Genomic DNA, 72,089 nt, shown 5'->3' on the forward strand with positions numbered 1-72,089 from the left:
ATTCTGCAGAAGCTAGTCAATAGAAGCCAGATTCAGTAAATGGTGCTCATATTTAGTCCCATGGAAAAATCCACACCATTATTCAATAAAGGGGGTTCTGGTCTAGCGCTTAGCGCAGAGTCCTGTGCCCATCTTTGGGCATGAGGATTTACGCCCGCTGAAATCTAGTGTAAATTCTGGTGTGCAAGGTGGGCATGTAACCTGGGTATTCTATAATGCTGAGTCTACATTTTGGGAATGCCCCTAAACTGCCCAAGCCCCTCCCATGGCACACCCTTTTTTAGGTTGAATGCGAGACAATTTAGGCATGCAGTGTGATAGAATAACGCACAGGCAGAAATCCAAATTAATGCCAATTAATGTCAATAGTAGATTATTGACACCTCATCAACTCATTAATTTGTGTGTGAATCTGCTCTACATGCCCATATTTGGGCACCCAACTTTGGGCAACCTATATAGAATCCGGGAGTAGACGCAAAACCTCTATAGAGCAGACACACCTGAAGCCTCTGTTAACTCGTTTACTTCCTGCCCGCAGGTTCATGTGTTTCTCTGTCATCCAGAAAGCCATGATTGCTCCGATGGTCTGGATTATTGTCACCCTCCTCGATGGTAAATGCTTTGTCTGCGCATTCAGTGGCTTGGTTGACCCAGGGAAGTTTTCTGGTTTTACAAACAACACGCTGCAAGAGATCCAGCTCCTGCTCTCCAAGGTACCCTGCAAAGAAGATGATCTTATGAGAAACAACACTTCTAGAAAAGCAGTATCCCGATACCTGAGGTGCTGGTCCCAGGTAATCAATGACTTTGAGCACACCAAAGAATTAAAACCTAGAGACTTGCAAAGGGTCAGACCTGTGTAATCCAGACTTTTCAAACATTTTTTTATTTATTTGTTGCATTTGTATCCCACATTATCCCACCTTTTTTGCAGGCTCAATGTGGCTTACAATACATCACGAATAGTGAGAATACATGAGAAAGTATACATTTAGTATAACAGAAGGATTTGGGGTAACATGAATGGTAGAACATGATAGTACATTAGCAAGCAATCATAGTAAGAAATATTTAAGAATTGTATAAGAATTATATAGGAAATGTGCATTTAGTAATAGTGAAAAAAACATGATAGTGGTTTGGCCGTCAGATATTGTAAGGGCAGTTCTGGGTATGTGTATAGGAGTTCATATTTGTTGATCCTTGTTGTATGCCTTGTTGAAGAGATGGGTCTTCAGTAGACTTCGGAAGTTGGCTTGCTCATATTTGGGTCAATTTTCTGTGGTGGCAGCTTTTAACGCAGGCTGTGCTGGTTAAAAATATCCATATATTCAGTGCTATGTAGATAGGTGGCAGTGCTGAATGTCCCTAGAACAGGGGTGGGCAACCATGGTCCATAAGGGGCCACAATCCAGTCAGATTTTCAAGATTTCCATTATGAATGTGCATGAGATTGATTTGCATGTACTGCTTTCATTGTATGCAAATAGATCTCATGCCCAGTGGCTATACGTATAGGACTAGATTCAGTACATGGTGCCCACATTTAATGTGTGGTGAGCACTGTTCTATAAATGGCACTTCGATTTGGGCACTATTTATAGAATAATGCTCAATCCTGGGATCCACATTCAACTTTTGGGCGTGAGGATTCACACCAGCTGAAACCTGGTGTAAATCCTCGTGCATGAATTAGATGCATATCCCTTCAAATTCTATAATACTGCATGCTTCTTTAGTGAATGCCCCTGACCCACCCATGCACCTTCCAGGGTCATGCCTTTTCAGTTATGCATTATATGTTGTTGTTGGTGCCAGTTGACTCATTACTCAATTAACTTGTGCATGCAAATTGAGTGTGTGCCCAAATTCGTGCACTCAACTGTGTGCACCATACAGAGAATCTAGGGGATGAAGGGCAGTTCTATAACTGCATACTGTATTTACTTCTATTGTGTTTGGCACCTCCAATCATTCTGAAGTCCTAGCACCTATGCTCTTACATGTGTAAGTGCTAGCTTAAGCGCTATTCTATATGGGCAAGTAACATGGGCCCCAGCACAAACCAAACAAAATCCAGCTGCTGTGGCGATGTAACTCAAACCCCTGGACAGTATTCCTTCCTCAACAGTAAACCCCACCTCAATCAATGCCCTCAACCAAAAGCATCTTCTCTCTCCCCTGAGTTGAAGGCCCCCATCAGCAATTCCCAACCCCCTCTGACCCCTCCCAAGGCTCACCTACCTCTCTCCCTAGTAGTCTAATGGACAAGGTAGGAGTGATCCCCCCTAGATGTTCTGGGTTCAAAATGGTAGATCTGACCCCTAGTGGTAGTCTTGTGTTACTACTGCTAGAAGGATTTCATTCATTTTTGTGTCATTTCAGAAAGGAAGTGGCACATACTCAAAAAATACATCCAGGAAATATTAATGCACTTATTTTAAAATGACTATTTACAGTTACTGTTGCTAACCCAGTGATGGCAGTTTCTTATTAAGGATATAATTCCTGTTTCATGACTGCTTCCACCCACAAACTATAATTGTACTTTCAGTACTGTTCCAGGGTTCACCATCTGTGCAGTGCCTGGCCTAGTTCCCTGGGTCCCCTTCTCCAAGAGCGGGTCTAGTCCTTTAGAGCCTTCCTTCTCTTGTTCAGCTTATATATTCTGTCCCTGATAAAAGAAGTTACTTTTGGTTTTCCAACCATTGGTTCACTGAGCTTTCCCAGCCATTGCCTATTGTATGCCTCCTTTATTTTGTGCTGTCTTCCACCTTGGCAATGTTAGTGCTAGAGAATGACACAGGGATAAAATTTGTCTCCATCCCCACCCCATCCCCGCAGGTCCCGTCTCCATCCCCGTCCTGTCCCCTAAGGTTCTGTCCCTGTACCCCGCCCCATCCCCGTGGGCTCTGTTCTCAGCTGCAGAAGCCTCAAACACTTATGGTTTTGTATTTAAATCTTTTTATTAAAGTATAAAAAGGAACAATATGCTGTGCAACTGTTGTGTATAAATTACAAATAGAAAACAATAATAACAATGAGCAGCTATAATAAACCCTCCCACCACCATCACCCTTTACTCTTCCAACCCCAACAATAGCTGACTTCTACTACCCCAAGGAATCTTAATCCACCCTGTTAAAATGTCCAGGGGTACAAAATACAACCCGTTCTATATGCCCTAGAGGGGAGAAATATGCCCTATGAAGCAGTGTTATAATTTTTTAATCTGTGGATGAATAGGAAGTCATCAACAATCTCAGGATTCAATCTCACTCTCCTGTCTTCCACAGTCCCTCCTGCAATAGAAAATGTCTTCTCAGAAGATGTGCTGGTTGCAGGATGTACAGAATCCCCCATGCAAATTTTCCTAGTTGTGGCCAGCATGTTTGCTTGTTTTTCCAAAAAATAAAAATATTGTCATCTGCATCAATCAAACATAAATAAAAGTCCAGTTCATTAACAGGCTTCAAAGTAGAAAGTGACAAGGGGACAAAGTTTGTCCCTGTCCTCACGGGCTTGGTCCCCATTCCCGCCCTGTCCCCGTTGGATCTGTCCCCGTCCTCACCCCGTCACTGTGGGATCTGTCCCCACCTCATCCCTGCAGGCTTTGTCCCCGTCCCCATCCCCGCGGTTACCGTGGGTCCCCGTCCCCGTGTCATTCTCTAGTTAGTGCTACTTGCAAATGTTATTTATAAAAGTAATGGGATTTTGGTCTCTGTGTGATTGGAGGTGAGGGGTGATATTTCCCTTGGATACTGAGTATAGTGGGACCAACAAGTTCGGACTAGATTCAAACCCAGTCCTATCCAAACTAGAGGATTTAGATAAACAGCTGCAAATGATTTTCAGCAAAATTGAGCTATCTGTGGTGCAGCTCAGATGAATCTGGACTGTTCGTGTCTTCATCTCATGCTCCATTCGTTATTCATCCTGCTTAGATGCAAATGTATGCAGATATGCATCTGTGAATATCTGTATCAATCAGAACTAAGCCAATGAAATTCAAAAACTTTTTAAATAAAAAATTGAATCAGATAAGAACTGGGATAAAGACAACTATCAAAAAAAAGAGGAATCAAAGATCTTGAAGGTTGCTTGGATTTGTGGAATCAGTGTAAATGTTGAATCTAACTGTATTCTAAGGTTTCTGACTTGTGATTTGAGGGGGAGTTCTCCTTCCTTAATTATGTGTACTGAGTACAAGCCTGACTGTCAACTAAATAGCAGAATGACATGATGCAAAATAATGTATGTTATTTGAGGAGTACATGTAGCTAAGACCAGTGGATTTATTTTGCACTATCTTCTAGCCCTGGTGTAACCACATAAGTGTTCTATTTTTCTGTTTACATTTAGGCTCTCGGCTGGAGTATTCTTCTATTCCTGATTGTGCTCGCTTTTCTAGCCAAGTCCCTCAGACCTTGCTTCAACCAGACCGCCTTTCTGCAGACACGCTACTGGAGCAACTACATTGACATTGAGCAAAAGATTTTTGATGAAACCTGCTGTGAGCATGCTCGGGAATTTGCCCACAAGTGCATCCTCCACTTTTTTGAAAGCATGCAGGTAGAAATAAAGATGAGATGTTTTAAGACACAGAAAGCACAGAAAGAAGAGGAAAGTAATGAAGAGGAGAGCTGTCTGCATGGAATAACTAACCAAGAGCAAATGAACAATCTACTGAAGTCTTGGTATCAAAGTAGACCGCCACTTGACATCAACCAGGCCATCCAGTATCAGCATGCTAGAGCAAGACGATTAATGTCCCGGGAGGGAAGCCAGGAGGGCAACATGTGGCACTGTCCACATCACACGAAAACCTCAAAAGAAACTGATGTATAGAAGTAGTGCTATGCATAAAACACAATATCAATTGTTAATTAGCTCTATTGCTTCATATTTCATACATAAGAACATAAGCCTTGACATAATGGTACAGACTAAAGATCCATCAAACCCAGAACCCTGTTTCCAAAAGCGGCTAATCTAGGTCACAAGTACCTGGCAATATACCAAAAGAGTAAAACAGATTTTATCCTGTTTATCTTAGAAAAAAATTAGTAGATTTTCACAAATCCATCTTAATAATGGCTTATGGACTTTGCTTTTAGGACAACATCCAAACTTTTTTAAAACCCTGCTAAGTTAACTTCTTTTTACCACTTTCTCTGGCAACAAATTCCAGAGTTTAATTACATGTTGAGTGAATAAATATTTTCTCTGATTTGTTCTAAATGTACTACTTAGTAGAATCATTACAAGATGTTGGCAGATAAATACCAAATTGTACCTACTCTACTGTCACATGTCTTAATTATTCTATGGTGTTTTTCCTCTCTTGCTCCATCACTAAGGCCCAGATGCTTAGAAGCAAATGCAGGCACTAGAGGCCATTAGTGCCAGACTAGTGTCCACTTCTGCCGTCACACAATGGTCAAAGGCCCCTACCGCAGGAAATAATGAGCTCTCTCCAGATCAGCGCAAATAGCATTAAAATGACATTTAAATGAGGCCATTTTCTATTTCCTGCAATTGTCAGAGAACAGCGCCCTGAAAAAGGGTGCCCATACCACAAGAAAACCTAACACCAGCTTGGAGCTGGCATTAGGGTTTTGAAGTGAGAATTGTGCTTGGGTTTGGTGAGGAACAGAGAGCAGAGAGGGCAAGAGTTGTCCCGTATGGTTCTTAAGCAGGAAGAAGCAAGGGGGAGACTAAGTTCCATGGAAGAAGGCAACCCTCTTAGTTGTCGGCCCTTTTATTCTGTCATAAGTAGCAGTTTTTCCATTTTCCTTCTGCAAATTGACATTTTATTTATTTATTGCATTTGTATCCCACATTTTCCCACCTATTTGCAGGCTCAATGTGGCTTATAGAGTCATGTCATGGCTTTGTCATTCCAGGATGTCAGATACATTTAGTAATGTACCAGTATTAAATAAGGGAAAGAAGAAAAGATTTAGGCGGATAGAAGTAGACTTTCATAACTGGGTGGGTTGTCAAGCTGCTTTAGTAAGGTTATAGGTTCTCTTTGTAGGCCTTGTTGAAAAGATGTGTCTTCAGAGATTTACGAAAGTTGGTTATTTCATCAATCGTTTTCAAGGTAGTAGGTAATGCATTCCACAACTGCGTGCTCATGTAAGAGAAGGTAGTTGCATGCACCAGCTTGTATTTTAGTCCTTTACAGCTGGGCAAGTGTAGATTCAGAATTTTACGGGACGATCTTTTGGCATTTCTGGGAGGCAGGTCCACGATGTTTAGCATATAGGTTGGGGCATCTTCATGGATGATTTTGTGGACAATTGTGCAGATCTTGAACGCGATTCATTCTTTAAGTGGGAGCCAGTGAAGTTTCTCTCTTAGGGGTTTTGCACGTTCATATTTAGTTTTTCCAGATATGAGTCTGGCAGCGGTGTTTTGGGCTGTTTGGAGTTTTTTTGATAGTTTGTTCTTTGCATCCCGCGTACAGTGCATTGCAGTAGTCCAGGTGACTCAGTACCATTGACTGTACCAGGGTACGGAAGATGTATCTCGGGAAGAAAAGTTTTACTCTCTTGAGTTTCCACATAGAGTGGAACATCTTTTTCGTCGTATTCTTCACGCTCCCTCTAAACAACCCCTATTGCCTTTTTAAACCAGTCTTTTGTTGCCTGCTCAGTTTGAACTGCATCACCTTGCAACTACTCTCCTTACCCTTCAGCAGAGCTTAAGGAAACAACGCCGTCCTGGCTAGAAAGCACCAATTGGTCATCATATTGATTGGCAGCAATGGGAGCCAATAAGGTGAGCAGCTTCAGGAGGGACCTATTAGTGACTGTGCAGGTTGCAGGGTTAGGGGGAAGTGTAGTTAGTCGGTGGGGTTTTCTCTGTTCACCATGACATCCACTAACAAGTTTCAGGGCTTGGATAGAGATGGGAAGCTGAGCAGAGAGGGCTGGCTGTGCCATATTCTGTCCCCGGACTGGGCACGAGCATAAGAACTTTGCTTACCGAGCAGCTCTTATGCATATGTATCAAGCACCATCCTCCCCCTTACTTCCAAACAACTTCCTAATGCTCTACGCTAACAGCGTGCCTATATTTGTATATCATTAACATCGAGCATTAGAGAGTTGTTCTGCCGCTATTTCTCTGGAGCTGTTCCGTACAGCGCAGGATGTTTTGTGCATCAGCCTGTAAGTTCCTTTTGTGTCTGTCCTATGCAGGCTTGATTTCTGCCACTGCTTTGGCCTTTTCCAGGCATCCATAAGTGAAAAAAATATTTTGAGGTTCTCTTCCCTGATTTTCATCTCCTGTCCTTGAGCTTTTCATTGGAAAATGCTACTTTTTGGTTCCTGCTAGATATTTGAATGTTTGTGTTGCATCTCCTTTCCAGCTTCTCAGCTTGAAAGTGTATCCATAACTGCTTGAACCCCTGTTTGCTAAAGTGTGCTAAGTTTTTGCGGTTACCATGCAGTAATAACCAAAACAATTGCACGGTAACTGCAAAAAACCTCTGCATTAGCTGTTGGGGGGTATTCCCCAGCAATTTTGAGAACGCTAGTGTACAGCTAATACAGAGAAAAATTCACTACCCTGCGTTAACAGCAAAAATAATAACGAACAATATTGTTCCCTCTAAGCTGAGCAGGAGTCCTCCACCTACAGTCCTGCCAGTGGGAGGTGCTGTTTCACTATCACATTTTCATAGTAGGGACAGGCAGGATCTGCACGACTCCAGAGAGCCTGCCTGTTTCTAGTGATTGAAAACAGAATATTAAAGCACCACCCCCTACTGGTAGCGCAGTTGAAGGACACCCACTCAGCTTAGAAGGAACAGAGAGTGCAATACACTTAGGGTATCTTTTACTAAAGCTTAGCTCGAGTTATCTGCAACAGGCCCATAGGAATAAAACATGGTGCGCAGGTGAGGACAGGCACTAGCGCCGGGCTCCTGCATTACCCTGGCAGTAGTGCCCAATTGGCGTGTGATAAGCCCGTGATGGGCTTACTGTGCCTTTGTAAAAGGGCCCCTTAATGTCCCAGCAAAAACAGAGTGTAGCCACTGAAGTGTTTTTTCTCTTTTAAAAGTGCATTCCATATTAACATAGTAGATGACAGCAGAAAAAGACCTGCACGGTCCATCCAGTCTGCCCAACAAGGTAAACTCATATGTGCTACTTTTTGTGTATACCTTACCTTGATTTGTATCTGCCATTGTCAGGGCACAGACCGTATAAGTCTGCCCATCACTAGCCCTGCCTCCCAACCACCAGCCCCTCCTCCCCCCACCGGCTCTGCCACCCAATCTCGGCTAAGCTTCTGAGGATCCCTTCCTTCTGAACAGGATTCCTTTATGTTTATCCCACTTCATGTTTGAATTCCATTACCGTTTTCATCTCCACCACCTCCCATGGGAGGGCATTCCAATTATTTTATTTATTTATTTTTGTTACATTTGTACCCCGCGTTTTCCCACTCATGGCAGGCTCAATGCGGCTTATGTGGGGCAATGGAGGGTTAAGTGACTTGCCCAGAGTCACAAGGAGCTGCCTGTGCCTGAAGTGGGAATCCAACTCAGTTCCTCAGGACCAAAGTCCACCACCCTAACCACTAGGCCACTCCTTCACTCCACCACTCTCTCCGTGAAAAAATACTTCCTGACATTTTTCCTGAGTCTGCCCCCCCCTTCAATCTCATTTCAAGTCCTCTCATTCTACCGCCTTCCCATCTCCAGAAAAGGTTCGTTTGCGGATTTATACCTTTCAAATATTTGAACGTCTGTATCATATTTTATACCTTTCAAATATTTGAACGTCATATAGTAGATAGAAGCAAAGGTTTTGGACTCACTTTTTTGCTGGTTTACTGTGTTGCATTTCCCACCTCAGAGAAATATAAAGTGACTCTTCTTCTTTAGCAGAAAAAAATCCGCACTGAAGGGTATTCTATAATGGACATTCCGGGATCGGCACCCTTTATAGAATAGCGCATGGCGCCACGATTCTCACTCAACTATGGGTGCAAGGAGTTACACCAACTGAAACCAGGTGTAAATCCCGGCATGCAAGTTGGGTGCGGATCCCCTGAATTCTGTAACACTGTACGCCTTTTAAGGGAATGCCCCTGACCCACCCATGCCCCTCCCATGGCCACGCCCCTTTGCAGATCCAGGTGGAATCACTTAGGTGCTATTCTGTAAATGGGCACGTAAGTATGTTTTCACGCAGACCTGCTGTTTATGCCCCATTTCAGCTCCTTGTGTCTGTCAGAACTAATTTTCATGCTGAAATTTCAGCATGGAAGTAGTACCTAATGTTCAGCGCCATATATAGAATTTCCTCCGTAGAGCATAAATGCAAGGGGGTGTGCACATGGGTGGAGAATTGCCAAGCCATGGGCGGGGCCCCCACTTATGCACGTAACTTACAGAATACTGTAAGTTATGCACGTCCCTGCCCACAGTTATGCCAGGTCTATGGCTGGTTTAATAATAATAGTAATGCTTACTGTACCACATTTTCCAACATGTGAATCAGCATAGTTTACAATAAAAACATGTAGCATAAAACATAAAAGAACTCCATTTAAAAAAAATAGGAAATAATCTCATTCATATGAGAGACTGACAATAATGTGTCCACAAGAAACCCAAGGCTCATATCCCGCGAGCTGAGTGCGAGTTGGTCTCACAGAAGGCCAATCCAAAGAAGTGTGTTTTAAGTAAAGCTTTGAATTTAAGGAACGAGTGTTCAAAACAGATATTGGGTGGGATTTTCTATGTTTTGGCCCCAATATACATGAACAACCTCATTGAATGACCTTCACATAATGCCTCTAAATCATCTAGAGAAGATCTTATCCTACATTTCCCGAATTGTAAGAAAGTAACCTACAAAACAGTCCATACTGCTAACTTTTCATATCAAATGAATCTATTTAGAAAGACCTAATTGTATAGATGTGGGGAATATTCCATACATATCACAGTAAACTCCCAAACTTCCACTCTTTTTCAATTTTTTTTATATATACACATTTTTTCAAAAGACCCGCATTAAAGAAACTTTTTATATGAATATATATTTTGTATATATGGGGATCATCAGAATCTTCATTAGCAATCCCTTCCAGGCACAGCGTCCCATATTTTAGGGCGCCATGTAACTCTTCATAGATCTACCCACTTCATATTTTATCTTTTATTGTTGCTTTCTAATCTTTATCTTTATCTTCTTATTTTTAATTCTTCATCTTCTTCAACTTTTCATATCAAGGCACTAAAATTTGGAACGCCTTACCTAAAACCATCAAATGCACCGATGATTATTTGTTATTCCGAAGTCGATGGAAAACTCACTTCTTCAGTCTAGCCTTTAAGGAAATAAGCACTCTTCTCAAATAAACTCATGGCATTAATTTTTACCTCATCCCATCTCCCACTACTTCTGTCTAGCTCAGCTAATCCTAGCCCTTACCTTTCTCCTCCATATTTAAATTATCTAGCTTAAATCAGTAAGGGCCCTGTTTACGATGGCGCGCTAGCATTATTAGCGCGCGCTATCAACACCAGAACACCTTAGTAAACAGGGCCCCAAGGGTTTCTTTTACAAAGCCGCGCTAGCGATTCCTGCGAGCAGGGCTTTTTTTGAGGGGGTACTTGGGGGTACTGAGTACTGGCACCTTTTCTATTGTCTGCTGAAGTTGACCCATGGACCCAAAGTTTTAATGAAAGAGCTCAGGCTCTACACACCAATTCTGCCTTGTCATAGATTCTGTGACTGGCTGCAGGGGGCCTGGCTATTGTGGGGTGGGTCCCTCAGTGATCACCCCACCCCTGAAGGCTAGCCTGGCATTTGAGTACCGGTACCTTTTTTGCTAGAAAAAATGCACTGCCTGTGAGACAAATGAGAGGAAGCCCATAGGAATTGAATTGGCTTCCTCTCATTTGCCACATTGAGAATCAGTAGGGCGGCTTTGTAAAAGAGGCCCTAAGTATTTAATTACATTTATTTATTTATTTATTTATGTGGGATACAAATGCAACAAACAAACAAATAAATAAATAAATTACATCTGTTCCTAACTCAAGTTTTACTGGTCTAACATTATATGACGTATTTTACTTTCTGTTAACATATTTTGCACATGTTCATGCTTTTCTAATTGTTATGTAAGCCACATTGAACCTGAGTTCCACTTGGGCTAATGCGGGATATAAATGTCATAAATAAATATCGGGTGGGAGATCATTCCAAAGTTTTGAAGTAAGAAACTAAAAAGTAGAGGAGTGTGTGGAATCGTAACGAACCTGCGTCGGATTTGGAAGAGCTAATTTGTTTGAGTCTAGAGACAATAACATCAAATGCATAAAATAACAAAACATTATACAAACAACTCCATCAAAAAGAAGGAAAAACAGGATACACCATAGTAAACACCATCAATAATATTCTTCATAGATCCATAGTAAACAGCAAGGATATTTGTTTAAAGCATTACTACTACTACTACTATTTAGCATTTCTATAGCGCTACAAGGCGTACGCAGCGCTGCACAAACATAGAAAAAAGACAGTCCCTGCTCAAAGAGCTATGTAATAAAAGTGAGCCAAGTATAGGACAATCAAGCCATTGTGACATCACTGATGAGGTTGGCTCTTATTGGTGGCCTGAGGCATTATGACATCACAATATTAGCTCTGGTTACAAGAGACTACTACTACTACTATTTATCACTTCTATAGCACTACAAGGCATACGCAGCGCTGCACAAACATAGAAGAAAGACAGTCCCTGCTCAAAGAGCTTACAATCTAATAGACAAAAAATAAAGTAAGCAAATCAAATCAATTAATGTGAACGGGAAGGAAGAGAGGAGGGTAGGTGGAGGCGAGTGGTTACAAGTGGTTACGAGTCAAAAGCAATGTTAAATAGGTGGGCTTTCAGTCTAGATTTAAAGGTGGCCAAGGATGGCGCAAGACGTAGGGGCTCAGGAAGTTTATTCCAGGCGTAGGGTGCAGCGAGACAGAAGGCGCGAAGTCTGGAGTTGGCAGTAGTGGAGAAGGGAACAGATAAGAAGGATTTATCCATGGAGCGGAGTGCACGGGAAGGGGTGTAGGGAAGGACGAGTGTGGAGAGATAAAAGTAAATAATTCCCTATCCCTTTATCTCATTTTATTTCTTATTGGCTGTTATGTGTATTGCTAAGTAACATTGCTGAATAAGTAGGCCTTTAATTGATACAGCGAATCTCAAAAGAAAACGAGTTCCATAATGATAAACCTGCAACATAAAATATCAAGGTACGATACACATCCAATCTAATACGATGGAAGGTTCATCAGTACAGACTGCTACTGGTATTATTGCAAGCGCATGAATGTACAATGCACCAATACTGGATTAAGCTAGGACTCTGTAATGCAATCTGGGTACCCAGATGCTGCTTTAGAATAGGCTGTTACCACACTTGGGGCGCCTAAATGGAGATGCCTAGTTGGAGAGTAACCCCTATGTGTGTTTTAGGTTACTGGAACTGAAGGAGTTAGCAAAGCGAGGGAGCCAAAAAACATGACAGCTTGAACTTGTAACCACTGCCTACATTATTCAAATCAACTATATTTTTTGCCATGTGGTCTATGACAACGGATAAACTAATTCTGTCCATTTGCATACTTATTTCCATGTTCTCATTATATTTCAAACTCTTCCAGAATGGCACAAAGATGCAAATATGCATTCGCTCTTGACTTTTTTTTAGTTCCTACTAAAATCTACAAATCATTGAGGACGATTAAAGGGTTTACCCTCCTAAATTGGCCTATTTGAACATTTCCTAGACCCTGAGAACCTCCATTAATACTCAAAATCTCACCTAATTTAGGTACAAAAAAGTGAGTGGTGACAGGGGCGGATTTAGGGCAGAGAAAACCAATTAGGAGCTTAGCACTAGACTCATAAATTAGGCAGGCTTTTAAATCTAGGCAAGAAAATGGTAGCTCCTAGATTTAGGTGAATTTTCGCCTGAAAACAGGTCACAAATTTAGGAGCTCAGTTTCTTTTGACTTGTCAGACCCATTGTTTATTTTCAAACCCCCTCCCCCAGTTTGAACACTGTCAGGCCAATGCTCAGAACTCCTGCAGTAAGTCAACAGCGCAGAAACCATACCACTGGAACAGCACAGAAACCTAGCTCACCAATGCTCAAAGGAAATGACATTCAAATTATATGCAATCTGTAAAAGTGAAAGCAAGGGGGAACAGGCTTGGCACATGCGCAGAAGTGTTTCACAGTAAGCTCACTCCTACCCTAGCTGAGACAATATTAAACCATCTCTGTGCAACTTTCTTTACATTAGTCGCCTTATTTTCTAACTCTTCTTACTCTCTTACCTAACTATCCTGCTTATAATCGAATGAGAAAAACACCCAAGTTCCGACCTAAATCGGGAGATGGACGTTTATCTCACAAAAACGAATAAAGCGGTATAATCGAAAGCCGATTTTTGGACGTTTTCAACTGCAATCCGTCGCGGATGCGGACAAAGTTGATGGGGGCGTGTCAGAGGTGTGGCGAAGGCGGAACTGGGGCGTGGTTATCTGCCGAACAGAGATGGGCGCATTTCACCGATAATGGGAAAAAAGTATGCGTTTTTAGCTAGAATTTAGGACACTTTTCTTGGACCCTGTTTTTTCACGAATAAGGCCCCAAAAAGTGGCCTAAATGGCCAGATGACCACTGGAGGGAATCGGGGATGACCTCCCCTGACTCCCCCAGTGGTCACTAACCCCCTCCCAGCACAAAAAATGAAGTTTCTCAACTTTTTATTTTCACCCTCAAATGTCATACCCAGCTCCCTGACAGCAGTATGCAGGTCACTGGAGGAGTTGTTAGGGGGTGCAGTGGACTTCAGGCAGGTGGACCCAGGCCCATCCCCCCTACCTGTTACAATTGTGCTGCTTAATGCTTATTAGTCGTCCAACCCCCCCAAACCCACTGTACCCACATGTAGGTGCCCCCCTTCACCCCTTAGGGCTATAGTAATGGTGTAGACTTGTGGGCAGTGGGTTTTGAGGGGGATTTGGGGGGCTCAACACACAAGGGAAGGGTGCTATGCACCTGGGAGCTCTTTTACCTTTTTTTTTGTTTTTGTAAAAGTGCCCCCTAGGGTGCCCGGTTGGTGTCCTGGCATGTGAGGGGGACCAGTGCACTACGAATCCTGGCCCCTCCCAGGAACAAATGCCTTGGATTTATTCGTTTTTGAGCTGGGTGCTTTCATTTTCCATTATCGCTGAAAAACAAAAACGCCCAGCTTACACATTGTTGAATAAAACATGGGCGTCTATTTTTTTCGAAAATACGGTTCGGTCCGCCCCTTCATGGACCCGTTCTTGGAGATAGGCGTTTTCGTTCAATTATGCCCCTCCATATGTTCCATCTTTGCTTTACCCTTCACTATCAATTATAATGTTCTTTTACATATTGTGTGGACATTGTAAGTAGTATTCCATGCCATACTTTTTTATTGTTATTAAAATATTTTTACTGCTGAATTGCCTATTGCTCATGTTTGATCTATTCTTACTGTACACCGCCTTGAGTGAATTCCTTCAAAAAGGCGATAAATAAATCCTAATAAATAAATAAAATGTGCCTGGCAAACTCGAACATGAAGCACACATTGGCGTCTGTTTTCTGCACCTTTAAATATAAGAATTTCAATTTTTTAAAACTTGGAATACTTATATTTAAACACAGGAAACAGATGCCAAATGCTTGATCTTAGTAAAAGATTCCTATGAGACAATAACTAACATCTCCCACATCATTGCCCCTAATTTTGTTGTTCTTTTTGATGAGGTTACAGCTTGGCCTTTGTGGACATGCCAGTTCTGTGGTTCAGAAAATATTAGTACCTTGCTGGCTCTGAGGGCTCCAGTTTCTAGGGGATTTGATGACGTATCTCTTTACCTGATAAGTGAAAAAAAAATGGAGGCTTGTAAAAAATGTCCTGCAGCTTCTCCTACCCCCATACACACATTGATTTTCTCCTGTCACCCACTCACTGTTAAACTTTTTAATTGGTCTTATGACTTAGAGGCTCAGAACTATCACAAAGGGTAGTCAAGGGGAGTGATCACTCTGGGTACCAACCTTGGGGGGGGACATGCTTCACTCAATCTGTACAATTCCTTATTATTACCCAACTCTGCATATATCTTATCCAATACTTATACAATCTTCAAGGGTCATTTGATTTAGGATCTATCAGATAATCATGTCACCACCATTTTGGCTGAAATTGTGAGCCAAGCACTTTCTTATGGTGGGCATATATTCGTCATTCGATCCATATTTTTTATATTTTTTAAACCTTCTTTCGTTCCTTAACTTGACTCAATATAATAGTCCAAATCACAAAATTGTATTTAGCTTAAAATGTTAATAATAAGGAATTGTGTATGAGGAACCCCCTCCTTTAAAATATAACTTTGATACTGTGGAAGTGGGATCACTCAATCTGTAAGCACACATGCCCACATTGGAAGGGAAAGGGAATACTGGTTTTCTTGCAACTACATTCAAAGTGGTTTACATAGTATATTCAGGTACTTATTTTGTACCAGGGGCATTAGAGGGTTAAGTAACTTGCCCAGAGTCACAAGGAGCTGCAGTGGGAATTGAACTCAGTTCCCCAGGATCAAAGTTCACTGCACTAACCACTAGGCTACTCCTCCACTAGCAACATTCCATGTAGAAGCCTGCCCTTGCAGATCAGCAATGCGGCCGCGCAGGCTTCTGTTTCTGTGAGTCTGACGTCCTGCACGTACGTGCAGGACGTCAGACTCACAGAAACAGAAGCCTGCGCAGCCGCGTTGCTGATCTGCAAGGGCAGGCTTCTACATGGAATGTTGCTAGTGGAATAGCAACATTCCATGTAGAATCTCAAATAGTAGCAACAGAATCTCAATAGTAGCAACATTCCATCTAGAATCTCCAATAGTAGCAACATTCCATGTAGAATCTCCAATAGGGAAATGGAACTACATTCAAAGCAGTTTACATATATTCAGATATTTATTTTGTACCAGGGGCAATGGAGGGTTAAGTGACTTGCCCAGAATCACAAGGAGCTGCAGTGGGAATTGAACTCAGTTCCCCAGGATCAAAGTCCACTGCATTAACCACTAAGCTACTCCTCCACTCCACTCCACAGGGAGCACGAAAAGTAACTCTTGTCCTGGGCAGTATGGTCCATTAACTGCCCTGCTAAGGATGATCTTTGAAATGGAAGGTCCAGGAGGGTTATCCTACCCCAGGAGAAAATAGTACAGTCTGGGCTTGTTACCAATGTTTTCTCTAATTTTTGCTGGCCCATGTACGCAAGAAAAACATTTTCCCCTGGATTCTGTATGTGGCACCCATAATCGGGCACCGATCCAAGACGTATGCCCATCTACGTAAGTACATACTGGGAAAGACCAAAGGTCCATCAAGCCCAGCATCCTGTTTCCAACAGTGGCCAATCCAGGTCTAAATTGGCTAATGAGCCAATTAGTGCTAGTAATTGTATTTTTTTCATAATAATAACTCTTTTGTTCAGGTTAAGAAAGAGCTTAAAACATGGTTATTTCAAGAGCCTAATGGTCATGAGACTCATTAACTGCTGTGCTTCCCTAGATTAGCATGTTGTTTTAGAAATCAGGTATTTATTTTATTTTATGTTATTATCGTATGTGAATTGTTTATTTGTTTATTAATTATTATGTATGTTTTTTGTAACGTGCCCAGGACTGTGGCTGGAGTGGGATATAAATTTGTAAAATAAATAAATAATTGGAAGCTAATTGGCACAAATTTGAATTTGTGTGGACTTTGCAATTCTATAACAATGTGCTCCCAAATCCCATAGCACGCAACCCGAAAGAGGGCATGGCCATGAGAGGTGCATGGGCGGGTCAGAGCCGTTTCTAAAGTTTGCACGCAATGTTGTATTGTATTGTATTGTAACATTTATAACCCACACTTTCCCACTTGTTAGCAGGCTCAATGCGGCTTACAATAAAACAAAATTTACAGGATAGTACAAAATGAATAAAACATTTCAATATAGTATATAAAGAGGTGGACTAAGAAAGGATAAGGAAGGAAGGTGGAATAGGTAGGGAACGGAAGAGGGTGTAAATTGGGTAAAGTATTGTGAATAAGAAAGAATGTATAATAATGGTTCGAAGAGGGATGAATTCAATAGGAAAAGCATATTTAAGTTCTGTCAAGTAGTCAGATCCAGGTATCGTAAATGGATTTTTAATTTAAGTCAAGTCATATGTGTAGGCTTGCTTGAAAAGGTGAGTTTTAAGTAGCGGAAGGGTAGATGGTTATTGACTATACGAATCGATCTTGGTAGAGTATTCCAGAGCTTGCTGCCTACAGTGGAGAAAATGGATGCATAGTATGTTTTATATTTGATTCCTTTACAATTGGGAAGGTAAGTTTAGATAAGTTCGAGAAGATGTAGAGCAATTCCTGGTAGGAAGGTCAATCAGATTGTACATGTAGGTTGGAGATTCTTCGTAGATAATTTTGTGAATCATTGTGTGGACTTTGAAGTTTATTCGTTCCATAATAGGAAGCCAATGTAGTTTTAAACGGAGAGGTGTTGCGCTCTCAAACCGCGTCTTACCAAAAATAAGTCTGGCTGCCGTGTTTTTTCAGGACTGGGGCCTTGCATCCAATAAAAATACTATTGCAGTAGTCAACATGGGTAAGTACAGTGGATTGGATATTAGAGAATACTGGGGATGTGCACCCAAATTAGGCACCAGAAATTATAGCATTCGGTGCTGAAATCGGCACTCAATGCTATTCTGTCAGGGGTGCTCATCAATAGTATCGAGTACCAATTGTTTTTGGGAGGAGACCATTTACTAAATCTGGCCTTTTCTGCTCAAGTAATTGCATCCAGTGATGTTAAATTAGTCGAGAGGTTTTCATGGAGGTCTTTTTCTCCACTTTAATAATATTTATTTTTTATAAAATTACCCAATTTTGGGCGATCCACTTTTGACATCTCTGGTTTGTAGCAGGGACAGTGCGGTTTTTGGAATTGGCAGCATATCAAGTTTAATAAACATAAACAAACATATTTTGCTTGACTCTGTGAGCTATTCTTGCTATGCCAGAGGTAATAATTCATATTTTCTTACTTTTCATCTGTCGTTTAGTTAAGACTATGGATTAAAATTTTTGAGGACCATGCAATAGGCTTTTTCTTTTTTCGCTATTCTAATGGTCTAATGTTTCTACTCTCTGGTTGTCTAGCCTGCATTATGGTAGACACTGGAGGGGCTATCGCTTAAGCATAACCTGCCCACAAACAAACCAAAAATATATCCAGAACTGAAAACTAAATTCATATTCGTTCTCAGCCTCATGGTTGTTGTAAATCTAAAGTTTGCAGTAAATAAGTGTCAGGAGTGCCTCAGTGCCTTTTCTTTAAAAACTAGTAAAAAAGGCCCGTTTCTGACAGAAATGAAACGGGCGCTAGCAAGGTTTTCCTCGGAGTGTGTATGTTTGAGAGAGAGTGTGTGTGAGAGATGGAGTGTGTGTGTCAGAGAGAGAATGAGAGAGAGACAGAGTGTGTGTGTGTGTGTGTGTGTGTGTGAGAGTGTGTGAGAGACAGAGTGTCTGTGTGTGTGTGTGACAGAGAGATAGAGTGTGATAAACAGAGAGTGTGTCAGAGAGAGTGTATGTGAGAGACAGTGAGTGTGTGTCCCCCCTTTCGCAGGGCCCCGCTCCCCACCCACCCCACCCTCACCTCTCTGGTCTCAGGACCCCCTTCCCACCTCCCTCTCCCCTGCCTCCCTGCAGCCATCCATGTCCAGTGACCCTCCTCTCCCCCTGCCCCCCTCCAGCCACCCATGTCCAGTGACCCTCCCCTCCCCCCCGCGCATGAAACCCCCTCACCACCCGCAGCTGCCACTGGTAACGCTGTCCGGCTGCTGCTGCTTCTCCTCTTGAGCAGCAGCGGCCACTACAAAAAGAAAAAAAGCAATAAATGTTTTTAAACATCAAGCCCGGCACCGCAGACAGCCATCAGGCATTGGCTGTCGGCTCTGCAGCCGCTCCTCCTCTCGCTTCTCATGTCGCTGCGCTCCTCCGGGGTCTTACTCCAGGGGCAGTGTCATGGAGGCGAGAGGAGGAGCGGCTGCACAGCCGACAGCCAATGCCTGATGGCTGTCTGCGGTGCCGGGCTTGATGTTTAAAAACATTTATGGCTTTTTTCTTTTTGTAGCAGCCGCTGCTGCTCAACAGAAGAAGCAGCAGCGGCCGGACAGCGTTACCAGTGGCAGCTGCGGGTGGCGAGGGGGTTGATGTGCTTCGGGGGCGGGGGTGTTGATGTGCTTTGGAAGGGGGAGGGGGTGTTTGGTGTGCCGGGGGGGGGGGGCTTGGGTGATGCACCAAGGGGGTGTTTGAGCGGCGCACTCACAGCTGATTCCCAGGCAGGGGGAGAAGTAGGGAAACACGCGGAGCAAGTTGCTCCGCGTGTTTCCCTACTCCTCCCCCTGCCTGGGAATCAGCTGTGAGTGACGTCAGCCTGGCTACGGAGCCTAGCTCAGCAACTGCAGGAGCCACGGACACAGGCAGCTACTTTAGAACGTTGGTGGTGAGAATTATTATACAGATTGTAGCTTTTGCTTTTGAAGTGCCAGAATACCATACTTCAAGGTACACTTTTTCATGTTTTCAAATGCTGACCCAGAGCCCATCAAAACACTATAAGCTAGTTTTACTGGACCTGATGATATTGAGAACATCTATGAGAATGATGTCCCCAGGTCCAGAAGGGAGTATTAAGAGTTAATACTGAGCACACTACCAGAACCCTCATCCACACTCTTATCACCTCTCACTTAGACTATTGCAACTTGCTTCTCACAGGTCTCCCACTTAGCCATCTCTCTCCTCTTCAATCTGTTCAAAATTCTGCTGCACGACTAATATTCCGCCAGTTCGAAGCTTTGTTGAGCCAACTGCCAACAGGACACTATCCACCTTATAATTGAAAGAGAAAAACGCCTAGATTTCGACCCAAATCGGGAGATAGACGTTTATTTCACAAAAACGAATAAATCGGTATAATGGAAAGCCGATTTTGGACGTTTTCAACTGCACTCCATCGCGGAAGCGTACAAAGTTGACGGGGGCGTGTCGGAGGCGTGGCGAAGGTGGAACTGGGGCGTGGTTATCGGCCGAGGAGAGATGGGCGCCTTTTGCCGATAATGGAAAAAACGTATGCGTTTGTAGCTAGAATTTAGGGCACTTTTCCTGGACCCTGTTTTTTCACGAATAAGGCCCCAAAAAGTGCCCTAAATGACCAGATTACCCCCAGAGGGAATCGGGGATGACCTCCCCTGACTCCCCCAGTGGTCACTAACCCCCTCCCACCACAAAACATGATGTTTCACAACTTTTTATTTTCACCCTCAAATGTCATACCCACCTCCCTGGCAGCAGTATGCAGGTCCCTGGAGCAGTTGTTAGGGGGTGCAGTGGACTTCAGGCAGGTGGACCCAGGCCCATCCCCCCCCCACCTGTTACAATTGTGCTGCTTAATGCTTAGTCGTCCAACCCCCCCAAACCCACTGTACCCACATGTAGGTGCCCCCCTTCACCCCTTAGGGCTATAGTAATGGTGTAGACTTGTGGGCAGTGGGTTTTGAGGGGGATTTGGGGGGCTCAACACACAAGGGAAGGGTGCTATGCACCTGGGAGCTCTTTTACCTTTTTTTTTGTTTTTGTAAGAGTGCCCCCTAGGGTGCCCGGTTGGTGTCCTGGCATGTGAGGGGGACCAGTGCACTACGAATCCTGGCCCCTCCCACAAACAAATGCCTTGGATTTATTCATTTTTGAGCTGGGCGCTTTCATTTTCCATTATCACTGAAAAACAAAAACGCCCAGCTCACAAATTGTCGAATAAAACATGGACGTCTATTTTTTTCGAAAATACGGTTCGGTCCGCCCCTTCACGGACCCGTTCTCGGAGATAAACGCCCATGGAGATAGACGTTTTCGTTCAATTAGGCCCCTCCACGTGATCATAAATTGATCAATGCTATCTATGTCGATGCATAGCCCTTGAAGAAGCCAATTAAGTGTTTTGAGGTCTTTTCCTCATTTTTTTATAAGAAAATTTACATATTGCTTAACAGTGTATGTACAAAAAAGAAATATATATTGCCATACAGATTTACTGGACTTTTCACAATGTTCTTTAGTTACTAGTTGAAAAGTTGTATCAAGTACTACAAGGTATGGGAAATAATAATTATCCTATGCTTTTATGGGGAATAATTTCATAATAGGGGACCCATGTGAAATGCTCAAAAAGGATCCTGGGAAAGGGGATTTGATATATTACCTTCCTGTGGTTACAATCAAAGTGGTTTACAGATTACATACAGCTACTTATTTTGTACCTGGAGCAATGGAGGGTTAAGTGATTTGCCTATAGTCACAAGGAGCTGCAGTGGGAATTGAACCTGGTTCCCCTGGCTTTCAGGCTGCTGCACTACCCATTAGGCATCTCCTTCACTCACTCATAATGGTGCACGAATCCTCTTACACAAACTTACAGCTGCTCCAAAGAAGGTGTAAATATGTGCCTGTACTATCCCCCCAACTTCTGTAAAAGTTGCCAGGTCAACAGGATCAGGTCCGGGTGGTCTAGGTCAGGAGACAGGACCAGCAGTGACATTGCCACAGCTGAAGGTTGCCGTCATAGCAGGAAGGTTCAGTGGTCCGAGCCTGGGCAGGACCGACATTGACATTGCCACGGTAGCAGGAAGGTCCAGTGGTCCGAGTCTGTGCAGAATCAGGGCTGAAGAGGCTCGCGGTTGAGGGGTGGCACAGGCGCTGGAATACCATGGTGAACGGGCGGCGTTGGACTACTTTCTTGCAACGCCTGAGGAGTCCGGGCTGACTGAGCAGGAGTGTGAGGAGCAGGCTGTGTTGGGCCTGCTCAGGGTTCTGTTGTGCATGCATGGTCTTCCTGTGCATGCGCTGAGGAGGTCAGGAGTCGGGCCTGAATGGAGATGGGCCAATTTACCACAGTACTTCCTCACCCACAGCAACGCTCAACTGCGAGCCTCTTCAGCTCTGAACCTGCCTGGGCTGAGACCACCCACCTTCCTGCTCTTTTAGTCGTGGCAATGTCACTGTCGTTCCTGACTCCTGACCCAGACCAACTGGACCCGATCCTGTTGACCAGGTATTTTTATTTAAAAACATATTCTAACCTACAGGGTTACATTGTAAACATTTTTTTAAGTAAACATTGTTTTCCGTATTATCTGATTTTTCACTTATCTGACAACGGGCCGGTCCCGTTTACATCAGATAATCGAGACTCTACTGTACTTGAATTTTTAGAATGTTACAATAGAGCTGAGCTGAGAGAAGGTCAAAGGGGCTGGTGGTTTCCCTGTCATGCACAGAGAACAGTGTTTATGCTTCATTGAAGATGCCCCTTAGTGCTGACTAATGTATATCAGCCTTTTCCATGTGTGGCTTTGAAGTTCACATTGTCATGAAACAATAAACCATTCAGTACAACTTGGATTTTCTTTTAAAATCTTTCTGTATAACTGAAGAGTGTGGAAAATGAAAGGCAATAAGCCAATGTATTTCATACACTATTTTATCACCTTGCATCTCCCCCCACCCAACCTGCTCCATTTGGCTTTATAGATAGATAGATATATATACATATATATAACAGTTTTGCTTTCTGGGCTGGAGGTTATCAATAGAAATCAAACAAAATAAAACATGGAAAAGAACATGGGCTGGAGGTAAAACCCAAGGGATGGGCACTCATTTTCCTGTTTGCTGATGGCCGTGGGAGGAGACCCGTTTGCACAAGTATTTGCAAACAGGTTCACAGCTGAAACAGAGAACAGAGAGGAGCAGAGATTTCCTGGGCAAAAACATCAAACAAAACAAAAACAAAAAAAAACAAGCATCCGCATAGTGAATACATTTTAGGGAAGTGTTGAGATCCACAGGAGAAAGGAACCAGGCATGATTCCCCAGGGAAGGGCTGAGAATGGAGCGTTCACAAGGAGCAAGGAGGGATCCTGCAGCTGAAGCTGAGAGAGGGAAGATTGTGCACTAAGAAAATGGTAAGTTTGACTACGACACCTTGAAAACTGACTATTTCAATTTTTGTTGTTTTTTTAACCTGAAGAGATCTCAAGCAGTTGCGGTGTCAACTTGCAAGACTGCCAGGAAGATTTCCGTGCCCAAGTTAACCTTCAGGAGGAGAGAAGGAAAAACCACACAAGATGGATAAGTTCCGTATGATATTCCAGTTCCTCCAGTCTAACCAGGAATCTTTTATGAATGGCATTTGTGGGATCATGGCTCTTGCTAGTGCACATTTGTATTCATCCTTTGATTTCAACTGTCCCTGTCTGCCAAATTATAATATGCCATATGGTATGGGCATCCTGTTCGTGCCCCCCATTGTACTGTTTTTATTGGGGTTCGTCATGAACAATAATGTGTCTATGCTGGCGGAAGAGTGGAAGAGACCCACAGGGATGCGGCAGAAAGACCCAGCAGTCTTGCGCTACATGTTCTGCTCAATGACCCAAAGGGCTCTGATCGCTCCGGCTGTCTGGATCTCCGTGACGCTATTAGATGGCAAATGTTTCATCTGTGCTTTCAGCACCTCAGTGCCAGTGGAAAAACTGGGCAATGTGACGGACCTCGACTTGACAGAGAAGCAAATGAAGAAGTTGTTGGCCAGGATTCCATGCAAAGAGATCTACGAAGGGTACGAGATTCTTCCCAGAGAAGTCGCAACAAGATACCTGCGCTGTATCTCCCAGGTGAGAGGATGTATTTTGACAGCTTTCAGAGGGGTAGAGTGTTAGTCTGGAGCAGCAAAAACGACAGAGGCAAATAGAACTTTCTGGACTAACCAGTTTGTTGACGCATGAGCTTCCGAGGACCAGAGCTCACTTCATTAAAGGGCCTTTTTACTAAGCAGCAGTAAGCCGACCGCGGGCTTACCACATGGCAATCTGGAACTACCGCCAGCCCAGCATGGGTGCCGGCGGTAATTCCACCCCCAATGCGCTGCATTTTCTGGCGCTAGGGAAAATAGGTACCTATTTTTACCGCAGCAGTTACTCGGTGGTAATTGGGCAGGAGCCATGTGCTGCCCGGTTACCGCCAGGTTAGCGCGGGAACCCTTACTGCCACTTCAATGGGTAACGGTAACTGCTCCCCCCCCCCCCACATGGCCATGTGGTAAGTGCAATCTTACCGCATGGTCGTTTCTTTTTTCGGCCTTCTTACCCGCTGTGGTAAAAAGGGCCTCAGTGCATGGCAAAAACAGTCCCCACAGCTAGCGCAGGACCCCTTCTACCGCAGCTTAGTAAAAAGGTCCCTAAAGGTATGAAGTCTAGTTCATGACATGGGTAAATATAAGTGACAATGGATGGGGGCAGGGGGAGAAGGATACCGCATACAGAAAAGCCTTTGAAAAGTGCAGGGCATATGTCTATTCTGTATACTGTGGCAACACATAGAGGATTCTTTAACTGGGCACCTCCACTTACACCTCCAATCCCATAACAGCATCTGTGTGCCAAAATGACACTATAGAAATACTACTACTACTTATCATTTCTAAAGTGCTACTAGACGTACGCAGTGCTGTACACTTGAACATGAAGAGACAGTCTTCAAGTGAGGATGATAACATAAGGGTTCTGAACAAATGAGTAAGGATTAGGAGTTAAAAGCAGCATCAAAAAGGTGGGCTTTTAGCTTAGATTTGAAGACGGTCAGAAATGGAGCTTGACGTACCGGCTCAGGAAGTCTATTCCAGGCATATGGTGCAGCAAGATAAAAGGAACAGAGTCTGGAGTTAGCGGTGGAGGAGAAGGGTGCAGATGAGAGAGATTTACCCAGTGAACAGAGTTCCCGGGGAGGATTGCAGGGAGAGATGAGAGTGGAGAGGTACTGAGGAGCTGCAGAGTGAATGCACTTATAGGTCAATAACAGGAGTTTGAACTGTATGCGGAAACGGATAGGAAGCCAGTGAAGTGACTTGAGGAGAGGGCTGATATGAGCATAACGACACTGGCGGAATATTAGTTGTGCAGCAGAATTTTGAACAGATTGAAGAGGAGAGAGATGGCTAAGTGGGAGACCTGTGAGAAGCAACTTGCAATAGTCTAAGCGAGAGATGATAAGAGTATGGATGAAGGTTCTGGTAGTATGCTCAGAAAGGAAAGGGCGAATTTTGCTGATATTATAGAGAAAGAAACAACAGGTTTTAGCAGTCTGCCGAATATGTGCAGAGAAGCAGAGGGAGGAGTCGAAGATGACCCCAAGGTTATGGAGCCAATGAGACAGGAAGGATGAGAGTGTTATCCACAGAAATAGAGAATGGGGGAGGAGGAGAGTACTACTACTACTACTATTTAGCATTTCTATAGCGCTACAAAGCGTACGCAGCGCTGACGAAGGTTTAGGTTGGTTCAGGGGGAAAGATGAGAAGCTCAGTCTAGAATACTAGTGTAAATTGGCATTAGCACACTAAACTTAGGCCTGATCTAAACTAAACTAAAAAGTTCTTTTATACTACAATAACCATTTCAGTTCTATGCGGTTTACAAATGTTAAGAAACCAGGCATACATGGGAAAGCGCAGATTAAAAATACTGAAAACTTAATACACTCAATCACATTATTAATACCTTTTTGAACTGTGAAAAGATCTGGAAAATTGTGAACAAATGAATAGAACACTACTGGAAAATATATCATACAATTAAAAACACAATAAAGGAACTTCTCAAATAGCCATGTTTTTTTAGTGCTTTGCTCTTCTAAAACATGATAAGGCGCCAAACAATCTAAGAATTACAGGAAGATCGTTCCAGAGTTTGACTCCTGTAAAAGAAAAATGATGACTGAACGGAGTGTTCTGTAATTGTATAGTAGCATCCCGACAAGGGAAAGTAAGCAATAACAACATATATTCTGGGGCAAGGCCATATAATACTTTTTAAAGAAGTGTGCAAGCCTTAAAGCACAGTCTAGCTTGGATTGAGAGCCAGTGGGCTTTGATTAGTAAAGGAGTCACCCTATCAAATTTTTTCTAGCAAAATGAAGTAAACGAATTGCTACGTTTTGTAGGAGTTGTAGCCTATTCAAAATTAATTGTGTACAACCCACAAACAGCACGTTGCAATAACCTAACTGGCTGAAAATTAAGGCTTGAACGACTAATCTAAACTGTAGAGGTTCAAAACAATGTCTAATCCACCCAGGGGAGGTCTGGAGTCAGAGCCAGGAGTTACCTGGTCAGTGGCAATTTTCAGTCTGTAAACCAGGTAACTACCCGGATAAAGACAGGAAAGCAAAAAGGGCTTCTTGTTCACCTCCACCATTCAAAGTGTAATGCTTGAACCCTCTTATCCAAAAGTGGAGGAGTGGCCTAGGGGTTAGGGTGATGGACTTTGGTCCTGAGGAACTGGGTTTGATTCCCACTTCAGGCACAGGCAGCTGCTTGTGACTCTGGGCAAGTCACTTAATCCTCCATTGTCCCAGGTGCAAATAAGTACCTGTATATACTATGTAAACCCCACAGAAAGGCAGCATATCAAGTCCCAGTTCCCTTTCCCTATTTCAGATTCTAGATGGAATGTTGCTACTATTTGAGATTCTACATGGAATGTTAATGTTGCTATTCCACTAGCAACATTCCATGTAGAAGCCTGTAGAAGCCTGCCCTTGCAGCTGCACAGGCTTCTGTTTCTGTGAGTCTGGTCAGACTCACAGAAACAGAAGCCTGCGCGGTTGCAAGGGCAGGCTTCTACATGGAATGTTGCTAGTGGAGGAGTCGCCTAGTGGTTAGTGTGGTGGACTTTGGTCCTGGGGAACTGGGTTCGATTCCCACTGCAGGCACAGGCAGCTGCTTGTGACTCTGGGCAAGTCACTTAATCCTCCATTGTCCCAGGTGCAAATAAGTACCTGTATATACTATGTAAACCCCACAGAAAGGCAGCATATCAAGTCCCAGTTCCCTTTCCCTATTTCAGATTCTAGATGGAATGTTGCTACTATTGGAGGATCTAGATGGAATGTTGCTACTATTTGAGATTCTACACGGAATGTTAATGTTGCTATTCCACTAGCAACATTCCATGTAGAAGCCTGCCCTTGCAGCCGCGCAGGCTTCTGTTTCTGTGAGTCTGACATCCTGCAGGACGTCAGACTCACAGAAACAGAAGCCTGCGCGGTTGCAAGGGCAGGCTTCTACATGGAATGCTGCTAGTGGAGGAGTGGACTTTGGTCCTGGGGAACTGGGTTCGATTCCCATTGCAGGCACAGGCAGCTCCTTGTGACTCTGGGCAAGTCACTTAACCCTCCATTGCCCCAGGTACAAATAAGTACCTGTATACAATATGTAAGCCCCATTGAGCCTGCCATGAGTGGGAAAGTGTGGGGTACAAATGTAACAAAAAAAATGTTTTTAAACTGCTTTAAAAGCTCAGCTCTTTATCCAAGCATTGGCAGACCCTAGATACAGGGGGTTGCACTGGCTTCAGGATCACTTGCTGTTGCTTTCCTTTCTTTTTTTTTCCTGACTGTCCTCCTATCTTACTACTACTACTACTACTACTTAACATTTCTAGAGCGCTACTAGGGTTACGCAGCGCTGTACAAATTAACAAAGAAGGACGGTCCCTGCTCAAAGGAGCTTACAATCTAAAGGACGAAATGTCAAGTTGGGGCAGTCTAGCTTTCCTGGGTAGAGGTGTAGAGGTTAGTTGCCGAAAGCGACATTGAAGAGGTGGGCTTTAAGCAGAGATTTGAAGATGGGCAGGGAGGGGGCCTGGCGTATGGGCTCAGGGAGTTTGTTCCACCCGTGGGGTGAGGCGAGGCAGAAAGGGCAGAGCCTGGAGTTGGCGGTGGTGGAGAAGGGTACTGAAAGGAGGGATTTGTCTTGAGAGCGGAGGTTACGGGTAGGAACGTAAGGGGAGATGAGGGTTGAGAGGTAAGGAGGGGCTGCAGATCGAGTACATTTGTAGGTTAGTAGCAGAAGCTTGAATTGAATGCGGTACCTGATCGGAAGCCAATGAAGTGACTTGAGGAGAGGGGTGATATGAGTGTATGGGTTCAGGCGGAAGATAAGACGTGCAGCAGAGTTTTGAACGGACTGAAGGGGGGATAGATGGCTAAGTGGGAGGCCAGTGAGGAGTAGGTTGCAGTAGTCAAGGCGAAAGGTAACGAGAGAGTGGATGAGAGTACGGGTGGTGTGCTCAGAGAGGAAAGGGCGGATTATCTTGTCCTGTTAAATTACAGAGTTCCATTCCTCCTTTAGTATAGTTCATTGCAAAACTACTTTGATTTGCCTTACACAAAAGGTGGTATATTAAGCCTAAATAAACCTAAACATAAGCATGTAGTACTGTGGTATAGATTTATAGATACAAATAGCCACAGTTCTTCACAAAACCATAATGTATATGGGACAATTCTACTAATTGTGCAGCGTGGTTTGAGCCAATTCTATAATGGAATCTGGGCACCCAGGTTCCCTATAGAAAGTTAGTGCAAACTGGCATTGGCAGGCCAAAATGTACACATGCCCACTTATGGCAGGTCAGTGGCTGACAAAATGGGTGCTCATAAATGAGGCAAGCTACATACGCATCTTATCATATTCCCACCCAAGTTCCGCCCAAATATACACCCCTTCACAGGTATATGCACATATGCCCTAAGCATGTAAGTGGCATCGTGTGCAAGTGGCAAGGCACCATTAACGTGCGCATGTGGGCACCTAGCTGCTGGCACACAGTTATAAAATTGACCATTATTAGGGGCATAATCGAAAGAGAAGGACGGGCGATGGGAGATGGGCGTGCTTCTCTCAGGGTCGCCCAAATCGGCATAATTGAAAGCCGATTTTTTGCGTCCTCAACTGCTTTCCATCGTGGGGATGACCAAAGTTCACGGGGGCGTGTCAGCAGTGTACCGATGGTGGGACAAAAGGGTGCCCGAACTGACCAGATGACCACCGGAGGGAATCGGGGATGACCTCCCCTTACTCCCACAGTGGTCACCAACCCCCTCCCACCCCCAAAAAAACATTAAAAAACATTTTTTCCAGCCTCTATGCCAGCCTCAAATGTCATACCCAGCTCCATCACAGCAGTCTGCAGGTCCCTGGAGCAGTTTTAGTGGGTGCACTGTACTTCAGGCATGCGGACCCAGGCCCATCCCCCCCCTACCTGTTACACTTGTGGTGGTAAATGTGAGCCCTACAAAACCCACCCAAAACCCACTGTACCTACATGTAGGTACCCCCCTTCACCCCTTAGGGCTATGGCAGTTGTGTACAGTTGTGGGGAGTGGGTTTTGGGGGCTCAGCACCCAAGGTAATGGAGCTATGCACCTGGGAGCAATTTGTGAAGTCCACTGCATTGCCCCCTAGGGTGCCCGGTTGGTGTCCTGGCATGTCATGGGGACCAGTGCACTATGAATGCTGGCTCCTCCCATGACCAAATGGCTTGCATTTGGTCATTTTTGAGATGGGCGTCCTCGGTTTCCATTATCGGTGAAAACCAAGGTCGCCCATCTCTAAGGTCGACCATCTCAACATTTAGGTCGACCATCTCTAAGGTCGACCTAAATGTTGAGATTTGGGCGTCCTCGACCGTATTATCGAAACGAAAGTTGGACGCCCATCTTGTTTTGATAATAAGGGATGCCCCGCCCCTTCACGGGGACATCCTGAGAGATGGGCGCCCTTAGAGATGGGTGTCCCCGTTCGAAAATGTCCCTCCACATGTTAAAAAATCTTGTACTGAGCACTTATCTCGGTATCTTACTAGAAGTAGCCTAATGGCTGGTGCAGTGGACTGAGATCCTGGGGAACTGGGTTCAATTCCCACTGCAGCTCCTTGTGACCCTGGGCAATTCACTTAACCCTCCATTACCCCGGGTATAAAACCTTAGGGGTCCTTTTACTAAGCTGCGGTGAAAGGGGGCCTGCAACATCAGCACATGTTTTTGATGCCATCTGAGGCCCCCTTTTACCGCAGCAGGAAAAAGGCTGGAGAAGAAATGGCCATGCGGTAAGTGAACCACTTGCAGCGTGGCCATTTTGGGAGGGCAGCACTTACTGTGGCCATTTTGGGGGGGGGGGGAGCACTTACTGCCACCCATTGAGATGGCAGTAAGGGCTTCCTCGCTAACCCAGTGGTAACCAGGCAGCACACAGCGCTGCTTGATTACTGTCAGGTAAGCACTGGAAGTGACGCACACTGGGGGTGGGAACTACCCCTGGGCTCCTGCGATAGCCTGGCAGTCATTCCGGATTGGTCTATGGCAATCCTGTTGCCATACACCAACCCTTTAGTAAAAGAGCACCTCAGATTGTGAGCCCACTAGGGACAGAAAAGGTACCTGCATAGAATGTGTACAGTGCTGTGTATGTCTAGTAGTGTTATAGAAATGATTAGCAGTAGTAGTAGAGTTTTGATCAATCATAATATGAATATAGAATATTTCTGTCACATAATAGGAGAATTTTTCTTGCCTTTGATTTGATATACTGCCTTTTTACATAAGTAATGTCACACTGGGAAAAGACCAAGGGTCCATCGAGCCCAGCATCCTGTCCACGACAGCGGCCAATCCAGACCAAGGGCACCTGGCAAGCTTCCCAAACGCACAAACATTCTATACATGTTATTCCTGGAATTGTGGATTTTTCCCAAGTCCATTTAGTAGTGGTTTGTGAACTTGTTCTTTTGGAAACCTTCTAACCCCTTTTTAAACTCTGCTAAGCTAACCGCCTTTACCACGTTCTCTGGCAACGAATTCCAGAGTTTAATTACGCGTTGGGTGAAGAAATGTTTTCTCCGATTTGTTTTAAATTTACTACACTGTAGTTTCATCGCATGCCCCCTAGTCCTAGTATTTTTGGAAAGTGTGAACAGACGCTTCACATCCACCTGTTCCACTCCACTCGTTATTTTATATACCTCTATCATGTCTCCCTTCAGCCGTCACTTCTCCAAGCTGAAAAGCCCTAGCCTCCTTAGTCTTTCTTCACGGAGAAGTGGTTTATGTATTATATACAGATGCTTATTTTGTACCTGGGCCAATGGAATGTTAAGTGACTTGTCCAGAGTCATAAGGAGCTGCAGTGGGAATTAAACCCAGTTCCCCTGCTTCTCAGGCTACTGCACTAACCCATTACGATACTCCTCCGCTACAACAGAACAAGAATAACAGAGAACAATATCAGTTCTGTGGCTTTTCCCTTCCTCATATATTCATACTATGATTTTCTTAGTAAGATTTACCATATGTAGAACTCGCTCAAAGATTGCTGAACACATATACATTATAGTTTTGGGACGCACCATTTGTATTGAGTTTTCACATCCTAGTCATTGTGTTGCATCGATTTATAGGTGACATCTCTATGGTATGGCCAGCATCCAAAGAACAATTTAGGGGGATTGCTGAACACCTCAATATGTACATTCCACGTCTGAAATTTTCTCTGTTTTTTCAATACCATCAAATTCCTTTTTTAGATGTTATGGTTTACATGTTGGCTCATCAGTTGGTTTATCGGAAGCCATGGACAGGAACAATTAACTCATCATCCAATGAGATTAAAGGTTGCTCTTCCCATTGGACAATTTTTAGGCATCAAAAAGATTTGTTATTTGGAGAATGAATTTGACAAACAAGCTAAGATCCTGTTTTCCAGATTTCTTAACAGAGGTTAGCCTCGGGCACTTATTCAGAAATCATATTTAAGAGCTTTGTATGCAAATTGAGACCTTTAACAGGAAACAAGCAAATCTGCAGTGGAGCTACACATTTGTATTGTGCAGTACTCAGATCAGGTAGAATTACGTGGCCAAGAGTATTGATGGACACTGGCATATTTTAACAATGCATGACATTTTTCAGTTGGGCCCATGTGTTGATTATATGCAGGGCAGGAATATTAAGGACATTGTAGTGCATTCGGATTTACAGAATGAATACGGGTATAGGACATAACCCATGTGAAAATTGCATGTTTTATTCATTAACATATACAGGAGTTGATATTCAGCTGGTGACACGCAGCATTTTGCTGACTGCCACCTGTGTTACACCTGGAGATTCAATGCTGGGTCATATCCAGGCTTTGGTATTGAATTTCCAGGTTTGCAGAGCCGGCTAAGCAGTGCATTTTTTCTAGCAAAAAAGGTGTCTGTACTCAAATGCCAGGCTATCCTTCAGGGGTGAGTGATCACTGAGGGACCTGTCCCACAATAGCCAGGCACTCTGTAGCCAGCCACCGAATCTATGCACAGGCAGCAGTGGTGCGCAGAGCCTGGGCTCTTTTAATAATACTTGGGGACCATGGGTCAATTTTAGCAGGCAATAGAAAAGGTTCCGGTACTCAGTACCCCCTGAAAAAAAGCCATGCGGTTAAATACGATATTCACAGGGATGCCAAATTACCCGATTCGTTTTAAATTTACTACATTGTAACTTCATCGCATGCCCCCTAGTCCTAGTATTTTTGGAAAGCGTAAACAGACGCTTCACATCTACCCGTTCAACTCCACTCATTATTTTATAGACCTCTATCATATCTCCCCTCAGCCGCCTTTTCTCCAAGCTGAAGAGCCCTAGCCGCTTTAGCCTTTCCTCATAGGGAAGTCGTCATATCCCCTTTATCATTTTCGTTGCCCTTCTCTGCACCTTTTCTAATTCCACTATATCTTTTTTTGAGACACAGCGGCCAGAATTGAACACAATATTTGAGGTGCGGTCACACCATGGAGTGATACAAAGGCATTATAACATCCTCATTTTTGTTTTCCATTCCTTTCCTAATAATACCTAACATTCTATTTGCTTTCTTAGCCGCAGTTAAGTGCCACTAAAAAGGACTGGTTAGCCCCAAAGTGGTAATTTAACTGGACAGGGGCCATTTGAACGTCCACTCGACGGTATATAAGTGGCTCCATCCAATGACAATTTAACTTACATTTTGAGACACTCCACAACATGTCAAACTGCATGAGCTGTTTATGGAATTATGTGCCCATGGAATAGGCTCCATGTGGGGCAGACCATTAAAAAGATGACAGTGTGGCTTACAGAGCACAAAGCAAGAATTACTTTGAGAACTTGAACTGGTCCGTGAGTTATACGTTGGCAACCAAAAGCATATGTCTGGGAAGGTGCCCAGTAGTTCACTTTGGAGCATAATAGACCAGGTATGGGTGGGAATAGTCAAGCAGGTGTAGCGAGGCTTGAACAGCACTGGATATTTAAATGTAAAGTTTCTTTAGAGGCTTAAATGAAGAAATTGAAGGGCCTTTTTACTAAGCCACTTAAGCGTCTACACATCGTGCGCCAAAATGGAGTTACCACCCGGCTGCCACGTGGCTCTTGCGCTAATTTCATTTTTGGTGCATGTCCGATACAGGCGTCTGAAAAATAATTTTTATTTTCAGACGTGCATATCTGGCACGCGCTAAGTGGCATTTGACGCACATAGGTCATTACCGCCCAGATTCTTTACCGCTAGGTGAATGGCTGGGGGTAAGGTCTCAGACCCAAAATGGATGCGTGGCAATTTTCATTTTGCCACGTCCTTTTTTGGCAAAAATTTTAAAAAGGCATTTTTTTTTTCTGCAAGTGCGCTGAAAAATGATTCTGTGTGCGCCCAAAACACGCATCTACAGTACTACAGGCCATTTTTTAGTGCACCTTAGTAAAAGGACCCCTGTAGTGGGATTGCATTTCTTTAATTTTAATCATTTATGGATATTGCTTTCAAATCATTTGGTAAAAATTTCAGACTGATTATTATGAATTTGCTTTTTTTCTTTTTAATACGTTTTATTGGATTATCAATGATTTAAAAAAAAAATCTTGTCACTGTTTTTCTATTTTCCTGAAATGTGGAACTTCTAACAGATTATAACTGAATGTGAAAGTAATGTTAGCATTACACAATCTTTGTGGACTTGTTTCCCATTGAGCAGGTCTGGATAGAAAGAGCAGACACAGAAGTGAAGTGTTCGCTTAGACAGGCCACGAAAGACGCTGATAATACAGATCCTGCATAAGGCGTTAGTTACAGATCCGTAAAGCAGTCTAGTTATGACAAAACTTGAGTCAAGAAGAAAAGTCAGTTTTAGATGTTGGCCAGGGCTGAACTAGGTGAGGCACTGGCTCAGGGTGCCAAGCTTCAAGGGCTCCAAAAGCCTGCCCTCATCTGCTCCTGTCCTATGATATAAGAGAACGTTCTTAGCTCCCAAAAGGCATTTTAATTTCAGGTATGTGCCCACGTGTGTTAGGTACCCACAGGAGCTCGGTTTTACTTGGGTTCGGTCAGAATTTGTTGTTTTAAACCCAATCTTGGGCTCTTGGGCTACTTCCCCAGAAAAGACCACCCCTTCATTAGTTTTACTGGCACTGCTCTGGAGCAGGGACCCAGAATATTCCTCCCGCCACTGCATAGGAAGATACATTGTAGCATCTTGCTGTACAAAGTATCACAAAAATCCGGAAAACCACAGAAGCACCGAGAGCCTTAGGAAAAATGGGACAGGATTCTTTATTAACAACTGTTGATATTCCAAGATAGACCCGACACGGGCCGTGTTTCGGCGCCTACTGCCTGCGTCAAGGGTCTGGTGTGTTCAAAGACCAAAACTTTCTTTCCTATAAAGTTGGATAGCAATCCGTATGGTTTGAGGAAAGTTGTACTCGGTATGTCAGGAATGTCGAGTCCTTTCGTGTCTAGTTTGCTCTCTGAACTAGACACGAAGGGACTTTTCATTCCTGACATACCGAGTACAACTTTCCTCGAACCACATGGATTGCTATCCAACTTTATAGGACAGAAGTTTTGGTCAATCTTGGAATATCAACAATTGTTAATAAAGAATCGTGTCCGATTTTCCTAAGGCTCTTGCTGCTTCTGTGGTTTTCCAGATTTTTTGGTACTTTGGACCCTCTCTGTACTGTTTTTTGTACAAAGTATCACAGCCTGCTCTGAATCCTGCTCATCTTATTTGCAATGTAAATGTATACAAACATCAACCCAGGTGAATGTGGAGTGTTTTCAAGTCAATATCATCCCCTGATTTGCACTTCCCAGTCAAACTATTGCTGGATTAAGGCATAGGCAAACTAGGCACAGGCTTAGGGCCCGAAAGTTTATCGGGGTTCTGTTTGATGCGCTCAGGGATTGTGAGGCTAAGATTGCCAACTGTCTGGATTTTTCCCAGCATTCTACAGATTTGTGGCATTAACTCTCTCAAAGCCAGAAGGAGGGCTAAAGTGTCTGGATGTTTTTCACAGTTTATCCTGCTACAAGCAGAGCAAATCTTCAGAGAAGCAGGACTGTATGAAGAAACCCGAGGTGTGAAAATAGGTAGAAGAATTATCAATAACCTCCATTATGCTGATGGAACCATGTTACTGGCTGAAAGTGAAGATGGTTGCACAGAGGCGGACTGAGGGTGGTCTGGGACTCCAGGCACTGAGGGTGGTCTGTGCCCCTCGTTCAGCCGCTGCCCAACACTCCCCCATGCCACTGCAGTCATTGCCCCCGCTGCCCCGGTCCTACCTGAGGGGTCCTGGTAGTCTGGTGGCCTCTGTTGGGGGGTATATTCTTTCCTGCCCGCTTCACTGCCACTGCTCCCCTGCCTGCCAGCGCCACCGTATTTTCAAAATGGCAGCGAAGGGCGACGAAAATGATAGTGGGGATGGGACGACTTTCCTATGAAGAGAGGCTGAGAAGGCTAGGGCTTTTCAGCTTGGAGAAGAGACGGCTGAGGGGAGATATGATAGAAGTGTATAAAATAATGAGTGGAATGGATCGGGTGGATGTGAAGCGACTGTTCACGCTATCCAAAAATACTAGGACTAGAGGGCATGAGTTGAAGCTACAGTGTGGTAAATTTAAAACGAATCGGAGAAAATTTTTCTTCACCCAACGTGTAATTAGACTCTGGAATTCATTGCCGGAGAACGTGGTACGGGCGGTTAGCTTGACGGAGTTTAAAAAGGGGTTAGATAGATTCCTAAAGGACAAGTCCATAGACCGCTATTAAATGGACTGGAAAAATTCCTCATTTTTAGGTATAACTTGTCTGGAATGTTTTTACGTTTGGGGAGCGTGCCAGGTGCCCTTGACCTGGATTGGCCACTGTCGGTGACAGGATGCTGGGCTAGATGGACCTTTGGTCTTTCCCAGTATGGCACTACTTATGTACTTATGAGACTTCCCGCGGTAGTCTTATGGGTCTCGACAGTCTCACAAGACTTCTGCAGGGAGTCTCAGCTGCCATTTTTAAAATACAGTGGTGCCAGGTGGGGGGGGGGGGGGGGGGGGGGAGGGGAATAGCGGCAGCCCAGCGGGCTGGGCAGTAAAGAGCATGTTCCCCCCCTGCTGATGCCACTAGATCACCACTAGTGCACCAGGCATCCGGGCAGAGCCTCTGGGCCCTCGGGCATTGTCTGGCTGCCCAAATGGTCAGTCTGCCCCATGATCTCAAATATGTAATTATCAAGATAAAGGAACATACCAGTCAATATTCAGCCGGCAGTGGCCAGCATTTTTTTTTTAAACACTGACCACTGTGGGCAGAATTAGTCCCCAATATTCAGTGTTGGCCTATGTCTGGGCACCAACACTGAATTATGGCATCTAATTGGATGCTATAACAGAAACCCTAATTAGAACTTTAAAGTATTAGAAATATTCTCATTTACTCATATTGTATAAATAATTACTTTTTGTAAAAAGCTCAATAAAATTGTATAAATATTTATTTGTTGTGCTCAGTTTTTTTGGTGTATTGCTGTGGACTAAAAGTCCAAGCTTTGCAGGGACACCACATTTACATCATAGCACATCCTACCTCCATCCTGATCACAATGTTTAATTAACGGACAATATCCAGAAAAAGATGTTAAAAAACTAATGTTCAAAAAATATATATTGAATAACAGCTACTTAGCTTAGGTAGAGATTGTGCAGAACCAAAGATCTTCTTCCTGCAAAGTTCTTGTCCACTGCAATACTTTTTTCAAAAAAATCACTCCGTGCAAGACATAAGATCAAAAGAATCACTGTTCATAGATTTTAGTTCCCTACATGGGCCATGTTTCGCCAGACTAGTGGCGTCTTCAGGGGAACTGATTTTTCAGCAAAACCAGGGAGGAACAACACCCTGTCCGGAACGGGGTGGAGAGCGGGCATTTCTGCGCTAATCAGTGCAGCTACATTGCTGCACGCTAACTGATTAGTGCAGGATTACCACGTGAGCCCTCGCTGCCTACAAAACAGGTGTTTGGTAAGATCTCACATGCTCATCCTATATAATAATTTGCACCTCCAACGTTCCATCGCTGTCTGGCTACCTGGGTTCATAACATCTGATGACGTCAGCCAGCCTCGAGCATTCCATTCCCCCTCACTGCCCCGCCCTCATGTCAAAACAACTATCTTCCGCAAATCTCTGAAGACATATTTCTTCAACAAAGCCTACAATGAGAACCGATAACCTCACTAATCCACCTCACCAACCCACTCAGTTATGAAAACCACCTTCTATAACTACCCTAATCACTCCCTTCCTTCTTCTCTCTTCCCTTAGTTAATCTCTGCACAATACTAACTGCATCTGATATCCTGGAATGACAATGTTAACAAAACTATGTAAGTCACATTGACCCTGCAAATAGGTGGGAAAATGAGGGATACAAATGCAATAAATAAATAAATAAAACGTAATGACGTCAGAGGGCGGAACAGTGAGAGGGAAGGGAACGCTGGAGGCAAGCTGACGTCAGGAGGGATGTTACGAATGGAACGGAAGCCAGCACCAGCCAGCCAGAGAACGTTTAGGTACAAATCGAGGGGAGGGAGGAAGGGAGGGGAGGGCAGGGCAGAGGAGAATTGATGGACATGGATGGGATGGGAGGACAGTAGAGGAGAGAATCGCGAGACACGGATGGGAGGGCAGGGAAGAGGAGAATCGCTGGACATGGAGGGGAGGGGATGGGATGGGATGGGATGCAGAGAAGGCATTTGATAAGGTACACTGGGATTTTTTATATGCTACTTTTTAGAGAAATATGGGTTTACTTGGAGATTTCTATCAATGGTTAGAGCCCTTTATTCTTCCCCCAGAGCTAGACTATGGGTTAATGGTTGTACATTGGACAGCTTTCCAATCTGCAGGGGAACCATACAGGGCTGTCCGTTATCGCCTTTGCTTTTTATATTGACCCTTGATCCTTTGATTAGGGAAATACATGTTAATCCAGACATAGCAGAAATACAGATTAGTGGAGAATCCTTTAAACTTGCGGCTTTTGCTGACAATATCCTGGTAGATATTGCTGAACCCAGATGATCACTGGATGTTCTATTGGAGAATGTCTGGAAATATGGCGATTTTACAGGGTTTTATTTAAATCTTTCAAAATTCAAAGCATTACCCTTACCTAAATCGGTAAAGTGATCCTGGAACAATTGGGTCATTTAAATAGTTAGGGGTTTTGTTAACACCATCTACCACTCAGCTATATGATATTAACATTGGCCGAATGCTGGCTAAAACTGAACATCAGCTTGAAAACTGGAAGGCGCTGCTGCTGTCTCTGGTGGGGCGTATAAGTTTAATTTGTATGGTCATTCTACCAATTCATTTGATGCAAAAAAAAATCTGAGGCAATACAATCACTTGATTTCTACATTTTGCTGGGCCCGGAAAAAGCCTAAAGTGTGACTGCCTTATCTGATGGGGAGTTGGGTTCAGGGGGAACTGGGGTTGCCTAATGTAAAATTTTATAATATGGCCTCAGGGTTTAGCTATTTAATTAACCACCCCGCTAAATTTGGAAGGGCCCAGGGCTTTTTTTGAGGGGGTACTTGGGGGTACTGAGTACCAGCACCTTTTCCATTGTCTGCTAAAATTGACCCATGGTCCCCAAGTTTTAATGAAAGAGCTCAGGCTCTACATGCCAATTCTGCCTTGTCATAGATTCTGTGACTGGTTGCAGGGGGCCTGGCTATTGTGGAGGGGGTCCCTCAGTGATCACCCCACCCCTGAAGGATAGCCTGGCATTTGAGTACCGGCACCTTTTTTGTTAGAAAAAATGCACTGGAAGGGCCTATTATGTACCTTACAGTTTTCTTTCACTCCTGCATGTTAACAGTGACTTGATTCCTTATTGTCCTTATTGTGGTAGGGTATTCTCCTACACTCACTGTCGGAGGCTTGGCGGTTTCTAGTGAGGAAGTTAGATGGCGATCCAAATGCTACAGATCCAGTTATCCCTATGAGGGAATGTAGCTTTTGTACCGGGTTTGGCCAATCGTACATTTCTCACATGGGGAACTCAAGATCTTAGCCTTTTAGAACATGTCCTGGATGCTGAGGGATCCCTTTTACCATATAATTTATTGAGGCAGTGGGTAGGTGTTTGATGGGGTGATAGAATTGCTTATTGCCAACTAAAACACTACATTCATCCCCTAAACAGGGATTTGCTTTGTCTTCAAATGGGTAAAAAGACTAAGAGCTTTTCTGAGGAAATATCACAATTTATACTACCTCTATCTCTGGGCTGTATAGGGCTCTGTATACGTTAGATGGAGACAGGGATATGACCCAAGTGAAGCAAAGGTGGGAGCATGATTTGGGGAGAGGCTTGAGACAGTGAAATTTGATTAATAATACTACAGGTCTGCTGGAGGTGAACGCCAATCTGGGATGTAGAGAACGTTGTTTCAAGGTGTTACAAAGGGCATAATATACTCAGGTGCAACTTTATAAGGCAGGGGGAGTGGTATCACCAATTTGTGGCAAATGTCAGACAGCAGAAAATCATTTTTACCACTCCTTCTGGGAGTGTAATTAAACTCTGGAATATGTTGCCAGAGAATGTGGTAAAGCTTAGCGGGGTTTAAAAAAGGTTTGGCTAGCTTCCTCAAAGAAAAGTTCATAAGTCAGTATTAAAATGGGGAAAATCCACTGCTTATTTCTAGGACAAGCAGCATAAAATGTATTGTAGTGTTTTGGGATCTTGCCAGGTACTTGCAACCTGGATTGGCCACTGTTGGAAACAGGATGCTGGGCTTGATGGACCCTCGGTCTGTCCCAGTATGGCAATACTTTAACTTTAAAAACTTTAAAAAAATTGCTCAGTAATTCAGGAGCTCTGGAGGCAGGTCAAGCATTACATGGCTACTATTTTGGTCTGCAGGATCAAAGGGTCATCTGAATAATTGTTATTGGATAAACCAGGGTCCTTTCGGGAGAAGGATAAGGGTTGGACATTATTGTTTTGTAAACTTTGCTGCTTGCACAAATATATGTTTTGCAGTCATGGACACTGGAGTTTCCTCCAGTGTTCTGGCACTGGAGAAATCAAGTACATTTCCTGTTTGGTTGGGAGGCAAGAGAAGCTCGTGGCTCTCCTAAGCATAAGAAGCTTTTTCTGCAATCTGGACCCCTTATTTACAGTAATTGGCGCCGCTTGGCTGAAGCCTTATTTTTAATACCGCATAGCTTGCACCTATCCGGCTCTGTTATTATTTGTTTGTCCACTGGATTTTGATAGGGTAGGGGGAGGGTGAGATAATGACTCAGGAGCCAATAAGAGTCAAGGCCTTCTGTGAAGTATATGTCATGGGAGGGTTGAGGTTAATTATAGAGGGTAAGAAGAGGGGGTGGGTTGCTATGAGGGGTGGGGATGGAAGATTGGGGGGGTTTAGGAGATGTATTTATACTTCAATATAGATGTTTTCATGTGTTGTTTATATTTACATGTAACTTACAGAATACTGTAAGTTCTGCACATCGCTGCCCCTGCTCTATGGCTGGCATATGTTCAAGTGTCCACATGTTAGGGGTACCGATTCCAGGTTACGCCAGTATTCTATAACAGAACCTAGGTGCCTACTTTTCTTTACAGGATAGTCTCTTACTGCACAACCTCAGGGTGCCTAAATGAAGGCACTCAGTGACCTAATTACCTAATTCCCTACCTTATTCCCTAATTACTTTACCTAATTACCTAATTCCCTACCTTATTCCATAATTACTTACCTAGTTCCCTAATTACTTACCTAATTTCCTAATTACTTTACCTAATTACCTTGCCTGACTACTTTGTCTGATCAACCTACCTAATTACTTTGCATAATTGTTTTATTGCCTAATTAGTTTATTGTCTAATTGCTTTATCATCTGATTGCTTTGTTATCATCTGTACTGGAATAAAGACTATCCCTTTGGAAGGAAAATAGCTTCTGTCCTTTCTGTCACCCCATATTTCGGGGGTGACTGGTCCACTGTATTTTGGGGTGGGTGTAAGGAGGTTGAAACCCTATTTGCCCCATATTTCCAAATGGTATATTTCCTATGGTAAGTAGAAATATATCAGAGAAGAAATTCCCACATGATTACAGCCCTCACTGATACCAGGTTGTCAGAGGGGGCCATATAGGCACAAACTCCACTAAAACATTTGGTGCCTAAATGAAGGCACTCAGTGATTGAATTGCCCCCTTGGTCTCCAAACCCTCTTGAAACCTAATTTTGCGCCCTCTCCACCCTTGAGACAATGAGAGCCAAAGTGGGCTCATCATGGAGATTCACATCCTGAAAAGATACCTCCCATTGGGGAGTGTCTTGAGACAGCACACACTCCTTTCTGACCTCATCAGTGCAGTGTCCGTAGGGACACTTTGGTGACACCCTTAGACTCATATCAGAACTATGGCGGTTCTTTCAATAGCCCTTGTATTTGGATTTAATACTCATTTAGGTACACAAGTTATGTCCCTGCCCGTGTGGGCTCACAATCAAGTTTTACCTTAGGCAACTGAGGGTGAAGTGACATGCCCAAGGGCATAAGGCATGCCAGTAGAGATGGGAGCTGGACCCTGGTTCACAGCCCTGCTTCTCCACTCCAGATTTGTGCATATGTATCCTGTAGCCAGTGTTGCCAGGTGGAAAATTTTTTTCCCACCCAATCCAGCGTAAAAATAGCCCAAAACCCGCCCAAACTCAAACCCCGCCCCTGACACCCCCACCCCCGCGTCATCACCCCCGCCCCCGCCGTCATCAACCCCGCCCCCGCCGTCACCGGCCCCGCCTCCCCCGTCATCGGCCCCGCCTCCCACGTCATCGGCCCGCCTCCCCCATCATCGGCCCCGCCCAAAACGTCACTAACCCCGCCCAAAACGTCACTAACCCCGCCCCCCGCGGCCGAAAAAACCGCCCGAAAAACCGCGGAAAAGAAAAAAAAGAAGCCCAAAAAACCGCGACCCGCCGCGGGCAAAAATTTCCTGCGGCGGGTCGCGGAAAACCGCCCAATTGGGCGGGAAAACCGCCCACCTGGCAACACTGCCTGTAGCTGCTCCATAAATTACTGCAGGTGCATGCATACAATTTCTGTACATAGTTTGCACCTGTTGGATCTGCAGGTGGTTGATGTTAGGCAAAAGCAAAACATGTCAAAGAAAACACACAGTTGACTCCTCCTCTTCCTCCCCCAGGAACAGTGTTGCCAGGTGGGCGGTTTTACCGCCCAATTGGGCGGGCGGCGGGTTGCGGTTTTTTGGGCGGCTTTTTGGGTTTCTGTGCAGTTTTTTGGGCGGCTTTTTGCCTTTTTCGGCCGCGGGGGGGCGGGGTTAGTGACGTTTTTTGGGCGGGGTTAGTGACGTTTTGGGCGGGCCGATGACGTGGGAGGCGGGGCCGATGACGTAGGAGGCGGGGCCGATGACGGGGAGGCGGGGCCGATGACGGGGGAGGCGGGGCCGGTGACGTGGGAGGCGGGGCCGGCGGGGGCGTGGCCGGTGACGGCGGGGGCGGGGGTGATGACGCGGGGGTGGGGGTGTCAGGGGCGGGGTTTGTGTTTGGGCGGGTTTTGGGCTGGTTTTTGGGCTGGATTGGGCTAGAAAAAATTTTTCCACCTGGCAACCCTGCCCAGGAATAGTTCTTTCTAATCCAGCTAAAAGCACAAGCAAAGCTTGCATGTTTTCTGCTTGGTTTGAGGTGGGATTTTTTAGGGCTAAGCTGTCCTTTGCAACTACATAGGAAATGTTAATGGCACAACCTATGTCGCATCTGGTTATCAAATGAAAACGAGCAAAAATACACAACATACTCTCTCTCACCCCCCCCCCCCCCCCCCGGCTGTACTAAGCTGCCCAACAATGTTGACACAGCCCATCGGAAGTGAATGGGCTGTGTCAGCATTAGCGCACGGCAGAAAACAGGGGGTTTGTGTTTTGTCATCCATTGCAAATATTACGCACTGTTTGGAAATAGTGTGCAAGAGGGACTCACTATTTCAGAAAGTGTGCACAGTTTTTCCTGAGAGAGGAACCACCATGGATGCACAAACTAGTGTGCAGGCACCAACTGGTGTGTGAATGTGTTGCCCTATCAGGAAAAGAGTGCACCTTTTTCCTGAAATGGTGGGCCCTCGTTTCACACTTTTATCAGCAAACCACAAAATGACAAAATGGTCAGATGAAAATGAATAAAACAGAAATTCCCATTAAATGGCTGCCTGTCCCTGGTGATTTTAGCCCAGCCAATATACTGAATTAAAACTTCCTTCGCATTTACCAGTGGAAGTGGCTCCCCATTTAGAAAGTAGCCTGTTATAAGTCACAGTATTTCGGTATGGGAACTGCGATGTAAACTTGATCGCATCTTTATGTTCACATTCACCTCTCCTGCTGATTAGACAGCACTGGAAATCACAGTAGCAGCCAGTGATGTCAGCCCACATTTTCAAAGGGAAACTCCTCTGAAAAGGGGTTCACAGCAGTGGCGTAGCTACGTGGGGCCATGGGGGCCTGGGCCCCCATAGATTTGGCCCTGGACCCCCCTGCCAACGACCCTCTCGACCCCCCTCCCGCCGTTGCTGGCTACCTTTGCTGGCAGGGGACCCCAACCCCCGCCAGCCGAGGTCCTCTTCTTTCGGCGCAAGTCTTCGTTCTGTTTCTGTGAGGACGCCAGACCCCCACCAGCAAAGATAGCCGTCGGCGGTGGTGGAGGGTTGGCGGCGGGAGAGGGGGTCGAGAGGGTCATCAGCAGGCGGGGGCAAAGTTGTTGTTGGTGGAGGCGGTGGCATGGGGGGGTAAAAAATAGCGGGGGGGGGGGGGGGGTAAAATGTGCCCCCTCACCTTGGGCTCTGGACTCTCCTCCCGCCGAAGTCTGGCTACGCCCCTGGTTCACAGTCTCAGGGTATTGTCATTATTGCTCTCAAATGTATTAAATTAATCCAGTAACAAATGGGGAAACTCAGATCTGTACTGAGTTGCACCCTGTGCGACTTGCGCACTAGTACCCCCTGCCCTGCCCACTTTGCCTTCACCAATGAGAGCAGACGGTGGGCATGAGGCAATGTTTGCTTCCTGGACAGCCACATCACTCAAACTGTCAATTACATAGTATCAATAATAATAATTTTAAAAAACAGCATAATCTGAATTATAAGTATGACTCACAAAACACTTATATTATCCCAAATATTCATAAAACAAAAATGTTTTAAGAGTACTACAAAACACTTGATAATTCCTAAGCACATGCATCTCAAGCAGTAGAGAATTCCATACTGAAGCAGTTAAGTAGTGAAGAGAACTGAATAATTTCTTAGATCTTATTGAACAAACTGCTGGGAAATTCAGCAGCATACGATCGTGGGTTTTCCTGTTATTAATAGAATTACTCTGTAAGAGCTGCACAAGCTCGTATAGATAAAATGGTGCAACACCGTAAATAATAACATAAAACAAAAGTAAATAGAAAAGTTACCAAAAAGCTAAGAAACAGACAACCTCAGAATAATCCCTTCCCTCCTCTCTAGAACACAATGCTCTGCTCTTTCTCAGGGCCGCCGAGAGGCTGAACCAGGTCTTGGGCAAGGCTACCCCCGGGGCCCCCCTCAATTTCTTCTCAGGCCGCCAGCGCCGCAGTCCCCGGTCTCCACCCGTCCACCCGCTCACCCCCAACCATGTCGACAGCCCCCCTCCGTCCGCCACCGGGCCCCCTGCATTCAAATTGGCACCACTAACCTCCGTGTGAAAGTGCAGTGGCAGATCGCCTCCCTTCGGGCCTTCCCTCCCTGTGTCTCGCCCTCGCGGAAACAGGAAGTTACATCAGACAAGGGCGAGACACAGGGAGGGAAGGCCCGAAGGGAGGCAATCTGCCACTGCGCTTTCACACGGAGGTGAGGCGCTGCCGATTTGAATGCAGGGGGCCTGGTGGCAGACGGAGAGGGGCTGTCAACGGAGCTGAGAGCAGGCAGGTGAGATTGGGGACGGGGACTGCTGCGCTGGGTCCCCCTTGGAGGCCAGGGGAATTTTGTCTCCCTTGCCCCCCCTTCTCGGCGGCCCTGCTCTTTCTCATGTATTTCAAGTGCTCAGCCTCCCTGGACTAGGAAAGTATGATACCCCCAGGGATTGGGTTCCACCTCCTAATTACTTAAGACTTTCGGTGCTCAGACTGCTTCTAGGTGCAAAACGTTTCGTTGATTCATTTGTAGAACTGATATGGCTTCTGTTCTTTATTCTCCTTGAGGACCGAATTAGATCTCTCTGATGATCCCTCCTTTCTCCTCCTTAAGATACCAAGGGACCCTTTTACCAAAAGGGCTGTCACACGGCAACCTGGAACTACAATTGGCCCAATGCGGCCGCCGGCAGTAGTTACGACTTGAGCTCACACCATTTCCGGCACAACAGAAAACTATTTAATTATTTCTACTGCAGCATTAACCTGGCAATAAGCACTGCCGGGTTACCATGGGAGCCCTTACTGTCACCTCAATGGGTGGCGGTAAATGCCACCCCCTCCTCCAATATGGCCACACAGTAACAATAATCTTACCACATGGCCATGTTTTTTAAGGGTCCTTTTTACCGCAGCTGGTAAAAGGACCCCCCTGTGCCTTGGGGTTCAGCTGGTTTTTGGACTCAACCCCTTTCCAACTCTTTCCTTACGGAACAAACCCCATTCTTGGTGTTTCCCTTCTTCTCCATCTTTCCTCCTTGGCATGTTGGATAGAAGACTAAGATCCTGGTTGGTCCTGGGGGAATTGGGGAAGGGAGGACCCACCAATCTTCCCTGTGGGAAGGAAAGAAAAGCCCTGGTAATGCCCTGCACCTAGGTTGCTACTTTGTATTGGACCCTGTCACTCAATAAATAAGAACATTGTGGCTTCCTGTTTCATAAGCATATGTGTGTGTGTGACTGTTGTGTATCATAGTATCAAAGTTTAAACGCTGCAGAAGTTGAAGCTGCTTCTCCCAAAGAAATGTGTTGGGCCATTCTGAAGGGAACTTAATTCTCTGGAATCCCTGATCCGGTCTGGCCCTATTGTCAAACTCGGTGTGTTTTTTAACCAGTGTTCCCTCATGTCAAATTTGATTGGACAGTTATTTTGCCCCTAGATAAACATTTCTTTCCAACATCTGTTGGGTTGGAAATAACTTGTTTGTTAACCTTTATTTTTATGTAACAAAGGACTGCAAGATAAGAAGTGTAGGAGGTGTGATATGATTTCTTAAGCATTCAGCCTGTGAAAGAAATGTGTTAGATGCATGAATTAGTAACAGCAAAAGGAGGAAGGCTATTGTAACTCTAACTCAAATAATTGAAAATCAACACATGAAGAGTCCAGTGTAAGTGCTTAATCAAATAGTCAACACGATGTATTTAAAATTTTCAATCTTTCCTTTATTTTCAAATATTCTCTTTTTGTATATAATAAAAAGTTGTTGAGCACTTGACTATGGCTCGACTGTGGCCAAACCCGTTTCACTTTATATGCTTCATAGTCTTTTTAACAGCTAAGAACGCTGTATGGAAGAACTGGGGTTAGATAAGATGCAATGTGATCACAAGAATATGTGATACCATCTTGTTTGATATTATAAGAAAGTTGATGCACTGCTCCTGATGAAGCATGTAAAGTGAAACGAGTTTGGCCACCGTTGAGCCATAGTCAAGTGCTCAACAACTTTTTATTATATACAAAAAGAAGAGAATATTTGAGAATAAAGGAAAGATTGAAAATTTTAAATACATCGTGTTGACTATTTGATTAAGCACTTACACTGGACTCTTCATGTGTTGATTTTCAATTAGATGCATGAATGTCACTGAGCTATATTGATTTTCTTGTTCATTGTCCAATTGTACTAATATTTGGTACTACAGTACATGTGTCAGATATGATACGGAAACAATGGTTTCCTACAGGATGAAAGAATGGAAACAGAGAAAATACACTTCTCAAACCCATCAATTTCATTTTTACCTTTATGACAATTTATTTAGGAAATATTTGAAGGAGGTTATGGCTTTCAAATGTGGCCTAAATCCTTATATTATTTACCGTTTTAAAGGAGGCAGAAGGAGGGCTTTTGATGAGTTGGGGGTTGCAGATGATGTTGATCTAACCAGATTTCTTGGAAGATCTGATTCCAACTTGAGCCACTCTCTCTGTGATTATCATTGGTCTCAGAAATGGATAAGATTTCAGTTTTCAAACATTATTTTAGGGAAAGGATTATTGGACGTTCCTTAGGTAACTTATCTTAGGTGTAGAGTATTTCTTCAACAGAAGCCACAGGTATTTGCTTTTGGAGCTATGTTAAGGCTGCCAACTGGATCCAGGTTCATAGGACAGGGTTGAGCCAGTCCTGGGTAGTGCATGCTGGGACTTGTGGTCTTGCATTTCTTAGGGACTGCAATAGGGAAATCAGAACTATTAAGTCCCTGCATTCAACGGGGTAAACCCAGGCCTGGGTCAACCCTGCCCTGCAAATCTGGATCCAGTTGGGAGCCTTAAGCTATGTTTTATTTAAAGTTCACATGCAAGTGTCTGGTGAAATGTTAAAATAATAATTATATTTTTCTTGATAAACTGCTATTAGAAAAAGTTCTTGCAGATAGGAAGAAGTGATTCATATTTCAATAGGTGACGATTGGAGATCAGTAAAGAGGTCTAATGATATTGGGCAGAAAAGATAAGGGGAATTCCCTTCTTTCTTCTTTTAATATTTGCCTTTTTGTTTTTTGCTCTCTTGATCTCTCCTTGATGGGCTTAGTTTGAGTATGACTAGCTGATTGTGTTGAATTTTATTTTTATTGGCAAAAGCTGTTTTTATTTCTTGTAATTTCCTTTCTGGAAAGCATGGTAATGTAATAAATACTGTCAGCAGGCACCTCTCCGTGCTGTCCGCTCTTGACCCGACACCTCTCAGTGCTGTCCGCTCTCCTCACGACACCTCTCCGTGCTGTCCTTTTTCACCCACACAATTGGGGCTAATCCATCTCCTTAAGAGAACTGCTTCCGCTCATTTGTAACAAGTGATTATTCACAGTACTATTTTTATCCTGCAGAGTACTTTATTCCCCAACGGTATCAGCGGAAAAACAGTCTGCCCGCTGTACTACAGCTGCTAGTCTCTGTGCACCTTGTTTCACTTCTCTCACACACAAAAATCCATAACAGTTCAGTTTTAGAATTAGCTAATGACTTGGGATAAACCTGTGGTTCAGTCGATTCCTCTTCTCCTTTCTACTACTGCCTAGGAGGTAGAGGCATTTTCACCACCCTCGCTTGCCAGACACCAGCACTCTGACAACCTCCCACAAAATGTTCAGACTGACCTCCTTCAGGTCCTTAATCCCCACAGTTCCATGAAGTCAGCCCGCCACTAGGCACTGTCACTCAGCGGCCCCCAAAGCTCTGGCTTCCCTCTCTGCCATTTCTTTCTTTTCACACCTTCCTTTGTCCTGAGCAAAAAAAACTCCATTTGCTCCTCACCATCTCCTTTCCTTTCACTTTCTTCCCCCAGTTCAATCTCCTCCCACTCCATGGAGTCTTCCCCCACCCTCTCTCCCAGGTGCTGCTCCTCCACCTGATTATCCTCCATCTCCCAATCACCTCCTGACTCTACTACCTGCTGGGAGTTGTGGTGCTGTTTCTCTTGTTCCCTCCTCCCTTGCAAGTGCTGCTGGGCTCTGTAGTTCTCTTCCCTTCTCACACGTCTCCTACCCTCTTTTCCCATCAGAGGGTGCTTCTCCTTTCCTTGCTTACTGCCCCTGTCAGCTCTTCTCTGCCTTCCCTCTACTCTACCTCCTCCTTATAGTACAAATAAATAAATATTATTTATATAACACATTAGGTGTCATTATTTGAGACAGATCAAGGATTGTCATCAAACTGGTAGAAAGTGGCTGAAAACATGAGAACGTAAGAAATATGTTGGGTCAAGCCCAAGTATCCTATTTCCAAATGTGGCCAAACCAAGTCATAAATATCTATTTATAGACCCATTTCTTCTTGTTTACAAATAAAGATGCGCAATGGTTTTCCTAAGTCTACCTATATAATGTTTTGTAAGAGGTATGTCCTGGGGGGTATACCTTCTCTTGGGGCTGTCCATACCAAAACTCTCGCCTCAAGACCCTCCAAACATAATTTTTTATCCTATTCCTCTCCCCTATTTCACTCAACGCATGGACACCCTTATCCAAGGAAGCAGGTTCTATCTAGGGGATAGGGGTTTCCCTTCAAGGCCCTGGCACAGATTTCCCTCATCATCATAAAATATTCCACTATTTCTGGGATAAGCAGTATAAAATGTTTTGTACTTTTTGGGATCTTGCCAGGTATTTGTGATCTGGATTGGCCACTGTTGGAAACAGGATGCTGGGCTTGATGGACCTTTGGTCTTTCCCAGTTTGGCAATACTTATGTACAGATATGGGGTGCTCCAACTAATTTTACAGATGACTTGTGCAAAATTAAATATCCTGATGTTGTACACCATTAAATAATCACCGTATAGTCACGCATTTCACATCTTCATTATCTGTGTCTGTGATCCCTTTCAATCTTTGCCATTTCTTTAGGGTTAATGGCTTCCCAAGTGCTAGGCAAATCTAGGGGCCCCTTTACTAAGCCGCATAAGCGTGTACGTTTGCCTAACGTGCGCCAAAATGGAGTTGCTGCCCTGCTACCATGTGGCTCTTGTGGTAATTTCATTTTTGGCACGCGTCCGATACACGTGGCCGAAAAATAATTTTCGGACGCATGTATTGGACGCGTGCCAAGTGGCATTTGACATGCGTAAGTCATTACCGCCCAGTTACCGCGCGAGACTTTACCGCTAGGTCAATGGCTGGCGGTAAGGTTGCAGACCTAAAATGGGCGCGCGGCAATTTTCATTTTGCCGCACATCCGTTTTCGTCAAAAATTGTATAAAGGCCTTTTTTTCAGGCGCACTGAAAAATGGATCGGCGCACGCCCAAAACCTGCGCCTATACTACTGCAAGCCATTTTTCAGCGCACCTTAGTAAAGGACCCCCCCCCCCAGTCCCTTCTGACAGAAACATCAGAGGGCTTTTGCTTTCGCACGGGGCCCCTGCTCAACATAGACTCTCTCCACATGGTAATCTTTTGCCAGAATACCTTCTCCTGTAGTTAAACTCCTGATTTGGTGCTTCTTTCTCTTTCTCTTTGGCTTGTGGCTTAAACTCACAGGTCAATCTTCTCTGCTGCAGCCAGACAGAGAGATAGGTAGAACCTCTCTCTTTCAAATGTACTTCATCTAAGACTCTAACTTAAAGCTCAAGGAAGGCATCACATTGGACATGCCCTGGCTTAGGAATGAGGTTTATTCCTGTCATGGTATGCACAACACTAGCCCATTTGAAGAACTTGCCCTGACACAACTAATTAGGTAAAAGGCTAAGCCTTAACAAAAGTGCTACTTCACTTGCACAGCAGGCAACAGACAATCCACAGCATGCTCTCTAGGGAGTCTTTAGCTTACATGTGGAGGAGTAGCCTGGTGGTTAGTGCAGTGGAACTTGACCCTGGGGAAACTGGGTTCTAATTCCCACTACAGCTTCCTGTGACTCTGGGCAAGTCACCTAACCCTCCATCACCCCAGGTACAAAATAAGTAGTTTTATATAGTATGTAAACCACCTTGATTGTTAACTGCAGAAAGGTGGTAGATCAAATCCCTTCCCTTTATGTGGGGGCAGGCAGAACCATTGCAGCCATTCTAGCAGGGGAGCCTGTAACAGGATGGTGAGAATCCTGAATGGATCAAACCAGTTTTATAGATGTTTCCTCCAGAAACTTGTGTAGACCTTTTTAAACTCGTCTGTGTTAACTGCTTGCTTTCACCACATTTTCTTTGTATTTAGAGGGTAAGAAAGAACTTGTTCATCTGTTTGAAAGCCAAAGTAGAGAAACCCAAGCTGCATAAACCAAATTCATCAAGGAGTTTTTGTGTCTACGTCTCATCAATCTATGATGCGATCACACCTTGAGTATTGTGTGCAATCCTGGTCAATACATCTCAAAAAAGATGTGCAGTGCCATCTATATGTCAACATATAGACATTTTCGACAAAACGTCTAGAGCCTGAGATGTATTTTACAAATTCAGTTCTAAAGGCAGAAGCCTAATGTAAAATCATCCCTTGACCAAGGCATCTTATAGGCATTAAAAAATGTGTAGCACATCAACAACAACATCTTAAAATGTGGTAATGTAAAAACGTCCAAAAAAAAGTGTATCCAAGTGTGTCCATGAAGCAGAAAACAGCCCACATGAGCTCACATCATCATGCCCTGCCCCCACAAGGTCCCCACTGTGTCCCTAGTATCCATTCAGTGCCTGCCAGGGAAAACATCTAGCACTACCTCTGGAGGTGGTATAAAACGTGGAGGGGCATAATTGAACGAAAACGTCTATCTCCATGGGCGTTTATCTCCGAGAACGGGTCCGTGAAGGGGCGGACCAAACCGTATTTTCCAAAACAATAGACGTCCATGTTTTATTCGACAATTTGTGAGCTGGGCATTTTTGTTTTTCAGCGATAATGGAAAATGAAAGCGCCCAGCTCAAAAATGAATAAATCCAAGGCATTTGTTCGTGGGAGGGGCCAGGAGTCATAGTGCACTGTCCCCCCTCACATGCCAGGACACCAACCGGGCACCCTAGGGGGCACTTTTACAAAAAAAAAAAAAAAGGTAAAGAGCTCCCAGGTGCATAGCACCCTTCCCTTGTGTGTTGAGCCCCCCAAATCCCCCTCAAAACCCACTGCCCACAAGTCTACACCATTACTATAGCCCTAAGGGGTGAAGGGGGGCACCTACATGTGGGTACAGTGGGTTTGGAGGGGTTGGACGACTAAGCATTAAGCAGCACAATTGTAACAGGTAGGGGGGGGATGGGCCTGGGTCCACCTGCCTGAAGTCCACTGCACCCCCTAACAACTGCTCCAGGGACCTGCATACTGCTGCCAGGGAGGTGGGTATGACATTTGAGGGTGAAAATAAAAAGTTGTGAAACATCATTTTTTTGTGGTGGGAGGGGGTTAGTGACCACTGGGGGAGTCAGGGGAGGTCATCCCCGATTCCCTCTGGTGGTAATCTGGTCATTTAGGGCACTTTTTGGGGCCTTATTCGTGAAAAAACAGGGTCCAGGAAAAGTGCCCTAAATTCTAGCTACAAACGCATACTTTTTTTCAATTATCGGCGAAAGGCACCCATCTCTGATCGGGTGATAACCACGCCCCAGTCCCGCCTTCACCACGCCTCCGACACGCCCCGTCAACTTTGTACGCTTCCGCGATGGAGTGCAGTTGAAAACGTCCAAAATCGGCTTTCCATTATACCGATTTATTCGTTTTTGTGAGATAAACGTCTATCTCCCGATTTGGGTCGAAATCTAGGCGTTTTTCTCTTTCAATTATAAGGTGGATAGTGTTCAAAATGTTTCACACTACCCTGGAGTACAAGATGTTTATTTATTTATATCACATCTTTTTCAACAGTTGCTCACCATCTAGTTGTGTACTTCAGGCAATGGAGGATCAGATGATGTACACAAGGTCATAAGGCACAGCAGTGGGATTTGAACTTGGCACAGTTGGATAGCAAGCCTGGTGCTCTAACCATTAGATTGCTCCTCCACACCACTCTGTACTTTAGCCCTGCTCTGAGGTAATACATTTTGCTCTACCCTGGGGTGGAATACATTTTGCACATCAACAGAGCAAAGCAAAATGGTTTGCACCTGGGAGTTCAGTGGAGGAGTAACTTAGTGGTTAGAACCCTGGGCTTGACATCCTGGGGTGCCTGCTTCAAATTCCCCTCAGAGTAGTGTGAAACATTTTGCTACTGGGAACTGAGTAGAGGAGTAGCTTATTGGTTAGCGCACCAGGCTAGATACCCTGGGGTATCTGGTTCGAGTTCCCCTCGGAATAGTGCAAAGCATTTAACAGCTGGCATTATTTTGTTGTTGTTTTTTACTTTTATTTACTCAGAAACAGTACAAGGTACATACACCATTAGCAAATAAAATATAAAGGGCAATAAATCAAAAAAGCACTCGAAATTAAAAGAATGTTGTACCACCCAAATCTTCTATACACAGCTGTTAATCACATTTCAATACTGAGCCAGAGAAGCTGCTGGATTTGAAAAATGGCAGGCATAGACTTTTTGCAGCCCTAAACATTTAGAGCCATCAGTAATTTCAGAAACTTGGACCTACCATATAGCAACATTTATAGCTCTCCCCTCTAGATGTTTTTTTAAGGCATATGTAAATGTCATGATTGCTGTTTACGAATCTTAGGCAGAGGCTGCATGGGAAGATTTGTGCTGGCTCCAAAGCAGCAATTCCTGTCCCACAAGGGAAACCTCACCTCAGATGGTAGAGGGGGCAAAAATGATGAACATGATGAGAACTAGACAGGATCACAGAAGGTGGGAGAGGAAATACATAGGTGGCATGGCATTGGAAGGTGTGGGAGGCAGCAGGTGTGGAGATGGAGGGGTTTCTGACAACAGACCTGGGTGGACAGAAACAGCAATCAGTCTCACAGACTCTGTCTCAGCCATCTTGCAGTCACTAGGACATACTACAGCAGTACTTATTTGTGATTTAAAGGTGGTATAAGTCTTGACATTCATCTGGCATTGAATTACATCAGCTTGCTATCTAGACGAGGATAGATGTTGCTGACAGCCTCTGCCAGCCTTTTACATTTCAGTGGTTTAAACATTTTGTTCTGCCTTTTACAAATACTGGCTTGTACGTTTTGGCCACACAAAAAATAGAGAAGTGCCGGGACTGAGATATTTAAATCACGAATTGCGCTTGTAAAATGACCACCATAAACAAATTAGAAAAGGTACAGAGAAAGGTGACCAAAATGATTAACGAGGTAGAATAACTTGCATAGAAGGAAAGGCTGATAGGAAAGACTAAAGAGGTTAGGGATCTTCAGCTTGTAGAAGAGATGACTGAAGGGAGATATGAAGGAGGTCTATAAAAAAAAACCTGATTGGAATAGTTCAATGCAAATAGGTTGTCTACTCTTTCAGAAAGCAAAAAAAAAACTATGGAACACACCATACAGTTACATAGTAGTACATTTAAAACAAATTGGAAAAAATATTTTTTCATTCAAGTTTCTCTTTTAATTGATATACAACTAGGGTTACATACCATCAAAAGGTTCACAATTCAATATTTAGGAGAGAACATACCAGGGGCGTAGCCAGACTTCGGCAGAAGGGGGGTCCAGAGCCCGAGGTGAGGGGGCACATTTTAGCCCCCTCCCCGGCGCCGCCGACCCCCCCCCCCCCGCCATCGCTGACCCCACCCGCCGCCACCACCACCACCAACAACTTTGACCCCCCCCCCCGTTGATGACCCTCTCGACCCCCCTTCATCGTCGGTTACCTTTGCTGGACAGGGACCCCAACCCCCGCCAGCCAAGGTCCTCTTCTTCCGGCGCAAGGCTTCGTTCTGTTTCTCTGAGTCTGACATCCTGCATGCCAGCAAAGGTAGCCGACGGCGGCAGCGGTGGAGGGTTGGCGGCGGGAGGATGGATCGAGAGGGTTGTCGGCAGGGGGTTTCAGGGCCAAATCTACGGGGACCCAGGCCCCCATGGCCCCACATAGCTATGCCACTGGAACATGCAACAGTTAATGAAACACTGTAACTCGTTGCCAGAGCAAGTAGTAAAATAAATCAATGCATCTGGGTTTACTGCTTACCAGTGGCGTATCAAGGGGGGGCGGTGGGGGCAGTCCGCCCCAGTTGCATGCCGCTAAGGGGGTGCCGTGGCGCGCACCTGTTGCCCTGTCTCAGTCCGAGTTCGCAATTTGCATGTGTTCACTGCGCCCTGTGAGTCTGCCCCGGAACAGGTTACTTCCAGTTCCAGGGCAGACTCAGAGGGCGCAGTAAACACAAGCGAATTGCGAACTCGGAGACAGGGCAACAGGCGTGCGCCACGGCACCCCCCCAGCGGCGTGCACCTGGGGGGGTGTCATTTCGCCGGGGGGGAGGGGGAAGAGGTGTAATTTTGCCGGGGGGAGGGGTCGCGCTGCACCCGGGGGGGGGGGGGGGTGCATCGGCGTTCCGCCCCGGGTGTCAGCTAGGGTTGGAACGCCACTGCTGCTTACCCCTGGGATGGGTAGCATAGAATCTTTCTACTTTTTGAGATTCTGCCAGGTACTGGTGACCTGTATTAGGCACTGTTAAAAACAGGGTACTGGGCTAAATGGACCTTTGGTCTGACTCCATATGGAAATTCTTATCTTCTTATGTTCCAAATGGCATGCTGTGTACACCTGACTCTATAATAAAAGTACTTTTAAATGACTAAAGCTTATAATTACCTCTGACAATATTTATTTATTTATTTTTTTTCAATCCTCTAGGCCCTGGGTTGGACCTTTGTGTTGCTAATGACCATAATGGCATTTTTGGTGAGGGCCATCCGTCCATGTTTCACCCAAGCAGCATTCCTAAAAAGCAAGTACTGGTCTCATTATATAGATATTGAGCGCAAGCTGTTTGACGAGACCTGTACAGAGCACGCCAAGAGCTTCGCCAAAGTCTGCATCCAGCAGTTCTTCGACACAATGAACAAGGACATGAAAATGCCTCATCACCAGCCTGAGGAAGAGAAAACACCTGAAAACGAGCAGTCAGAAAAGCTTTTAGGAATCACAGACCAGGGAACTATGAACAAGCTGCTTAAAAACTGGCACCGGTGCAAACCCCCTCTAAACCTCAATCACGAGGCACATCAGAATGGCAATGTATGCATTAGAGAGAGCCACCAACTCAATAACGTCAATGCACCCAAAAAGGAAATGGCAACTTACTACAGCAAAGTCTGATCTTACTTCATCATCAAGATCATAGAATAACACAAGACTGAGGATGTTTCTTTTCACTGTATTATTGCATGTAGGACAAGAGCGGTGGCAGTGAAGGGGTTTGAGAGTTGGGAACGGGCATTGTATACTAGGCAGTATTACAAACAATGTGGTGCAGACATATAACTTCTATCATCTCTTAAGCCTCATATGTTTTCACCAGCTGAGTAAGTGAAAGAGTCTGGTGAAGCAAAGTCACCTTTAACTACTGTCCCACTGTCCATACGGCACTGGCGCTTCCAGAAAAGCTAGCAAATCTAATTAGTATTTTAAATTGTTCTTTCCTATCAAAGACTTATTCCATTTACTCTGTGTTAATAGCAGAAGGCAGTTATTTCAGAGATAATCTCACATAATAATTGCTTGCTGCTAACCCGTGATACACCTGTTAATGAAATACAGTGAACTTTAACAGGGAAATAATGGGCAACAAAGTGTATTTAGAATGAGGAAAGCTACGGGTGGTCCATACCTACCAATACTTGCAAATCTAATGGATGTGGAAGTAGATGGTTGGATTGATGTTTTAGAATTCAGTTTTCAGTTCCCTCCCCAAATTCAGGGCATGAAGAAAACCTGTTTTATGGTATTTTCTTTCATTTTATATTCAACCCATATTATGTGACCCATCTCTCCCGCTTGTGGAGAGAATAAGTACTGCAGATCTCTCACATCCATCCCTTTACACAAGCCAAGTTTATTAGAGGCTTATATCCTACCCATCAAACAATATCTGAGCGGCTTACAATAAAACAATTAAAAGTAAGGGAGGCATGCAATAATTACATGACCTTGAGGGAAAGAGGAAGGAACTACAATCATGACAGGAAAGTAGGGGAAAGGAAAACATGGAAGGGGAAATTTGTGATGTTCAGGACGCTACCAGAGTCAAGCATGTAAAAATAAAATTATTTAACTGTATACATCTCAAATCAGTCGTAAAATTAACTAGAGATGATGATAGGTGTAAATGAGGTGAGTCAGAGGCAGCCAATGAGCTGCTTTCAAAAGTGGGGTAACGTGTTCATATTTACAACGTCCAACTAAATTGGTCATGGTACAAGCAATTCACCTGAAAATATCACTTTCTTTTTCACTTTAGACCTATCAGCATCTAGGAAGCAGCTTTCTATTTTCATTCAGATGGGATCTTAGAGAAAAGGTATTAGTACAGAGCTAGAATTATTTAACTGAGATGCAATGTGTGGAGGACATGAAGAAGACCAGGGTGGGCTGGGACATTTTATGCTTTAAACAAAAAAGGAGAAACAAAAGACTTGTGTTCCATCCCAAATAAATCATATTTACTTAGCACTTATAATACTATGAAAGAAAATGTTTACCAATGTGCTTCTTCTTGAAATTCTGTGAAACTGAAGTAGAGAAGATTGAAAAATGCAATGTTCCTCAGTTGTTTTCATACACTTTCCATGGCCTTTCCCTATTCTTCCATATTGAACTTTTGTTGGGTCTTAAAGCAGCCCAAATACTGTGGCCTACCAGCCTTTATGGCTAACCCAAATGTATGCTCCTCAAGTCACTTCACTGGCTCCCTGTCCGCTTCCGCATTCAGTTTAAACTTCTTGTACTGACCTTTAAATGCATCCATTCTGAAGCCCCCCCATTACCTCTCCACTCTCATCTCTCCCTACATTCCTCCCTGTGAACTCTGCTCACTGGACAAGTCTCTCTTGTCGTCCTCCTTCTCCTCCACTGCTAACTCCAGGCTTCGCTCCTTTTCTCTCACGGCACCTTATGCCTGGAATAGACTTCCTGGACCTATACGTCTAGCTCCATCTCTACCTGTTTTCAAATCTATGCTGAAAACCCACCTTTTCACCGCTGCTTTTTAGCTCCCAGCCACTACTCAATTGCCCTCCCCTTGTCCCTTCCTCCCTTCTCACCCATTACTTCCCTCACCCGTAACTGTCTTGTCTGTCTGTATTATTTAGATTGTAAGCTCTTTTGAGCAGGGACTGTCTCTTTGTATCAGGTGTTCAGCGCTGCGTGCGTCTGGTAGCGCTATACAAAAGCTAATAATAATAATAATATACTTACAGTATGAAGTCTGTGCAGATCTGGTTACTTTTTCAGAGGGATTAGGAACTGCAGTACCTGTGTGCCTAGAACTGTTTCACCAATAATTTTCTGAACATGATAGGGATGTGCATTCAGTTTCTAGTTTGGAAAATTTTATGCTCATACGTAAGTCACATGAAATTCACTTTATGCACATAAATTCTGAAGTTATACATATAAAATTCGTTTGTATGCCTTAAGTATGTTCACATGGATTAAAATTTTACATATATTTCTGAAATGAAAAGATGTCCAAAAATGATCTGAACATGAACCTAAAATCTCATCTGGGCACACATCTAGAAGAATTTAAATTTCAATGTATTAGTACTTATATTTGTATTTTTGGTATTCAAATACAATCCTCTAGAGGGCACCAGTAACACAGTTTTAAAATAAGTTATGTTCAGTATAACTATTTTGTCTTTTGTGAATATTTCGGTATTTCCAACCTATAAACATATTATTGTGTGGTTTTTAGGATTTTAATTCTAATAACAAATTATACACATTTGATCATCCAAGCAGGATCTAAAGCGCTCTATATTTTAAAATGTTAAAACCATGCTCCCCAGTATCTCTCCACACTCGTCTTTCCCTACACCCCTTCCCGTGCACTCCGCTCCATGGATAAATCCTTCTTTTCTTTTCTGTTCCCTTCTCCACTACTGCCAACTCCAGACTTCGCGCCTTCTGTCTCGCTGCACCCTACGCCTGGAATAAACTTCCTGAGCCCCTACGTCTTGCCCCTTCCTTGGCCACCTTTAAATCTAGACTGAAAGCCCACCTCTTTAACATTGCTTTTGACTCATAACCACTTGTAACCACTCGCCTCCACCTACCCTCCTCTCTTCCTTCCTGTACACTGTCTTTCTTCTATGTTTGTGCAGCACTGCGTATGCCTTGTAACGCTATAAAAATGCTAAATAGTAGTAGTAGTAGAAATAGGGGGCTCAATATTCAGCTGTCGGCGGTGAGTGTTTTGCTCACCGTCGATGGCATTATTCCCAGATGGCTTTGGCTTTGAGTATCCAGTTATTTGTAAGCCAGCAAACACATAGTTGCTATGGGTTACGGCACAAAGGGACCCTTTTACTAAGCTGCGGTAGGGCTAACGCGTGGGTAGTACATGCTAAATTGACACTACTGCTGGGATAGCACAGGTGCCCTGCGGTAGTTCCGAAGTTAGCGTATGCTGTTTCCCACGATAGAAAATAATTTTATATTTTCTACTGTGGGGGGGGGGGGGGGGGGGGGGAAGGGGTGTTTCTGGTGGTAATCAGCAGTGCAGCAACATTTATTTTACTAATTTAGATTTTGCTCACACCTTTTTCAGTAGTAGCTCAAGGTGAGTTACATTCAGGTACTCTGGATATTTCTCTGTCCCAGGAAGGCTCACAATCTAAGTTTGTACCTGAGGCAATGAAGGGTTAAATGACTTGCCCAAGATCAGAAGGAGCAGTGGTGGGATTTGAACTGGCCACCTCTGGATTGCAAGACTGGTGCTCTAAACATTAGGCCACTCCTCCACTAGCAACATTCCATCTAGAACCTCAAATAGTAGCAGCATTCCAGAATCTCAACAAGTGGCAACATTCCATGTAGAATCTTCAATAGTAGCAACATTCCATATATTTATTTACTTAGATTTTGCTCACACCTTTTTCAGTAGTAGCTCAAGGTGAGTTACATTCAGGTACTCTGGATATTTCTCTGTCCCAGGAGGGCTCACAATCTAAGTTTGGTACCTGAGGCAATGGAGGGTTAAGTGACTTGCCCAAGATCACAAGGAGCAGCAGAACCGGCCATCTCTGGATTGCAAGACTGGTGCTCTAACCACTAGGCCACTCCTCCACACCTGATTGCCACAGGAGTAGTGTGTGAACCCTTACCGCCAAGTAAATAGGTGGTGTTAAGGGCTCAGGTAGTAAATAGCCGCATAGTACTTTTAATATTAGCACACGGCCATTTACCGCCCCATTAAAAAAGGCCTTTTTTTATCCATCATGATAAAAAAAATGGCCCAGTGTATGCTAATTTCATGCATCTAAACTAGCGCAGGCCAAGTTTTACCATGGCTTAGTACAAGGGCCCCAAAAATAGGACAGACTTTTACGCGTCCCATTTATGCACTAACACTAGCCACTTAAGTGCTGAGTATCAGCACTTAAGCGGCCATGTGCTGACTCCTCCCCAGAATGTCCTCAACATAGCCAGCTTTGTGTTTGGCACTAACCATGATATTCAGCGGCACTTAGCCGGTTAAGTATATTAGCGGCTAGCCCTGACTGAGCGATTCAACCAGACTGGCTAAATAATTTGAATATCGGATCCACAGTGAGCAAGTAGCAAAGGAGATTTGAACTGACATCTTGTACATAAGAACTGCCGTACCGGGTGAGACCAAAGGTCCATCCAGCCCAGCAAGCCATTTCCACCAATGGCTGAACCAGGTCACACATACTGGAAGCATATCAAAAAGTAGAAAGACTCTATGCTACTTACCCACAGACATAAGCAGTGGATTTCTCCAGGTCTACCTTAGTAACAGTTCTTCCAGGGACTTATCCAAACCTAGTTTTTATACTTTTTGAAAGAGTAAAAAATGAATTCCTGTCTGCTCCTGCTGATCAGCCAGGATCCAAAAATGGCTGCCATGGCGCCTAGTGATAATCTTGCAGCACTACCACTAGGGAACATCCTTTCAACTCAGCTCTTCCTAGATGGCACCCTTAATAGATTTCCCGGATCTTCCTGCCCCTGCTGGAGCCAGGGTTTTATATGGCATCTTGACCCTTAGCAGCAGTAGTGTGATACTTCTACTAGGATCACTGGCATCATTTGGAAGTCAGCATCAGCTGGAAGAAGAGAAACTGGAGATTGCTCCTGCCCTGAACCCACCAGACCCCAGGAAATTGTCAGGTAGGTACAGGGGAACAGGAGGTCTGGGGAGGACCTGAATTGGCCATATGGGGGGGGGGGCAGAGCTGGGAGACATCTGGGGGGGCCATCTGTGGGGATGTTGTCACAAAGAGGGAGCATCAGGAGGAAAAATACTTCAGTCCAGCCCCTTTAAGAAGCAGCCTGGGAGTATCAGGTCATGGTTTTGCAACCTGATGCTCCGAGGACAGAAAAATAACACTGTTTGCAAGGCTGATGGCAAGCAAGCTTATTTCTGTACCACAGGAGTGACTAATCTGTGCTCCTGAGATGCCACATAAAATTAAGATGTGGTAAAAGCACATTAATAATTACCCCCTTAAATGGATAACTTTAACCCTTTTTTTCATGGATAACTTTGTCTGTTTTAGCAATTTAAATGGCCAAAGTCATCAGTACACATGACCTGAACTTTTTCTTTCAAAAGCACTCACGTGGTCAGCATCAAAGCCAACCACGTGAGTGCTTTTGAATACCAACCCTATCACATACGGTAGCTTCCAAAGCACTTTCAGGTCAGTACCTCGATAAAGTCTGGGGCTGCAATTCCTCAAGAGGACGCAACCAGTCTCTTGTGGCAATTAGCCTGATTGCACCAGCTAAGAAGGCAGCCTGCATTAGTATGGCAGAGCCAAGGGACTGTACTGAATGCCTCTGACCAAATGCAGGTCATGCGCAAATACATACTGGGCAGCACTTTATATAATTGAAGATGATCCGGTGACTCTTGGAATTGTAAGTTGCACATGCAGTCCTGCCTATGCCAACATCTACTCAAGAATAATTTATCAATGAATACAAAAGGACTGCAGAGAAGGAAAAGCTGACCCCGCCCTTCCCTTTTGTTGCAGGCTATGAGCCATTTGGAGGGCAGCTCATCAGGTAGTAAACTGCAGCATTCTAAGGTATGTGTTATTTGCCAGCATTATTTTTATGAAATGGTTTATAAGCGGAAGGGAAATCATGCATTAGCTGGATTATAGTCTGGTTTTTTCAAATTCTGATAGGTCTAGGAATTGCAGCATTTTCAATTTTGTATTCCAGTACCACAGTTACTTTTCTTGCATGCTCTAAAGAGGCAGGGATTTCATACTGTGTTCACGCTTGTCCGGAGGTTGGTTTTGCAGTGGGACTAATATAGGAAGGGACTTGCTAGGCTTCAGCTGGCAGCACATTAAAACAGCAGCTCTGTCTACCTTGCTCTTGCGATATGCAAAAAAATAAGAGCCAGATGTACATTTCCATGGATCTGAGAAAAGTGTACCTTAAACTGGGCATAATTTTATTTATTTAGGGACTCATAACGCAGGATTAGTATATAACAAGCTACTACAGAGTGTGTTAAAATTTGGGGTATTCTGCATATTAGCATGAAAAATAGAGGGGGTGTGTAATGGACTGAGAGTTGTGTTCCTACATTATCCAACTAGCAGGTAGGATTACTGTCACGAAATGCCTAGTCACCTGCCTGGGGTTACCCAGCAGCCACTTAGAGGGTCTATTCCCAGCACAGCTCAGGTCCACCTGCACCTGCCGTGCCTGCTGTACACTAGCACCCTCCTCCCACCGACTGGGTCACAACTGCCTCTGGGCAAGTCTCCCGCTCTCAAATTATTCACGGTGATTTCTAGGTTACTGGGGCTACACTCCCAGTGGTCCCACAGTCCCAGAAAGCACTCAGAGACCCAACATACAAACCACCAGGATTCTTTATTAGTCGAGACAGACAGGCAATAAATTAAATATTGTTTATTGTCTTAAACGTTGGACAGTGGAACAAAGTGCAATCAGCAAACAATAACAGGTAACTGAAATATGGATCAATTATACCACTAACTAAACATTTGTATACTTTCTGAAAAGTACCTGGGAAGATCAGGACATATAGCTGCTCACATTATCACATGTAACTATTCACAAGGCCTTAGCGAAGAGATCTGTCTCTCTCTTCTTCCTGGCTAAGACTGGAGCAAAAGCCAGCATTCTCCTCAAAATGAAAATGTGCTCCTGGGTCAATCAGAGCCCAGAACAAGAAAATTTCAAAAATATACTGTTTCTTGCTTCCTGTTTGTGTGTTAAATCTAAGGGAGAGAACATTCATTTCTCTGAAAACAGCTTTTCAGCAAAGAAACACCATCTGCTGGCCAAATAGGAGAAATACACTTCAGGACATAATTAATGCAGGAAAATATCCAATACATTTCACAGGCTTAAAACACAGTTTCATTAAATTACTGCATGCTAACTGAATAACACAGGGCTAATGTGAGAGTACTTAATGCCTTCAAAATAGGAGATGGTAAATGTCCTGCATTATTTGCAGGTCTTGCAGACTAATGGGAACAGTAGTGCATGACCTGCAAATAAAAAAAAAAAAAAAAAAAGAAAAAGCCATAAAAAGTGCAAAGTTAAGAGACCCTTTTACAAAAGGGCAGTAAGGCTACCATGCTGGTAGCATGTGGAAAACAGCACTATCGCCGGTTGCACCCTGGTGTCCTGTGGTAGTTCTGTTTTTGGCGCGCGCCATTTCCTGTGCTAGAAAGTCATTTTTATTTTCTAGCATGGGGGTGGGGGTGGGGAGGAGGTGTTCCCGGTGGTAATTGGGCAGCGCATGGCCAGTGTCATACTTTGCCCAATTACCATGTGAGGAGCGCATGAGCCCTTACTGCCTACTAAATAGGTGGTGGTAATGGCTCAGGCAGTGAATAAGAAAAGAACACAGCGAAGGTGACAAGATGGATGACGCCAAATAAACTTCTACTGGACTCAGAAAAAAGTTCACAGCAAGAGTTTATTCTTAAAAAACTGGACTCGACACGAGTCGTGTTTCGGCCGTTCAGGCCTGCCTCAGGAGTCCCTATATGGCAAAGTGCTATTGGTTCTCATAAGGAGAGTCTTGTGCAAATACTGGATTTCTCTAACAACACCTTAGGAAAATGGAGAAAGAAAACTTCTGAGCTTCTTGATGAGAGTGCGAGCATCACTGTTCTCGAAGCATGAAACGCTCACACTCCTGAGGCAGGCCTGAACGGCCGAAACACGACTCGTGTCGAGTCCAGTTTTTTAAGAATAAACTCTTGCTGTGAACTTTTTTCTGAGTCCAATAGAAGTTTGTTTGGCGTCATCAATCTTGTCACCTTTGCTGTGTTCTTTTCTTGGTTTTTCCATTGCGGAGGTCCGCTTTCTTCTGTGTTTGCCGTTTAGGCAGTAAATAGCCACTTGCCAATTGGAAAATTATTGCACGGCCATTAAGGACCTTAATTTCCTGCCTCGCTGCATGATAATCCCACACTACTGCAGGTCACATTTTACCATGGCTTGGTAAAAGAGCCCCTAAATCTGGGCGTAGAATGTGGGGAAAGTCCTCTGTTAAAATGTGCTAGGCCCAAATTTATTTATTTTATTTGTTCATTAGCATAAGAACAAAGTGATATGGACCAACTTTCTACTAGCAATTTTCAAGTTGCTCACCTCAAGAATTTTGTAGAATAGAGCCCACTGTTTATATCTGGTGTTTAAAGTGAGAGCCACAAATAGATCTGGGTTTCAATCTGTCTAAAATTATTTGCATATCCATTATCTAAGAAAAAGGCTACTTTGCATGGCTTGGTTACTCTGGAAACCAAACCTGAACGTAGAAACTTATCCTTGCAGTAGCCTTGGCTGTGGAAAGAAAAAGAGACCGTGCTACTGCAAAGCTAAGTTTCTATTTATTAAGAAATTTAAAAACTAAAAAAATGTTTTCAAAAGCATTAAGGATTAAAATTAAAGAGGCCATAAGAATTTATGGAGGTTTTTATGCCAATGATGAGAGTGAGTGCTCCGTAAAGTTGAAGGCCGTTGAGCTGTGAATAACGGAGTCACTTGAGGTTACTTCAGGCTTTTCCTCCATTTTTCTAAGATAGTAATTAAGTAACACCAGGTAAGAGGAAATAAAAGGATTTTTGTAATTGATAGGCTTTGGAAGTACGTATATCCTCTTTTTGGCTCTATTATTGGATTATAGAGTCAAGCCAGGGACAGTGCTGGATGAAAGAGGAGGAATGCACTTGATGAACAAAGTACACAAAATGTTTGGTATGGGACCAATAAGGAAGACAAGTATAGTGGGTGGCCTTTAAAAATGTATTTATTTATGTGTTACATTTGTATCCCACATTTTCCCACCTATTTGCAGGCTCAATGTGGCTTACATAGTACCGTAAAGCCATTAGAGAAACAAATACATGGTGATGTTGTGGTGGTCGATTAAGGTTCAGGCACAATGGGGATCGAAGAGAGGAGAGGTTATATAGTGTCCATTATGAGCTTTGGTTTTGCTGTTTTGCAGAGTGTAGGCATTTATGTTGGGTCGGTAGGGTATGCCTTTTTGAACAGGTTGGTTTTTAGTGATTTCCTGAAGTTTAGATGGTCGTAGGTTGTTTTCACAGCTTTTGGCAGTGAGTTCCATAGTTGTGTGCTTATATAGGAGAAGCTGGATGCGTAGGTTGCTTTGTATTTGAGTCCTTTGCAGTTTGGGTAGTGGAGGTCTAGGTATGTTCGCGATGATCTGGTTGTGTTTCTGGTTGGTAGATCTATGAGGTCTGTCATGTAGCCTGGGACTTTGACATAGATAATTTAGTGGACCAGGGAGCAGATTTTGAAGGTAATACGTTCTTTGATTGGGAGCCAATGCAGTTTTTCTCGGAGGGGGTTGGCACTTTTGAATCGTGTTTTACCAAATATCAGCCTGGCTGCTGTGTTTTGAGCTGTCTGGAGTTTCTTTGTGAGTTGTTCTTTACATCCCGCATAGATTCCATTGCAATAGTCTGCATGGCTTAATACCATTGATTGTATTAGGTTACGAAATATTTCCCTCGGGAAGAAAGGTTTTACGCGTTTAAGTTTCCACATTGAGTGGAACATTTTCTTTGTTGTGGAGTTCACTTGGCTCTCAAATGTAGGGTTGCGGTCGATTGTAACGCCGAGTATTTTCAAGCTATCTGAGATAGGGAGGGTGTGGTCTGGGGTGTTTATGGTTGTGGGTTTGTACGTATTGTGTTGAGATGAGAGGATGAGGCAGTGTGTTTTGTCAGTGCTCAGTTTCAGTTGAAATGAGTTTGCCCATGAGTCCATAGTGTTCAGACCAAGCTTGATTTCATTGGTGATTTCTGTTAGATCATGTCTGAAGGGAATGTATATTGTGACATCGTCTGCGTAGATGAATGGGTTGAGACCTTGATTGGATATGGACTTAGCCAGCAGGATCATCATTTTGTTGAAAAGTATTGGTGATAGTGGTGATCCTTGAGGTACTCCGCAGTCTGCTTTCCACGGTGGTGATATGTTTGAATTTGATTTCACTTGGTATGTTCTGGTGATTAGAAAACCCTTGGTCCAGCTGAGTATATTTCCACCAATTCCGATGTAGTCTAGGAGTCTTAGTAGTATATTGTGGTTTACCATGTCGAATGCGCTTGACATGTCGAATTGGAGGAGAAGTATGCTTTTACCTGTAGCTAATTCCTGCTTGAATTTGGCCAGGAGAGTGACTAGCACAGTTTCGATACTATGGAGGGGGCGAAATCCTGATTGTGATTCTTGTAGTATTGAGAACTTGTCCATGTAATCAGTAAGTTGTTTGGCCACCATGCTCTCCATCAGTTTGACTGCTAGTGGGATAGATGCAACTGGTACTGTGGGTAAGCATATGAATTTTAAACTGAAAACAGAGCAGAGGTGATAAGCATGCAAATCTCTCTTATGGATATTCTGAAAATCTGATATGTTGGCAGCGGAACATCCAGGTACGGGAAATATAAATAACATTCATAGTGCAAAGTACAGTAAAAAGGATGTGTTTCTTGCAGAACTGCCAAAGGATGGTGGTTCTGTAAGATGGCCATCCTTCTACAGTTCTGCGAGAAACACATCCTTTTTACTACACTTTGGACGTCCCTGGTTTGGACGTTTCGCACTGCGATTTTGGAATGTCTAAGGACGTCCATACTATTTTTCAATTATACCAACCTAATTTTGGACGTCTTCGTGAGGACGTCCAAATTCAGACTTGGACGACCTTTCGAAAATGCCCCTCTTGGTGTAAATCTTTGAGTCTAAAGTTAGGCACTGATCCCGGCACTAAGTGAATTCTATAATCAGAACCTACCTTTCAACGCCATTTTTAGAATAGCGCTTAGCGCATTATTTTTTCAGTGCCAATTTTTTAGCATTATTTATAGAATTTGGTCCTATATAAATAGTGTTGGGGTATAATTATAGGTGAGTGAGAACAACCAGCTCTACAAATAGTGGTGATACTCAGTCTCTATCCATATAACTAAGTGATTTAATTTAGTCCAGTGAGAAAAGAACCCTAAATTAACAATACATGCTTAACTATACACGTGAAGGGCAATTTTATAAACTAGGTGATCACATTTATGTGTATAAATGCCAATATTTTGCCTGTCTGCTTTTCTGCAAATACTTGCTTAACTTACATAGCAGGTATTTACAAGGGGGTATACAGATGGATGGAGCATGGGTGGGACATTGGCGGGATTCCACTTATGTGGGTAACTTATAAAATACTCTAACTTACACACCCTGCCATATTTAGGTGCCCTCTCTTATGCCAGCTGTATGGCTGGCGTAAGTGTGGGCATCAACATGTTGGACACATTGGTACCGGGTTATGCCAGTATTCTGTAACAGAACCTAGGAGCCTTGGTTCCATTATCAAATAGGCTCCTCTCATGTGACCTTGGGGCACCTAAAGGAAGGTATCCAGTCGTAAAAATGATCTCTAGGTTTCTATAAGAGGGCTGACGCTTTAAGCGGTAAAATATGGGCCCATTTTAGGGTATTTTAATTATTACATGTAGATGTGGCACCATATGCATATAACTGACACCTTCCAAACCAGTGTAAAAGTATGTGCTATGACATGATGCGGGTACTTTGCCAGTGGACATGCACAAGGGGTGGAGTTTGGGTGAAGTGTTGGCAGAGTGCAAAGTACATACATAGATTATAAAATATTATAATTTCTGTGTGTACCCAACAAATATTGGCATGAACATTTTAATCTGCCCTAGGGATGGTGTAAATGTCTTTGCCTACCACTTATGCTGGTATTTTATAAAGAAAAATAGGTGCCTACTGAAAAAATAAATAGTGTAGAGCACCTTCTTAACCTCTTATCATAGGTGCCCTGTCATAAAATAACTCTCATAGGGGGTATTTCTTTACAGATCCCCTCAAGTTAGGCATCAGAATGATGCATGCTACACCCGGGTTCTAGAACAGCAATTTAATGTGCAATCACTGTTCTAGATACTAGTGTAAGTCCGCTTAACTTTAGGTGTGAGCTCAATGGCTGGTGCAAAGGCGTGTTAATTCTGGTATTCTGTAATCTGTGCATGTAAGTCCTAGGAACGTGCCGACCTGCCGTAACCCTCCCAGGTCCACACCCCCTTGCAGTTGCCGGCTTGGGATTATGCATACGCAATTTATAGAATACCAACTAATGGCAGTTACATGTGTAAATGCTAATTACTGCCAATTAGCATCTGTTAATACCAATCATAGTCAATAATTGATCATTGATGCCAATTACCACATAATTATTATATTAAAAAGTTACACATGTAAATATAATGCTATTCTATAACTTGCATGTGCAACGTTGCACACTAAGATAAAACTGTGCACACAAGTTTCTAGAATTAGGGGATAGTGGTACACAGGCAAAAGCTTTTTGCTGTTATTACAGGGAATAAAGAGCTGCGAGTAAAGGCTTTGGAAGGGGAAGGGGAGAATTCAGCAACAGTGCTGGGTACACAGAGGGTTCTACACTATGGAGTTGCAGTAGTCTAACACACACAGTCTATTCTTCAGAATCTCTCTTCAAGTTTGACTCCTACTTAACTATTCTTTCAGTCCTGTGGTGGGGATGGGGAGGGGTTTCCCTATATTAAAAAATTTCTTCAGCCACGATAGAATATCAAATTCCATTTCTGCTGGAGATAAAAGAACAAGAGGCAGCACAACTGTTGAGATAGGTTGACTTTTTTCTTTTAATTGCATATTTCTTGTCTTTTTTCTTTTTCTGTAGCAGCATTCTCGGTGTGGAGAACATTTGTGATTCAGAAGATCAGCTTTCGAGAATCTGTGGGTAAACCCTGACCAGAAAACAAAATCAACTCTTTGGTTGTCATCAGCATCAAGGATATTATTGAATCAAGCATTTCGATGAAAATGTCTATGCTAATTACGGAACATATGAAATTTATGTACATAGTTTTCAAAAGCCAAAATGTGGTGATATTCAATTGCCTTGTGGTGCTGGGCACTCTGGGGAGCCAGCGGCTTTATTCTTTTACTGCTTTCCAATGCCCTTGTGCCCCAAAGAGGAATTATCGCTATGGCCTTGCCGCAATTGGCATCCCCGCCCTGGTCTTATTCCTAGTTGGGATTCTCATGAGCAACCACACATGGAATTTCGTGGCGGAATGTCGCAGGAGAGGAGCCAGGAATTGTACGCCCCCAGCCATCTTCTTGCTGTTGGGGTGCATTGTGGGACCGGCTATAGTGGCCCCCATCACCTGGTCTGTCATTTCTCTACTCCAAGGCGAAGCATATGTTTGTGCCCTAAGTGAATTTGTACAGTCTTCCAGCTTGAAAGGTTTTCCACATCAATATGGACCAGACATTTTAGCCAAGTTTCCCTGCGAGACTATACCAGTGGAAGATGTAAGTCTTAAGGGAGATGTAATAAGAAAACTGAGATATGAATCCCAGGTAATGTAGCATTCTGTTAAGTTCAGCATTAAAATATTTTATGAAATAATGCTCGGAAATTAAAATCGGCAATCAACAGCAACAAAACATGTTGGGATAGATTACTACTACTACTACTTATCATTTCTATAGCGCTACTAGATGTACGCAGCGCTATACACTTGAACATGAAGAGACAGTCCCTGCTCGACAGAGCTTACAATCTAATTAGGACAGACAAACAGGACAAACAAGAGATAAGGGAATATTAACGTGAGGATGATAAAATAAGGATTCTGAACAAGTGAAGAAGGGTTAGGAGTTAAAAGCAGCATAAAAAAGGTGGGCTTTTAGCTTAGATTTGAAGATGGCCATTCTATATATATGGTGCCTAAAAAATCAGTGCCAACACCACCCCCCCCCCCCCCCGCGCTTAAGTGATATTCTATAAGCCATGCCTAAAGTTTGGTGTACTTTATAGAATTAATGCTTATATGGAGAGGTCGCGTGTAAATTTAAGCAGTGCCATTTGCACCAACAAAAATGTGTTACAAATGCCTACGCTTAAATTTACATGCGGAACACCGTCATTACATGCATAACTCAAAAACACACACCCAATCTGCCCTGAAACACCTATGACCCTCCCATTTTATGCTGCATGTAAATTTTAGACGTAGATCCCACACTTAACTATGTGCGTAATCCCCAATTAAATCTAACTAGTGCCAATAATTACTTGTTAAAAATCCAATTATTGGCACTAATTGGCTCGTTATTCTATTAAATTGTGTGCAAAATTCGGGGCCGTGCAATTTTTGGCGACCTTTATAGAAGCAGGGGGGGTTCTGTCTAGGAAAGTACACTCAAAAAAGGGGTGAAAGATACCTGTGGCAATTGCATAACGCTGTCGCCTAAAGCATGTGTATGTTACAGATTACTAGAACTTACGTGCATGATAGGCACCATTAATTGATTCCATCCTCCATGGGGGTGTAGACGTGGACACTGCACGGGTGTGTGACTAAGCATTGCGTACAACTTATAGAATACTGTCAGTCCCGCTCATTGTATAGCGCACATAGGCATGCCAACTTACCCCACCCATTGACCTGTCATATTCTATAATGGCTTAGGTGTACCTAGAAACCAATATAGAATTGGCGCTAAGCGTGCCCCCATTGGGGCACCTACATTGGGGCCCCAGGTTTTAGATTTACCCCACCATCTGCTAAATTAATCATAAAAATGGGATGTCTGCACTAATTGGGGCCGATATTCAGACCATGGGAGTTAGCCAGGCTGTCTCCCATGGTTGGCGCTAAGCCCGGATATTCAACGCTGGGCTGTTTCATATATTATAGAGTATTAGCATATGCACATTTTCACGTGTAAGTGCTAAAGAGCTGCTGATGATGATGATAAGTACATAAGTAATGCCACACTGGGAAAAGACCAAAGGTCCATCGAGCCCAGCATCCTGTCCACGACAGCGGCCAATCCAGGCCAAGGGCACCTGGCAAGCTTCCCAAACGTACAAACATCCTATACATGTTATTCCTGGAATTGTGGATTTTCCCGAAGTCCATTTAATAACGGTCTATGGACTTTTCCTTTAGGAAGCCGTCCAAACCTTTTTTAAACTCCGCTAAGCTAACCACCTTTACCGCATTCTCCGGCAATGAATTCCAGAGTTTAATTATGCGTTGGGTGAAGAAACTTTTTCTCCGATTTGTTTTAAATTTACTACACTGTAGTTTTATCGCATGCCCCCTAGTCCTAGTATTTTTGGAAAGCGTGAACAGATGCTTCACATCAACCTGTTCCACTCCACTCATTATTTTATATACCTCTATCATGTCTCCCCTCAGTCGTCTCCTCTCCAAGCTGAAAAACCCTAGCCTCCTTAGTCTTTCTTCATAGGGAAGTCGTCC

The 72,089-nt window shown here is 43.9% G+C and overlaps 3 protein-coding genes across 3 annotated transcripts in view; all 3 read left to right on the forward strand.

Moving 5' to 3' along the window:
• CALHM3 (calcium homeostasis modulator 3) overlaps positions 1-4,965 on the forward strand; it is a 7,774-nt gene extending 2,809 nt beyond the window's left edge. Inside the window, exons 2-3 of the mRNA XM_030204859.1 lie at positions 542-797; positions 4,366-4,965. Coding sequence (XP_030060719.1) covers positions 542-797; positions 4,366-4,851 — 742 coding nt within the window. The 3' untranslated portion in view covers positions 4,852-4,965. The remainder of the gene's footprint in view (positions 1-541; positions 798-4,365) is intronic.
• Positions 4,966-23,334: 18,369 nt separating this feature from the next.
• Positions 23,335-56,334, forward strand: CALHM1 (calcium homeostasis modulator 1). Its single transcript, XM_030204721.1, has 2 exons — positions 23,335-23,883; positions 55,870-56,334. Exons 1-2 carry the CDS (start codon positions 23,335-23,337, stop codon positions 56,332-56,334), a joined length of 1,014 nt encoding a protein of 337 aa, XP_030060581.1.
• Positions 56,335-69,633: 13,299 nt separating this feature from the next.
• Positions 69,634-72,089, forward strand: part of LOC115471192 (calcium homeostasis modulator protein 2-like) — a 9,319-nt gene continuing 6,863 nt past the window's right edge. Inside the window, exon 1 of the mRNA XM_030204888.1 lies at positions 69,634-70,176. Within this exon, the coding sequence (XP_030060748.1) occupies positions 69,634-70,176 (543 nt within the window). The remainder of the gene's footprint in view (positions 70,177-72,089) is intronic.

This window comes from Microcaecilia unicolor, chromosome 5 (genome assembly GCF_901765095.1).
Source record: "Microcaecilia unicolor chromosome 5, aMicUni1.1, whole genome shotgun sequence".
NCBI lineage: Eukaryota > Metazoa > Chordata > Amphibia > Gymnophiona > Siphonopidae > Microcaecilia > Microcaecilia unicolor.

What these genes read in the sequence shown, in the direction of transcription:
- CALHM1 (XM_030204721.1), top strand. Translation starts at nt 23,335, where the DNA reads ATGGATAAGTTCCGTATGATATTCCAGTTCCTCCAGTCTAACCAGGAA. An exon ending in ACCTGCGCTGTATCTCCCAG is followed by an intron (nt 23,884 to 55,869) that starts GTGAGAGGATGT and finishes TCAATCCTCTAG; the next exon opens with GCCCTGGGTTGGACCTTTGT.